The sequence below is a fragment of the Gobio gobio genome, assembly GCF_949357685.1.
Source record: "Gobio gobio genome assembly, chromosome: 21".
Taxonomy (NCBI): Eukaryota; Metazoa; Chordata; class Actinopteri; order Cypriniformes; family Gobionidae; genus Gobio; species Gobio gobio.
Genome location: NC_137117.1, coordinates 30389316 through 30461404, shown reverse-complemented (window position 1 = coordinate 30461404; position 72089 = coordinate 30389316). Strand labels below are relative to the sequence as shown.

General features: G+C 38.3%; 1 protein-coding gene and 1 long non-coding RNA gene across 2 annotated transcripts in view; one reads left to right on the top strand and one right to left on the bottom strand.

Moving 5' to 3' along the window:
• Positions 1-18577: 18577 nt before the first annotated feature.
• On the top strand, positions 18578-56561 carry myt1b (myelin transcription factor 1b; the record flags this gene model as incomplete). Its single annotated transcript, XM_079803223.1, has 23 exons — positions 18578-18602; positions 29697-29797; positions 33037-33091; positions 34315-34345; positions 36519-36581; positions 37259-37545; positions 38342-39292; positions 41343-41477; positions 41729-41819; positions 42118-42237; positions 44219-44433; positions 45910-46100; positions 50461-50724; positions 50815-50969; positions 51070-51132; positions 51341-51409; positions 52371-52433; positions 53135-53218; positions 54109-54330; positions 55055-55146; positions 55250-55353; positions 56168-56311; positions 56418-56561. 23 exons carry the CDS (start codon positions 18578-18580, stop codon positions 56559-56561), a joined length of 3669 nt encoding a protein of 1222 aa, XP_079659349.1.
• Positions 56562-71383: 14822 nt separating this feature from the next.
• LOC307117213 overlaps positions 71384-72089 on the bottom strand; it is a 1875-nt gene continuing 1169 nt past the window's right edge. The window contains exon 3 of the long non-coding RNA XR_013815420.1: positions 71384-71875. This is a non-coding gene — a long non-coding RNA (uncharacterized lncRNA). The remainder of the gene's footprint in view (positions 71876-72089) is intronic.

Here is a 72089-nt window from a genome sequence, read left to right as displayed (position 1 = left end):
TCACATACTTACAGGAGGTCCATGGGAAAAATATCATATGAATGATTCATCCATGCACACATATAGGGCAGGCTCACATACACATTCACACTCATGTAAATTATACCTTCATGTATCTGTTTCATGAATTATATAGACGTCTCAGAGGTTAGGAGTAAGAATTTAAATTGAAACTCCATTATTCATGGCCACACCTCTTTCTCCTTACACCGTAATGTGTAAAACACATGTCACAGCTGGACACTCATAAATACACCTAGAGATGCTGTAACATCTGACTTGGAAACTTGCACAGACTCTCGCTCTTTCTCTCTCTAACCAATGTTGGGAGACTGGTGGAGTTCCCTTCATATTTTCAATTTACAGCTCTCATACAGCCAATGAGAATAGAGGCTGAAAACCTGACTAAAGTCCCCCAGAACAGTCATGCTATTGAAATCGGGGAGTCTGTAATATTTTGTTTTTAAGATGTTTTTGAAAAAAGTATCTTATGATTGCCACGGCTGCATTAAAACACAGTAAAACAGTAATATTGTGAAATATAAATATATATATATATTACAATTTAAAATAAGTGTATTTGAATATTTGGTAACACTTTATTATAACTACATGCTTCATTAGTTAAGCATTAGTAAATAGTTAATTCATCCTTTATAAAGCATTAGTAGACATTAATATGTTTATAAATACAGCTATAAATGCTTTATTCTAGATTTATAAGCATCTATAATGTGTTTAATAATTGTATTTCCATAATTATTGATCAATTTATCATTTCTTAATTAAGTATTATATTATTTACAAACCAGTTAAGAGTTATCAGTGGTTCATAAGATCATTTAGAAAGTGAAAGTAAAGGATTAATAAACTATTTAAATGTAGAAGATTTAGATTCTGTTTAGAATATGATGATTTGATGCTCAAGAAACATTTTTTCTTCTTATCAATGTTGAACATAGATATGCTGCTTAATATTTGTGGAAACTGACATTTTTCTCATAAATTGATGAATATAAAGTTCAAAAGAATAGCATTCATTTGAAATAGAAATGTTTTGTGACAATATAAAATGTATTATCCTTGCTGAATGTAAATATACATTACTGGTAAAAAAAGTTTGGGGTCTGTTATTTATTTATTTTTTAAGTAATGTATATGATAATAATAATAAAACAAATAAAGTCAATTGAATCATTGTGCTTTGGGCAGAAACATTGCCAACAACAACAGTGACAAAACCAAAATAATGTGTTGTAATATAGAGAAGCAATCACACTAACAGTTATTATGCCTATAATATTTATATGAGTAGCCTACGGTGCAGTGATATTCAGAATCATTTGACAGCACTTCTTTTGACTTGGTAATTTCATCCTTGAAATCACACATGGCAAGGAACTGTACTGTTATGGGTTATTTAAAGATATCCATAAATAAATGTTTGGTCACAAAGCAACACCATGCTGTCCAAAACACATTTATAGTTTTTTTTACAGAGGCTTCTAGGGGTAAATTAGAAGTGTAGTGGTTAGTGCATGTGTTCTGACACATTGAGCTGTGCTGTTTATGTGGGCGATATGAGTTTGAGTCTAACTGTAGGTACAGTTCTGTCCCTATCAATAAAAATTGGCAAAATGTCCTTTAATCATAAAAATATTATGTATGTATATTTACCCTTAAAAGGGATCATTCACCCCAAAACGGAAAATTCTGTCATCATCTACTCACTCTAATGCTGTTCTAAACCTATATGACTTTCGTTCTTCTTCGACACACACATATTTAAGACTCAACGTCAAGTTGTTTTAAACCTGTATGAGTTTCTTTCTTCTGGTCAACACAAAAGAAGATATTTTAAAGAATGCTGGTAACCTGATACTTGACGGTAGTGACTTCCATAGTAATTTTTCTATGTAATTTTTCTATGGACTGTCCTCAAAACAGACTCTATAGGTCGTTTTTCAAGCACCTTATTATGACCTTTTTTTACGTTTTAAAGTCAGGCGCCCTCTAGCTGGCGTAAAAATAACGACAGTGGCGTGTTACGTCTGTCGTCATGAAATGACGTATGACTGTCGTTACCAATCAAAATGCGTGTTCATTTAAATGCAATGTGTGGACTTTTTATCATTTGTCATTTTTCCATTTAGCAAAAATCATTTTTTATTAACAACTACAACCACCCCACCCCTAAACCTACCCAGTGATTTATAGTGCATATACACTTTATGAGCACGTGTGTTCCCTGGGATTGAACCCACGATTGCATGATTACATGATGTTGTATTTTGCAATGCTCTATCAATTTAGCTACACAAAACCCGAAATATGACGTAAATAAAAAGAAACAAAGCATTCAAATGAAAGTGTCCTGTTGTCGATAGGGGCACAACTTTAGTAGACGCTCCTATGGGTCGTATTTCATCAATTAAAATTAAAGTGTCCTGTTGTCGATAGGGGAGCAACTTTAATAAACACTCCTATGGGTCGTATTTCAGGGAAGTGACAGACGACCTATAGGCGTATTGGTTGGAGGACATGTTGTAATTTTTTTCAATTATGGAAGTCAATGGCTACTGTCAACTGTGTGATTACAAACATTCTATAAAAAAATCTTCTTTTGTGTTCAACAGAAGAAAGAAACTCATACATGTTTAAAACAACTTGAGGGTGAGTCAGTGATGACAAAATGTTCATTTTTGGGTGAACTATCCCTTTAATTCACATGTAAACATTGATCAAGGGAAGGGAACCTCGAATGTCCTTCCTTGAATGAGTTTTGTTCTCGCACCTCAAGCAAGTAACTGAGCTGCCGTGTTTCCATGCAACAATGATCTTTGACTTTGACGCAGAACCTGATTTCGCTAAGCGCTTTCACTAGTCATTGTTGATCTTGGAATAAAATTCCAATCAAGCATTCAGATTTGAGGGACAAGTTTACAGTTTATGTCAAGTTTAGGCTTACAACCAGGTTTAGGTGCTTCTACATCAGTGTTATTCACCAATAATTTTCCTCTGATTTTAAGGATAACTTATGGATAAGTTTAGGTATAGGGATAGGGTTAGAACTTACTTTTTGGACAGGAATGTTTTTCCAGGTTCAACAAAATATGTTGATCCTGAAACATGACGTACTTGGCAAAATCACAGTGACCTAAGGGGTAACCCTTTTAGGTTTTGAAGCAAAAATTGAAAATTCTCAGAGTTAATGGAAAGGGAATGGAAAGCTCACATTTAATTGTACTACTGTTCAGCTTGGAGTCCTGCAGTGTGTGGAAAGTGAAAAAGAGAAAAGAGGTACAAAGAGGTGAGCAAGGGTTAATGGTTTTTAAAAGAGGACTGAATTCTCTTCTGTAAACTCAATGCGGCAGGTGCAGGTTGAAGTCTTTGTCTCCTCCACGCGAGCGCTATTTACTTACTCTCAACTCATCGGCACAAAAGACCAGAGAGAGAACACAAACTTTCCGCTCACAAAAGGAAGTTATAGCCTCAAATTACAGGTGCTCCACGCTTACACACATGCACACACACAGCACTCAAATCTTGCACGCTCACCTGGCAAATTGAATCGGGGGTAAAGTTCACTTTTTTTCTACAGCCAACTAAAAACAAGTTACAAGTGTGTGTGCAGGTTTACCTGCTTGTAAGGGACATTTTTTTGCTCACAAATGTAGTTTAGACATGTTGAAAACTTGAGTGAATTTGAAGTGTTCCCCACTATAAAAGGCCTTTAAATCATATTCAGCTTTAAATCTACTGATATCAATGGTTTCTGTGAGGTATATCGGTATAATAGGGTATGGTAAATATCATTATCTTAGTGTGAAAACCATTGTGAGTGGTCTTCGGTAATATAGCTTCAAAACCGTGTGTATGTGTGTGAAAAGACAGGAAGAGAGATCCATGATGGTTTGATAGTCTCTGTTCAATCAGAGGCAGTCATGTGGAACTATACAGGAGGGACAAATAGGCAGCAAAAGATGAAAAACAACCTGACTTGTCAATAAAATAGAGAGAAAAGTGAGAGAGAGGAAGGAAAAATACTTTGATCGTTCTTCTGTACTATAATGAAAGTCTTGAATTTCTAAAAGAAATGAAAAAATACAGCTAAATTCCCTTATTTCTGATTTAAAATTTATAACTGGCCTTTTAGAGGGATGAGAGCGGTGGAGCATTTTAATGATCCTTTGTTTTTGTACTTTGCTGTGGTCATGCCAGCAGCATCAATAAAGCAAATATTAGCCTTCGGAGGTGTGTATGTGGTTTGGTGTTGACCACAGCACCAGAACAGCTGCTCGGTGTTCTAGGAAGGGATTAGTTTAGTTTAGAAGTCTCCACACAATCTGCTGCCCCTTCACTGACCAAACAAAGCTGTTATTTCAACCGGGAGGGTCATGCTGGGGGATTTACAACCTGTATTTCCCTGATGCTGATTTTTAGATACCACAGACCTGTAGTTTAAAGTCAACATGAAATCAAAATTGACCCTATTTACTTTCTTAATGCACATTCCTTGTCTTCTTTTGCATTATTCAATGGCGCATGCTTTTTTAAAGGTTTCCATCTGGATCATTGACATATAAGAGTGTCCATGATAAAGAAAAGGTTTTCCTTTTAAAAATTATTTGAATGTGTCCTCGTTACATAGTAATAAAGGTAAAATTTGCATAGTTAAACTAAACTAAACTGGTAACACTTTGTCCTTGTTGCATACACTATATTGCCGAAAGTTTTGGGACGCCTGCCTTTACATGCACAGAAATTTTAATGACATCCCATTCTTAATCCGTAGGGTTTCATATGGAGTTGGCCCACCCTTAGCTATAACAGCTTCAACTCTTCTGGGAAGGCTTTCCATACGGTTTAGGAGTGTGTTTATGGGAATTTTTGACCAGTCTTCTAGAAGCGCATTTGTGAGGTCAGGCTATGATGTTGGACGAGAAGGCCTGGCTCACAGTCTCTGCTCTAATTCATCCCAAAGGTGTTCTGTCGGGTTGATGTCAGGACAGTCAAGTTCCTTCACCCCAAACTCACTCATCCATGTCTTTATGGACCTTGATCTGTGCACTGGTGCACAGTCATGTTGGAACAGGAAGGGGCCATCCCCAAACTCTTCCCACAATGTTATAGCATGAAATTGTCCAAAATGTATTGGTATGCTGAAGCATTAAGAGTTCCTTTCACTAGAATGAAGGGGCCAAGCCCAATCCCTGAAAAACAACCCCACACCCTAATCCCCCTCCACCAAACTTTACACTTGGCACAATGCAGACAGGCAAGTACCGTTCTCCTGGCAACTGCCAAACCCAGACTCGTCCATCGGATTGCCAGACAGAGAAGCGTGATTTGTCACTCCAGAAAACACGTCTTCACTGCTCTAGAGTCCAGTGGCCTTTGCATAGCACTTTGTGATGCAAGGCTTGGATGCAGCTTCTCGGTCATGGAAACCCATTCCATGAAGCTTACTACTAATCTGAGCTAATGAGCTAATCTGAAGGCCACACAAAGTTTGGAGGTCTGTAGCTATTGACTCTGCAGAAAGTTGGCGACTTCTGCGCACTGTGCACCTCAGCATGCGCTGACCCCGCTCTGTGATTTTACGTGGCCTACCACTTCGTGGCTGAGTTGCTGTTGTTCCCAATTGCTTCCACTTTGTTATAATACCACTAACAGTTGACCATAGAATATTTAGTAGTGAGGACATTTCATGAATAGACTTATTGCACAGGTGGCAACCTATCACGGTACCACGCTTGAATTCCCTGAGCTCCTGAGAGCGACCCATTCTTTCACAAATGTTTGTAAGGCAGTCTGCATGCCTAGGTGCTTGATTTTATGTACCTGTGGCCATGGAAGTGATTGAAACACCTGAATTCAAAGATTTGGAGGGGTGTCCCAATACTTTTGGCAATATAGTGTATGTTACAGGTACTTACCATAGTAATAAAAGTAAATTATGCATAATTACATATAACTAACCCTCAACCAAACCCTAATCATACCATAACCCTATAGTAAATATGTTGTTAATGTTGTTACACTGTAACAAGGCCACATTAAAATAAAGTGTGACCAAAAATCTAAGATCTTAGAAAAGTATTCTTTGTGTTACTGTTTTCTTTTTTTATTCATATTTTTGTATACAATATCATGAATGAATAAACCATAAATATCCTTAAGTAAGTTTTTGGGGAGTTACACCACATGACTTTTTATAACCTGAACTAACTTTGCCAGTTTTTTTATTGTCATGAGGGCCTGCGGGGGTCTTCTCTATTGGCTCGTTTCCACCGAGTAGTACGGTACAGTACGGTACGCAAATATTTCCGTTTCAATTATCAGAAATGGGATATGAATGGTACCAAAATACCGAACCGTATACCACTTTTTTTGGCACCCTTTCAGAAAGTGTTTTTCAAATGTTTTTGAATATCCTCTTGCATTCAGAAATGTCACATCACAGAAGTAAAATGGGTTGCTAACACCATTTCATGTTGACTATAAAGCAGTGGGATGTGTAATTATTCCATGTTGCTGTCACACGTGGTACGAACACATACATGGCGAATGATTCACAGAGATACGAACGCCGAGCAGCTTGTGCACAGGATGCAGTCAACTTAAGGCCAGATGTGAACGTGTACACACTCAACCTGGAGTTCTCCTAATGAACCCCCCGCTATGCACGCTTACTCACTCGTCCTGAATTACAATGGCCAACATTACCTTCTCTCTCTCTCAAACTCCTTGTTTCCCTTACCCCCCCCCCCCCCCCCCCCCCCACCATCCGCTCTTCTCTTTAAACACGCTGCTGTGTTTGTTGTTTAAATGGCATTGAGAAAATTGCCCACTTTGGCCACTTCGAAACTCCAGCAGCTGTCGGTAATCGCCTTTGCTGGTGTGTGCATGCGCGCGTGTGTGTGTGCGGAGAGGGTCACAGCAAGCAGCCCAGAAAGCGCCATTAAGAGAAAATGATAGCTGTGTGTCTGAAACTCCATTACACACCAAACACTTTAAAGAGTGGACCGCGCTTCATTATAGGCCACCATGAATTATTCAAAAGTCTCTCTCTCTCTCTCTCTCTCTCTCTTTTTGACTCTTTTTACGCCTGTCTTAAGACCTTAACCTGGACAAAAGCTTTGATGAGGAGGATACAAAAAGAGAGAGAGGGCAAATCCGTCTGTGAAATACCTGCATCCGGTGTCCGATAGAGATTTTGTCAAAAGAAGCAAGAGGGTTTTTTTTGAGCGAGAACCGAACAAAGGGTAAATGTGAGGAGAAATACAAATATAAAGAGTCAGACTATGTTAATGGAGGGCAGGAACAGGACGAGATGTGTTTTCCAAGTGTAGATTTTAATGATGTTGCCCGTTTGTTACGGGGGAAATAGGCATTCAGGAGTGTGTCATCGCTTATTCATCTGGCCGGCGTGCTTAAGGCCATGGCGACACTGCCCCCCATCTTTGTTGTGACTATTGTAATTACCCATCAGGCACTGCTACTGAGTACATTAAGTGAGAGCAGCACATAAAAACCCCCACTGCTGTCTTCCTCTCTCCCTCATTCTCTGTGGAGATACGTCTCACTAAAGGATTTCATTAAAAGTGTGTGTAAAACTATTTACGTCAGCGCTTTTATTGCATACTTTTCCTCGTAAGGAACGAAAAAGCCTCTTTCGGCTACCTGTCATCATAGCTCTCGCGGATGAAAAAAGCTGTTAGTTAAGTAATGACTCGCTCCATACAAATCTTCCTTGTATTAAGAGTTAAAAGCTGCAACACATTATTAGCATTTGTAGCTGCACTGGAAAAAAAAATAATATCATTGCTTGAATTAGTGGCAAAGGTATTGGTTGCATCACATGTTTTTTATTGTGCGTAGGAAGATTAAATTACGTTGGCAGAGATTAGCAGAGTCATAAAATAATTGATTTGATTTCGGAGTTTACTTCCGTATGGGATAAATTAAACAATTAAAATGACACAATACCAACAAAAACAGGCCTCATTCATGAAACACAGGCAGAATTAATTTCTGTGTGAATCGTTCATTAATCTGTGCTTACATTAATTGTTGCATTGAATTAAAAGCCACTGATAAGGTAAAAATGCTTTTGCACATGATTTAGACAGATCTTGTGATTCGTGAATAATGATGGGAATTGTAATAAATCGAATGATTCCGGTTCTAGTTCGAAATGTAACGAGAAGCAAATAGCATAACTGGCCTTAACAATAATACAACAAAAATTATCAAATAGATAAATAAATAAGTGTACATAAATAACTGCAGCTACACTGATTTAAGTCTCATAGTTTAGAACCAATTCTTTAGAGTCATTTGTGGACTACACTGATCTGATTCATTCAAATAATTATTTGACTTCACTGATCACACTGTATGTTTTTGATTCACTAAAAAGAACTGATTCATGCATTTGTTCAGGATTCTACTGCAATGATTACATTGTATGATTCTGATTCGCTATAAAGGTCTGATTCATTAGATTAATTTGTTCAGGATTCAACTAATCATGCTCAGTACCAGCCCTACCTAGTAAGCGATATAAGCGGTTGCATAGGGCCCCGTGGCCACCAGAAGGCCCCACACCAGGTGTTAAGACAGTAAAGCGAGGTAATAAGTTTGATGTATGTTAATGTTTGAAAATGAAGAGGCGCCGACACTATCAATCAGGTGCAGAGAAGAGGAAGATAGGGGGAAAAAAGTGAACAAGATAAGAGTGTTACATTTAAAAAAGATATTGTTAAAATGGCGGTTGCTGCATCTTGTCTTATTGGTTTAAATCGGCATTCATGAGCGCTTTGAAGACGATGTGCCATGGTATCATTGTCGTGCATGGCATTGTTACCGTGGGCACTGCAAAATAAGATAATAATTCTAGATACCTTAATATCCGAATTGTTTCCATTTTTAGAATGCATATTAGCTTAATTTCCATCTACCAGTGCAATTCTACAATACTGCGTGTTTGCTGCATGTAAATTCGATCTGGTTTTCGCATTGATCATCTGTAGGCTACAAGCAGCAGACGGGCTGAATAAAAAATATAAATATATTAAGACAATTTGGTCAAACTTTACAATAAGGTGTCAGTGTAGGATGTGTATGTTGGAATGGGTTGGGGGTGGTTAGGTAAAACAGTAGGTAGTGAGGGCCCCATTTGGAAATCTGCTTTGGGCCCCCAAAATGCTAGGGCCGGCCCTGATCATGCTTAATGTTTTTGATTCAGTAAAAATAACTGATTCATTAGATTAATTTGTTCAGGATTCGACTACACTAATCATGCTTAATGTTGTTGATTCACAAAAAAAGTGATTAATTGTTCAGGATTTGACTACATTAATCATGCTTAATGTTGTTGATTCACTAGAAAAAAACTGATTCATTAGATTAATTTGTTCAGGATTCGACTACACTAATCATGTTTTTATACTGTTGATTCACTAAAAAAAGTATTAATTGTTCAGGATTTGACTACATTAATCATGCTAAATGTTGTTGATTCACTAAAAAGAACTGATTCATTAGATTCATTTGTTCAGGATTCAACTACACTAACCATGCTTAATGTTGTTGATTCACTAGAAAAAACTGATTCATTAGATTCATTTGTTCAGGAGGATTCGACTGCACTGTTCATATTTTGTTTTTGAATCACTAAAAAGAACTGATTCATTAGATTCATTTGTTCGACTACACTGTTCATAATTTATGTTTTTGAATCCCTAAAAATAACTGATTAATTTGATTCATTTGTTCTGGATTCGACTACACTGTTCATATTTAGTTTTTGAATCACTAAAAAGAACAGTCTTTGTTGTGTCCTCACTGAATAAGTGGTGCAGGTTTAAAAACTAGTTTTTGGCTCCTGCCCATTCAGTTTAAGTATTCATAGGAAATCAAATCAAGCAAATGTGTCACAAAACAACATGCAAAATGCGTTGTATTCAGGTGCTTATGGTCTTATTGGGGTACTTGGACTCGGACTGCAATCATGAATGAATGCGGATGCACTCGGGTGGACTTGCTCAAATCTGACAGTCAAATGTGTAACATGAAAGATAAAAAATAAGTAACAACATAAAATTAAGATAACAAGACATTAATAAATGACTTGGACTCGATAAGGTAGACTCGGACCCAACATCAGGTCTTGTGCCTAATCTAACATAACGTTCAATAACACTTTATGAGGCAATGCCTTAAAGATGAATGTCGTTAGTTGATTATGGACAGATATTGTTACAGTGTCTTTTCAGAAGTCTGCTAATATGATGCTGTATGAGGCCTTTTAAGTGAAGTGTCTTATTTTCTTGATGGATTTAGATTGCAACCAGCAGCATCCGTCAGTGGAGAGTTTCTGTAGATACTATACATCCGTCCTTCCATCCATTCATCTCTCTATCCCCCTTTCTTCTCTCTGTGGCCTCTCCAAACATCTCTATACCATAATGACATTTGCATACAGATGCTTTCCAAACAAGCACCCCCTCCACAACCCATAACCCTACAATCAGCTGAGTCCCGTTACCTAGGCAACCACACACTTACACACGCGCACCGCAGCCCTGTTATTAGTCTACAATACCCCTCAGTGTAGAGCACTACAGGGTCCTGCTCCAGGTGTCCCCCTTTCATTCACACTTTCACTCACTCTTGTCTTAATTCTTCCTCTGTTCTGTCTGGAGTAGTGTGGCGGAAGGAGGCGGGGGAGCGATGGGGGGTTTAGGGGGTTTTACAAGATTTACAACTTTAGAGTTTTAGAATGGTTTGTATAACCCCTCATGTCTCTTTCTAAATCTCTCTTTCAATTTCAATTTACTGTGCTTTATTGACTTTTTTTTATATATATTTGTATTTCCAAGGCATTAAAATACAAAATAAAAAATACAAACTGCAAAATAAATTTGAAAAATAAAATTAATAATATTATCATATCATATTAAATCATATTAAGTAATAAAAATGTACATTTGATTGACAAAACAACAAAAGAAAAATATGTATGTATAAATAAAAATAAATAAATAAATAAAGTAAACTGTTTTTGTTGAATAACAAAAAAAATTATAAATAATTATAAATATATAAATATAAATTTATATATATATATATATATATATATATATAATCAAAAAAGAAAAATACAATTAAACAAACTGTAAAATAAAATAGAAAATGCATATAAACAATTAAATTAACTGTTTTTTATCTTTTTTATCTTTGTAGAGTAAACTGTTTTTGCTAAATAACAAAAACAACAACAAATATTAAATCATTAAATATAAGTATTAAATATATTACATTAAATAATATTTTTTTAATTGAATTTCTTTAATTTAAAAAAAAAATTTAGTTCAATGAATTTAGTGGCATTCATGCTTTTTATAAATCTCAAAGATCAACTCCACTTGTAAAATAATAATAAATTAATTATTAATACATTTTCATGTAAATTATAGATGTAACTTTACTTCAAGTAAGAAAGAAAAAGATGTGACTAAATCAGTATCTATATATGCCTACAAATGTATCCGTCTTTTTCTTTGTAATTACATGTCGGTACACAAAAACACACACATACACCTAATTTGTGTGTGACTCTGTCTGGCCGTATGGGCAGCTTGGGAGTCCTCTGAGATGTGAGGATTGCCATCCACAGAGAATAATCTTTGATTCAGTGTCTGGACTCCTCTCTCGTGCTCCTAAAGGACGGGTGGTTTGGGAGGGGGGTCTTTAAAACAAGCCTCCTCCACGGCAGGACATGTGCTAAGCTGATTTAGCAGGGCTTAGCAGCAGCCCACCACAATCACACAGATTATACAAACAACAGCACGCATTTCTGGGTTTCACCACCTGCTTTGAGCAGCAGCTCGCAAGCACAGACTATTGTGTCCCAGCATATGTACACCTAAATATGGGTTTACTCTGTCTGAGTGTCTGCCGTTCTGGGAATTTAAAATGAACTTTATATCCCGTGATCTTTGTTGTGAAGTTTGTGTAATTTTTTAGGCTATGTGAACTCTTTTTTTTTAATTAAATACTTGAATAGGTGATGACTTTTAAATGTTGAAATATTTTGAAATAAAAAAATTATGAAACCTTTGTAGAATAAACCATTTTGTTAAATAGTAAATCAGCAAAAGGAAAGTATTAAATAATTAGATATATATGTTTTAAGTATATAACATTGAACAATTTAAAATTACAATTTAAAAAACTTTTCTTTATCAACATCAAGTTTTTAATTTATAATATATATGAATATATATTATGAATCATATGTCTTCCTGTAACCTTTTTGACCAAATTTTTGACCATTTTTATCACTTTTCGGCTTTCATTATTAATTTTAGTTGGTCCTGTGTTTGAAAATATTAATTATATTCAATATTAAGCTGAAGGCAAAATAATTAGCAATAACAAATAAGAAAAAATGCAGTTTAAAAAGCTTGTCACATCACAAAACGTCAACTTCCCAAAAGGATTTCATGTCAGCTACTCACTTTCAGAAACTTTGATATTCAGTTTTATATCCAAAGATTGATGTATCTGAACACAAAACTTTATGTTTGAGCTTTTTAACACTGTTTTATTCCTTTATAGTCATGACTGAATGAGAAAGCTGTTCTTCAGGGAGATGTTTTGTTCAGCATTTTCTGCCAGAGAGTTCAGTCTCTAATGTGTAACGCAACAGAATGTAGAACATTCAGCCAGAAAGGCATTATTTGATCCATATACTGCCCACACAGCTCTTTTGCGTGTGTGTGTGTGTGTGAGTGGGAGCACATATGTGTTCATGTCTTTTATTTTTTCCCTTCAGACGCTCGGTTTCCTGTGCTTCTAAAACCTTACCTCAGCAAAAGAAAAAAAAAAGGGAGGGGTAAAAAGTGGAAGAGTGGTTCTGTGGCAGACTGATATCTAGTGTGCCGTGACAGCTGGGCCTGCTCTCTTTCTCTCCCCTTTCACTCTCTTTTCTTCTCCTACACAAAGCCTATTAAGTATGCCACTCACTTAAAGGCCCCAGAGCCTCCCGCGGCCACAGGCTCCACCCAAAAGTGTGGCAGCTCTTTGTGATTGTAATGAGGCAGCAAGCCGGGCCGTGCTTGCGGAGCTCTGTCTGTGTTTACTCATCACCCAGCCATTCGGCTTGCTGCGGACAGGGGAGGGAGAGGAGGGGCGAGAGAGGAGGAAAAGTGGTTTTGGGGGTTGTGGAGAAGGACATGTCCTAGCGAGAGAGTGAGAGAGAGGGGGGAAAGGGAGGAGGGAGGCAGACAGACTGTGGCTCTGTGCCCTCTGGCACCTCTGACCCTTCTCTGACTGGCGCTGGGGTTCCAAACCCAGTGCTGTGAGATCGGGAATGACGATCATGTAGGCTGGCACCCAGACCGCACTGGTTTGTGTTAGTGTGAATGAATGCGCCTATGAAGGAGGAGGGATTTTGCAAAGGTTGGGGCAAAAAAAGGCATTTTACCCTGTAAGCATTTTGGGGAAAATGAATTGACAGTGATGGACATGGAACTGAAACAAAGGCCAAACTTGTTTTTGTGAGCGTGTATGGATTTGTGTACGTAAGGGGAGGGACTCTACACAACTTTTTTGTTTAGTTTTTTGCCCTGTAAGCATCTTGAAAAAAATAAATATTAATTATAATATATAATGTAAATAATAAATAAAAAAATTAACAGCAATAAAGATTACTGTGACACAAGGACTATCTGTCTGTCTGTCTGGCTGTCTGTCTGTCATCCATCTGTCTGTCGTCTGTCATTCTGTCTGTCTGTCAATTATATGTCTGTCTGTCATCTCTGTCTGTCTGTCTGTCAATTATGTGTATGTCTCTCTGTCTGTCTGCCAATTATATTTATGTCTGTCTGTCTGTCTGTCTGTCTGTCATCTATCTGTCTATCTGTCTGTCTGTCTGTCTGTCATCTATCTGTCTGTCTGTCTGTCATCTATCTGTCTGTCGTCTGTGTCATTCTGTCTGTCTGTCATCTATCTGTCTGTCATCTATCTCTGTCTGTCTGTTTGTCAATTATGTGTATGTCTGGCTGTCTGTCAATTATATTTCTGTCTGTCTGTCATCGATCTGTCTGTCTGGCAATTATATGTCTATCTGTCATCTGTCTGTCTGTCTCATCTCTCTGTCTGTCTGTCTGTCTGTATGTCATCTGTCTGTCTGTCTCATCTATCTGTCTGTCTATTTGTGTGTGTATCTGTCTGTCTGTCTGTCTGTCTGTCTGTCTGTCTGTCTGTCTGTCTGTCTGTCATCTATCTGTCTGTCATGTATCTGTCTGTCTGTCTATCTCTATATCTTTATTTGTCTGTCTGTCTGTCATCTATCTGTCTGTCTGTCTGTCTGTCTGTCTGTCATATATCAGTCTGCCTGTCATCTATCTGTCTGCCTGTCTGTCGGTCTGTCAGTCATCTGTCTGTGTCTGTCTGTTATCGATCTGTCTGTTTGTCTGTCTGTCTGTCTGTCTGTCTGTCTGTCTATCATCTGTCTGTCTGTCTGTCTGTCTGTCATCTGTCTGTCATCTATCTGTCTGTCATGTATCTGTCTGTCTGTTATCTATCGGTCATCTATCATTCTATCTATCTGTCTGTCTGTCTATCTCTATATCTTTCTCTGTCTGTCTGTCATCTATTTATCTATCTATCTATCTATCTATCTATCTATCTATCTATCTATCTATCTATCTATCTATCTATCTGTCTGTCTGTCTGTCTGTCTGTCTGTCTGACTGTCTGTCTGTCTGTCATCTATCAGTCTGCCTGTCATCCATCCATCCATCTATCTATCTATCTATCTATCTATCTATCTATCTATCTATCTATCTATCTATCTATCTATCTATCTATCTATCTATCTATCTATCTATCTATCTATCTATCTATCTATCTATCTATCTATCTGTCATCTATCTGTCATCTATCTGTCTGTCTGTCATCGATCTGTCTTTTTGTCTGTCTGTCTGTCTGTCTGTCTGTCTGTCTGTATGTCTGTCATTTATCTGTCTGTCTGTCTGTCTGTCTGTCTGTCTGTCTGTCTGTCTGTCTGTCTATCTGTCATCTATCTGTCTGTCTGTCATATATCTGTATGTCTTTCTTTCATCTCTCTGTCTGTCTGTTTGTCTGTCTGTCATCTATCTGTCTGTATGTCTGTCATCTGTTTGTCTGTCTGTCATCTATCTGTCTGTCTGTCTGTCTGTCTGTCATCTGTCTGTCTGTCTGTCATCTGTCTGTCTGTCTGTCTGTCTGTCATCTATCTGGTTGTCTGTCTGTCATCTATCTGTCTGTCTGTCTGTCTGTCTGTCTATCTGTCATCTATATGTCTGTCTGTCATATATCTGTATGTCTTTCTTTCATCTATCTGTCTTTCTGTCAGTCTGTCATCTGTCTGTCTGTCTGTCTGTCATCTTTATGTCTGTCTGTCTGTCATCTGCCTGTCTGTTTGTCATCTGTCTATCTTTCTGTCTGTCTGTCTGTCTGTCTGTCATCTGTCTATCTTTCTGTCTGTCTGTCTGTCTGTCTGTCTGTCATCTGTCTATCTTTCTGTCTGTCTGTGTCAAGCTTTATTTTAAAGTTGACCAAATTTGGTGTGGTTTTATATGGGCTAGTTTAAAATGTCCTAACCATCAGAAATGTTAGCCTAGTTTAATTGATCAGCACTCTCACTTCCCCTCCGTGTATCCACACGTTCAGCGTCACGCTTCTTAGACTGCAGTTAATCAGCATTATTCCCGTTCTCAGCCTCAGCGACTCTGAGTCATCTGTACAGCCCTGCTTTTCTCGTTTGACTCCCCATCACTCGCTCATACTCATGCACTTTCCAGCTGTTTTGTGCATGCGTTCACTTCTTTCTTGTCTTTCTCTTTTCTTTTTGTGCTGCCGTAGACAGCTGTAGGGCACATCACGGTTCAGCGGCGGCCTCTCCAACTCTCTCTCATGCGCAGCAATGATGTCGACAGGTCGGGTGGGGTGGGGTGGGGGTGGGGGGGTCACAGGCAAAAGGGGTGCACAGACTCTCACTCCACAGAAGCCCGAAAGGGGGGCCGTGTAGACCTTCATAAGCGAGGGGGGAGGAGGCAGCCGTGAAGTTAATAGGTCAATGAGTGTATGCCGTAGTGGAAGAATACAGCAGGGCGTCTGGTAGTCTGTGATAAAAAGAATCGGGCCTGCTCTTCTCTGCCCGGGCCTGCACTCATTTTTAAGTGAGAGCCTCTCTTTGTCAGAAGGCAAATTTAATAAGCAGCAAATGCATTACATGTTCTCTGCCGGCCCCCTCGCCATGGCAACGCAGAGTCGGGGCATGGAGATGGGCCTAGAGAGGACACGATTATCAGAGGAGCCATCTGCTAAAGAAGAGCCCAGACCCTGCCAAACCCACTGGGGGACTTCCACACCCTTCACTTATGCTGCTCATTTCCCTCTCACTCGACTCAGACGTTTATTTGCTGGACTTTGTTTGTTTTGGGTGCGCGGGTGCTTCACATTTGAAAGAGGTTGAAGGAGAGGTATGTGTTAATGATGTAACAGAGTGCAAGAAACGAATGAGCGAATTAGGAAGAGAGAATTTTTGGCCCAAAGGAGGAGTCGTAATTCCATTGAAAAACAGATGATCCTCGCTCTTGGGCTGCTTTATGTTTCCCACAGTTTTGTTGCGGTTTATATCATGACTGTGAACTAATACACAGGTTTTCTCTTAATGCCCCATAAAGATGAAATTCAGTCTCAGAGAGAAATTCAAAGGGCCACAGAATAGGCTTTTTCTAAATGCCTCACTTAAAAACATTTAGGCTCATACACGTGGGTGTTTCTGTAGACTGAAATGGCTCTTCTAACAATCCATTAATACATGCATCACAGGAGAATAGTCTTTTTTTGTTATTTTTCACTCATTTCGACCACAGTGCCATTTCCAGCACATCTGAAATGGCCTGTTGTGTTTAATATCATTATGTAACGGAAATTGATTTTAAACATCAACTGGCCTCCTTTTTTTCCACTATATATTATTATATACTATCATTTCATAGCTAATATTGTATCCTGAATAAACCAAATTATACACTCTAAAAAATGCTGGGTTAAAAATAACCCAAGTTGGGTTGAAAATGGACTAACCCAGCGATTGGGTTGTTTTAACCCAGCGGTTGGGTTAAATGTTTGCTTAAAACAACCCAATTGCTGGGTTAAAACAACCCAATCGCTTTTTTAGAGTGTATAGAATGTTTTATATAATTATATATTTGTCAAAATTATGGTTTGATTAGAAATTATGCACAGTAAAAATATTCACACTCTAAAAAATGCTGGGTTAAAAACAACCCAAGTTGGGTTGAAAATGGACAAACCCAGCAATTAGGTTGTTTTAACCCAGTGAATGGGTTGTTTTAACCCAGCAATTGGGTTGTTTTAACCAGGTGAATGGGTTGTTTTAACCCATTATTTCATGTTATTTAATTATTTAATAGTTCACGTTGTCTACTTAGTTAACAAGTACACTAGCTTTTGTTTTAACATGACTTTCCTATATATATATATATTTTTTTTTTTTTTTTTTTACTAAATATAACCCGATGAGGTTGTTGAATAATTGTTCAAATTAGTTCAATACATTAGTTAACATGGACTAAGAATACTAAAAATTCTTCTACAGCATTTATTAACCTTAGTTGATGTTAATTTCAACATTTATTAATACATTATTAAAATCAAACGTTGTATTTGTTAACATTAGTTAATGCACTGTGAACTAACATGAACAAACAATAAACTGTTTTATTTTTATTAATTCATGTTAACAAAGATGAATAATTACTGTAGCAAATGTATTGCTCTTTATTAGTTAATGTTAGTTAATTAATGTTAACAAATGAGACCTTATTGTAAAGTGTTACCATTGTTAAAGTGTTTTTATTGGTAAATGCCATATTAAATGTCATCCATATGCAGAGGATGAAGGGAAAAAGCTTAAATCTATGAATATTATGAGGAAGACGTGTGTGTTTGAGTCTGAGCGGGTCTGTGTGTGTGATTATGACACTGAAAATGAACCTAAATAGACCTAATTTGAATATAGAACGTTTTAATTATAAGCATAATAAAGGGTATTTCGATATAGGCTATAACAAATTACAATACGCCGGCTTTTAATATGAACAGATATTCACTGTCATATTCACCAAAACTATTCTGAAGTGTGGTTTAGTTTGCGACTGCTTGATTTTATTTCCCCCCTTAGCATTGTTGAGAAACTTCCTCAGCTGAAAGCGCACAGCTGCCGGTAGTCCCTTCTGTTGGCATTCTACAGGCTTTGTTGTTGAGAACTGAAGACAATTGTTTTCATTGGCTGAGAGTTTTGCGGAGGTAGGAGACAATTACCCGCACGCCGGTCTCTGGTTGGCTGGGCGGGATTCTGACGTCAAGCCTTCACCCCTCCTTCGCGCTTTTCAAAGAGAAGTTGTAGTAATTTGGTCCTCAACTTTTCCACTCAAGTTTACTTTCTCAGGACTTGCCAGACGCTTATGGGAAACTCGGAGCCGCAACCATGAAGCTGTGTGGGACTTTTTTAGGTCAGTTTAACTTCGCTGTCTCCTATTTGGCTGTTTTAACTGTACACGACGAACATGATTGATTAACAGGTGTCTAAAAAGTTGCCTAGACTGCTAGTATACGAGATTTGGCAGTGTATAAGCATTTATTTGATCTTATTAGCCTTATATGAACCGTGTTTTATCATTTGTTATTGTCTATGTATTTCCAATAACCATAAGCGCACATAATAGTGTAGTGTTTATCGAAATACATATCAGATTCGTCTAGCTTTACTCGCCATTGTGAGGCTTTATAGTTTAGCATTCTCTTTTCTGTCGCTTTAGGCATATGTGCTGAAAGCTTGTCGTGTTGAGGTCTATATATAGAACATCTATACAAATCCTAACTTTCAGGAACCTCGTCTAGACCTTTTTTTAAACTTCGGAGCTGTTGAAGTGTTTAGACAAAGGGCGGTTTGTTTCCCGGGGGACTGTGGCGGACACAATACCAGCCCAGAGGCGCATTCAAACTTTCTTTCTGTTGTTGTCTGTCAGCTTGTTCCATCTGTCAAGGCCATTCGCGGAGTTTGGGGCCCCTCCGGCTCCCTCTCTCAGCTGACTCCCTTATGCAATATGTATACAGACATCCTAAATGTGCTCCAGAGAGACAGCGCGATAAAGAATGGGTATTGTTTCCAGCGGAGGCGCAACGCGATTGGACAGTTTTGGATGTTTTGGGGGTATTAAAACAATGCTGTTTATGACACCGAGCAGCTTTAATTTAGTTATGACCTTTTGAATTTACAAAATGTGATTTGTAGATGTGTTATAGGCCTAAACACTCTGGTATTACACTGTAAACAACACTGCAAATTTGCAACAATAGAGTTATACTTTTTTGACCACTTAAAAAACACGAAGCTCTTAAAACGACAGAAATGATTGTCAAGTTAAATGAATGTAAACAGATTTAGTAATGCACAATACTGAAAACATTTTACAGCGTACCCTTACATATTTGATTTCAGTGGCCACAAAAGTTAGATTATAATATATAGCCATAGCACACAGGCAAAAAAAAAAAGTAGGCCTAAAGTTAGGAAAGTAAGGACTGTCGTTATCTATCACGTCAGCACTTTTTTCTGTTGCTTGTTATTATTAGCAAAAAATATTTGTTTAAAAAGTATTTTAGATAGTGAAACTAGAGCCGTCAAGAAACCGAATGGGAACCACATATTCCACCCAAAAACTGTTGACAGAATTCCCTAAAAATGTCGCCCTTATTGGAAGTTATTGAATGACTTGAATTATCTTATTTTCCGCTTGATTCTACATGTCGTTTAGCTTTTCAACATTTCTGTTAAAACACATCACAGCCGTGATGTTTCTGACAAAAGTCAGGGAAGGCAGCCGGGTGTCTTTTTCCTCCGGGTCGCTGTCCATGGTACTGAGCCAAAGCGCTGTCTGGGGTCCTGAAGCCTAGCCGAGCGCGGATGTCGTACAGTGTTTACTCCTACCATTCATTCTCAAAGTTTTCAATACGACTGCTGAAGAAACAACCACATTCTCGCTACTGTGAATCTCATCCTGAGTACTTATGGCAGGGGAGTGTAACTTCTTTTTTAAGGTGTGTATGGCTTCTCTTCTGTCTTTTGTTTATTGGATTGTGTCTCGGTTAGTGAGGCAACTCAAATCATATTGATGCAGCGTGGACACTTCGTGATTGATTTCAGCTCCAATGCATAACAATGGAACAGCAAAAAAAGAGCCTGCCGCAAAGAGATAAGAACTTAATAGAATTTCTGAAAGGCGAAGGTTGGCTTTTTGAAAATTCCCCCCCGTGTGCAGCATGGAGACAGAAGATAAAGAGTGGCATTTGTGGAGAATATTCTCAAATGGCTTGTAATGAATGGTTGTCATTTTCACTAATGGTTACAAAACAACAAAGCACAACAGCGGTGTGTGCAACATTTAGGAGTCATTCCAAGTTACATTCGTCTGTTTTGAGTGAAGAAGACGGTGTTTTGTTGCCTCCGACTCTTTTGGAAGCACAGTTTTATATATATATATATATATATATATATATATATATAGAACCGATGCATAACACAGTCTGATATTCCGCTAACTTTACCAATGGAGCATTGCCCATGAAATGTGTTGTGTGAATCACTGCACTGGACAGTACCATTCGGAAAGAGTCAAGAGGGAGGGTTCAGATAACACCAGCGACATATGCATGCTTTTGTGCAATATTAAAGATTAATCACTGGGCGTAAAATAAGCAGCTTACGCTATTAGAATTTAAAGTAACAGCGACCCGACGCGCACTCTGAACTATATGAGGCATTTGATGTTTTAAACACGCGTTTGCTCTAGTACTTATCCGCCAGCGCTTTTCTGTCACTCTTAAAAATAGAGCTTGCACATGCGATAGAAGAACCTTTTTAAGAACTTTTTACTCTCGAGTTCTTTTGAAAACCATATGGTGCTTCAAGGGATTGGGAAGCAAATATACTATATATACTGTAACATCAGAAATGTTTTTAATCTCCAAACGACCATATAACCGACTCAATAACCATAGAGAGCTGTCATCTTTGATAATAAGATGGTTCTTTGCTGAACCATTAAAGAAGCTTTATGATTATCTTGTTTCTGACACAAAGGAGAACTTGTATAAATCCCTTGTAGGTGCGGGGGTGTGGGTGTTAGAGAAAGCGGTGTGTGCGTGCGTGCGTGTGTGTGTGTGTGTGTGTGTGTGTGTGTGTGTGTGTGTGTGTGTGTGTGTGTGTGCACTGAGAGTATGAAATAGAGTGTGCATGGCTGTACACATGCCCGTTGAGTTATTGCGGGGGGATATTCAAAGCCCAGCCCATCGATGTTGTAGGTTTTACTACAGCTTTCGTGATGTCATGGCAAAGGGCGGAGGGAGGAGGTGGGGGACAATGGCTCATGAGGGAAAGGTAAGTCAATATTACGTTTTCTCGCTGACAAAGGCAAATGAAGCCATGTTTTTGCTTACAAACAAGTAGCGTTCATACCGCCCCGTTCTGGATCCTCGCTCGTCCGTAGCAGCACCAGCGAAGAGCCGAACCTCTTCCCGCTGTCACTGAATCTATCGGGATACTACTGAAGTAGAGTTTAGTTTTCTTTTAGAAAAATCTATAAATGGGATATTTTACCCCAAACTGTCTCGCATCGTACTGAATACACGACGAAGACGAGAGAAGCGTCTGTCAGAGCAGCTTTCGGGATTATTATTTTCTCCCACTCAGGTAATCACGATCATGTCATGGCTTTATATATGAAATATAAATAGTTGTGGTTCTTTTTGTTAATAATTTTTTTTTTTTAAATCTTTCAGGGGGATCTTTGAGATATGTAGCTGACCTCATGGTTTAGAGTCATGGGTTGAGTTGTTACATATTATAAATGTTTCGCGCTTTATTATTATACCATTTGCTAGCCAAGGTTGTTAGACTACATATCTAGATCATCCCATTCCGAGATGCCCTACAGATCAAGGTTAATGGCTTTTGCGTTAAAGGGTGCCGCTTTATTTTCATATTTTGTCCTCATCGCACTTGTATGATCGATGATTGATTTGTATAACATTTGAAGTGAGATGTTTGCTGGCTTATAGTTGCTAAAGCGTTTCGGAGAGATAGTGTGATGTGAGTGTGTCCATGCTTCGCTGTTAGAAGAAGCTCCAGCGGAGAGTGTGTGTGGAGTTGACATGGGGGGAAAAAGTGATGGAGAAACAGTCAGATATGGCGCTCTTGTACAAACGCAGCGATGCCTGTTTGTTTTCTCACTTTGGCACGGGAATCGTGCGCGCGTTTGATCCTCGAGATCAATCGGAGATCTGCTTTCTTATTCTCGCGCATAAATACTGATTAATGCGCGCGGCGTGCGTTAGTTGTTCATTTCTTAATCCACTTCATCGCGTTTATGTGCTTGTGTGTTTATAATGTATCCGGTTGATAGCCTCGCCGTGTTCGCACTGTAAGTGCTCACTGTCATGTAGTTGTCTGAAATCTCCATCTTTTGGCACACATACGGAGTTGCTTCCATATGGCTCTGTGTAATTAAGGTCGAACAATGGGCGTAGCGCAGGACTCCCGGCCGAGTGCACGAATGGCGTGGAAGAAGAAGAAGAAGGAGGGGTGGCCATTTGATTTTCTGCTGCAGAAAACAGAGTGGAGAGATGCTCTCTTTAAATGTCAACCGCCCCTGGTGAGATGCGCAGAAGAAAAGTCATGAGAGTTGAAGCAATAACGCCCATTCTCTGCATCCATCCCCGCCCCTGTTCATTTCTAATGGGTGATTAATGCGTCTGTGTCTCGTATTGCTCAGTATTCCGGGGCTAATGTGTTAGTCATTCACTATTGTATTAAGTATAATATCAAAGCACCTGCAACCAAGATGGTGGACGAAGTGAACGTGAATGTGTTTTATCTGAGAGTCAGTTGTGATCATGTAATAACTGTGGACCTATGCGCGCGCGCGCGTGTGTGTACAATACAATTTATAGGATTGCATTATTATTGTTTTTGTTATACATGTTATATATAGTTGTCCTGGAGCCAGAAAAGTAACTGAAGTTAGTGAGCTTTAAGTGTGTCGAACTTCTCATAGTCTGAGGCTTCTGGCTCAGTGACAGCCAGCAATTTTTCTATCAGTGGTGTAGAGGAGAACAGGGAGTGTTGTACAACAGTGTGAGGTGTAACACCATTAGTTTAACCAATTAAACATGAGCTACAGGGGTGAAATAAGCATGTACACGAGCACTGCCCTCATGAGGTGATGATAGAAGTTGTAAGTCACTCTATAAAGAAGTTACATGATCAAAAATCTCTGGTTTATAATGTGTGTGTGGTAAATATAACACTTTCAGATATCACCTTAATCAACAGGTTCTCTTTGTTAATTGTATATCCGTCTGCTCATAAAAATAACATGGCAGAGCGAACTTTGAGGCTTGTAACACTTTCCATCATTCTTCAGATTAAAGATTGTTATGTGCACAGGTATATTTATGGCAAAAGCCAAATGGGTCAAAATGATCGATTTTTCTTTTATGCCAAAAATCATTAGGATATTAAGTAAAGAACATGTTCCATGAAGATATTTTGTAAAATTCCTACCATAAATGTATCAAAAATGTATTAGTAGTAGTAATATGAATTGCTAAAGACTTCATTTGGACAACTTTAAAGGTGATTTTCTCAATATTTCGATTTTTTTGCACCCTCAGATTCCAGATTTTCAAATAGTTGTATCTTGGCCAAATATTGGCCTATCCTAACAAACCATTGACCCAAACCATTGACCCAAAAACTTGACCCTTATGACTGGTTTTGTGGTCAAGGGTCACATTTGCTGATTTTAATTCAAATGTTTTTCACTGTGAATTAACATGTTCATTAACATGTTTATTTTTTTATCATTTGATTACTTGCACAATAAATGCATGCACAAAATTTAAAATATTGTTTTCTGTTACCAGTATACACCCTGCCCTGAGATAAGTTGTAGATTCCTCAACTAATCTCAAAATATCTCAAAGTTTGAGATACATAGCGAAAAAGGGTTACAACACCTGTATCTCCTAACGTTGCTGCTAATGTTGTGTTGGTAGCCTGCCGCATTTTAGCGACATCCACTTGTCATGATATTCAGCACTGTGTACAACAAAGGTCACCTGATTCATGGAGTCCTTTATTTTATCTCGCTCGCCTAGAAACTGCTTTTGTAATAACTTTCACAAGATCCTATCCGTTTGCGGAAATTGCGCAGAATTGCGCAGTCGTCAGGAACCTCCAGAGTTTAATAAAATTGGATGCTGCTATCTGTGCGGTGGGGGGAATCCTCGCAAGTTTTTCTCTGTTATTTCAGTCAGCCATGTTAATACATAACCAAACAATGTGCTCAGTCTTATATGCAAATGATACTATAGCGGATCATCTGGTGCATGCAGACGCTCTTTTCACCCGCATCATGAAATCTGGGTCTTCACAGATTGCCGTTTAATCTTATCCGCGGATTAATTCCTATAATATTCAAGCAGGGGTGTTTGCTATATAGCAACCCTAATGCTCATTTTGGTTGCCCAAAGGCGCTAAACGCTCAAAACAGACACTTGTTTTATCGCTCAGTACATAGGACCTGGAAGCCAGTGATATAAAAGTGAAAAAAATAAAGATGCATGCAGTGCTGCAGCAGGTGCCGTGGATTTGCCGGAGAGGAGAGAGTAATAAACATGTGGAATGGAGCAGCTGGTCCAAATTGCGCTCTTCTCATTCAGAGCACAGCAGAAAGCCACGCCACCAGGGCCGAGGGTCAGGGTCGCCCCTATCATTAGTGAAGAAAGGTGCCATTTAGAGCAGCCTTTAAGCCTTGAAACTCTGAATTGCATGCAGCTGAATTGATCGGTGATTTAGAATGCATGTTTGTGCTGTTTGAGTCTTGCGCGACAAGCGCGCCATTGTTTTGTTCGGTGTTTTCTTCTTTTAAGAATCATTCTCGTTCACTCACGTGTGCTGATTTACATTTATTTCACTTAAGGAGGCCTAACTGAATTCCTGCTTTTAAAGTTCGGTGTTGGATCTTTTAAGGTTCTCGTTCACTCACATGTCCATACATTTACTTTCTCTCGTTTGAAGATGTTCCTTGCCTTTAAAATTTGACTGGCACGAGTCATTCGAGTTTTAAGTGAGCTCACGACATCTCCAATGAACTGGGATATGTTGTTCATTCACGTTATTCATCACGCTTATGATGTTTAAGCAATTTCTTCTTAGCAGACTTGAAGGCAGATTGTATTATAAGAAGATATTTTATTATAAGAAGAATAATAAGACTCGTTTTGTTCGTGAATGACCCGGCATTTTAAAAGAATCCGTTGAGTGATGATTCAGTCACGCACTAAAAGACACGTCTCTTGAGTAGGTAGGCTACTTATTTTGAGTAATTACTTTGTGACCGCTAAAAAAAAGTACGTTTTGTATAGTATGAGGGTGTGTAGTATGCGATTTCAGATGCAGCTCTACAAACAGGCACTGGACATATCTGAAAGATTCATTTTAGAATCAAGATACTAGGATGAATCAAGTTTGGCATGGCTGGAAGCACACCCAAGCTTTAAAGAACATTGATATTTAACCTTTGGACTTGTCCGTATTCTTGAGAGCCTGTCTATTTAAGAAGCCCAAACAAGGCGAATTCTGCCATTGCTCCTTTAACGCAGAGTCACTCTCTGAGTTGGCCTCTTTCTGCTGCTCGTGGTTGTCATGGTGTTTTCCGTGGTGTGTCATAAAGAAAAAAACGAGAGCCGGTAGCTCTCAAAGGCACTTTGACTCGTTTTGACATGAAGGAGAATCTAATTTTATTACTTGCTGCTGACTTTCAGGCGCAAGTCGATTTTTTTAATCTTCTGAAAAGAATAATACAATGAGTGCGCCACAAATGTTAAACAGGCCTATATTTTGGTGGGATTGTTGTTGTTTTATAATTAGGTTTGAGTGTGTCTCGCAGGCTAACGTTATTCTTCCACCTAAGAGCTTTCTGTTTGTTCTCTAATCACAAAGTTGAAGTTAAATCCTGCTTAACTGGAGCAGAGAGTGCAGATGTGTCACCCGTGGATTACCGTGAAGGCATCCATTCCTGTTTAATCTAAACTATGGATTTATGTCTGTCTCAGACAACCCTGCATCACTATGATGGATTTCAGCTGCATGACATGATTTTCTTGATTTGTTTACACTCGTCTCTGTCTCCTTCGACTGTATCACGGATCATTTATTAATCTCTTGTTCCTCAACATTCAGAGGAGCCAATCAGATAATAGTCTCTCTAACCCATGTGTAAATGATGAACTCTTTCGCTTTATTAATGTTGCCTTTCCCTTTAGAATGAGTGGCACCTGAGCCATCAAGGTTATAGAGGGGGTGGATTATTGGGGCCGTGCCATTTCAGAAGGCCGGAAAGTGTGGAGTCGGCTATACGGCCTGGGTTTATGGTGAGATTTTAAAGAGCCCTTTGCGCCTCGCGGTTCTGTTTATTTGGCTTGAAATTTGTAGAACGAGAAAAAGCGAGGAAGCGTTGGGGGGGGGGTGCACAGTAGTGCTGTTGTAGACACTTTTTAGAAGAGGGCTGAAAGTTGATAAATAAGCGTTTTGTTCCGTGCCGGCGTGGGAGTGTGTGTGTGTGTAAGGGGCATTGGAAATGCTTTTACTGACAATGCCCTACAGCTTTCTAACTCTGATGACTGGCATCCTGCCTGTCTTTTTTCTGGGTTGTTGCTGCTGCACCGAGTTTTAGGAGGCAAATCAGATCTGCCTGCTTTGTTTATTTTGTGCTTGCTAAGAGAGAAGGGCAGATGTTAGCGGGGGAAGTGAGAGCGACAGAGTCAGAAGCTCTGTATGTTTAAAGGCTCCTCTTTTACTGACAGCAAACTCGTCCTCTTTGGCTCTCTCGTGAGGTGAGTTTTAGTGCCCTATAAGAAACAGATGGAAGCCCCCTTTAAAGGAAGAAAACACCAGATTGAGATAAAGGTAAAGAGAGGAAATTAAAAGAAAGGACACAGGCGAGAGCAGAAGAGGCAAAAGGAGAATGGCAGATGTTTCTTACCTCTTACTACAATATGCCAAAACTGAAACTAATCCTTCTTATAGGGATGATGATTCATTCTTATGATAAAAGAACCCAAATTCCATAAGACTGCAATTTGCAAAGGAACAATAGCTTCAAAAAGTGTTTTGATAAAAAAAATGATATGAATAATAAGTGTGCACATATACTTTATATGTAAGAATTCATGGTAACACTTTATTTCACAGTGTCCTTGTTACATGTTACTTGTACTTACCATAGTAATAGCAGTAAATTATGCATAATTACATGCAACTAACCCTCAAGCAAACCAAACCCTACCCTAACCCTGTAGTCAGTACATGTAATTAAATTACTCCGTTAAATTAGTTAATATTACTCAGTACTTAAATATATAATTACACTGTAACAATGATACATTCAAATAAAGTGTAACCAAATGCTTTAAATATAAAGAAAAGCAATGTGCCTGCTTTTTGCAATGTAAAGTAAAAATGTGCATATATATCATTTATTTTATTTTTATTAGTGCTGGGCAATCGATTAATCGCATCCCAAATAAAAGTTTGTGTTTAAATAATATGTGTACTGGGTATAAAGAAATATTTGCAATTATATACTGTATATATATTTATATAATTTATCTTATGTATATATATATATATATACATATATATATATATGTATATATATGCATGTTTGTGTATTTATATATACATAATAATTATACACAGTACACACAATTGCGATTAATCGTTTGCCCAGCACATATTTTTTATATATCATTTTTTAAACATGCTGTATATATATATAGACCTTTCACTTAAATCATTTTTACTCAACACAAAAAAAAATGTTACATAAACTTTTTATGCTTGCTTGACAGAGAGATTCAAGATCTTCATGATACAACACAAAGTTCTCTGATGTCCTCTGATCATGTTGAAGTCAAAGCTTGACGGGTTAGAATAGGTTTTTTTATGCGTTTCGAACGTTGAAATCCACAAAAGATTTTCTCACCTAACTTTTAAGAGTTTGATGCCTGCGGTATTGTTGACGGCTAAACAAAGTGAGTTATGAACCGGGGTCTCAGCTGTGAGATTTCATGAACAATGGCTAATCCGTACTCATTGATGAAAATAATGATTATTTTAATACGCCCCGCTTTTGATAGCACATGCATTGCGCTTGAGCTGAGGGGATTTTTTTGCATCAGATTTTATTGGGACATTCTTTTATCTTTTTATCACGCGTGTCTATCATGTGTGTGCCAGAGGGGGGGTGGGGTGCTGGTTTATGGAGAGATGGACTATTACCCTGATGAAAAAAAGAAAGGAGGAGGGGGAAAAAAATCCTGATTTATGGTTGATTCATTATTTACTGACCAAATTCCCTCCCCCAGTCTTTGGGACCCCTCCCTTCTCTAACACTCCTGCCTGCTAAAAGCTCAATAAAAATGCACAAAAGTGATTGATTCTAATAGCAGACTGACAGAGCTTCCAGCTGGGGTGTTTTAGCATGCATATGTATGCGCGTATGTGCAAGTGTGAGTTTTTTTGAGTTCTCGCCTCTCTTTAATTAGAAGTGCATAGGTCACATGTGTAAAAGGCCCAGCCCCCCATCATGACCTGTCAAACTGTCACTTCACACATATGACATTGAGCACCTTTCAGTTAACACATAAATGCACTGTATATGTGCTGTCAATATATTATATTAGTTAATTCATTTACACCCAAAGACAAATATCGCTTTTTTTATAGTCTAGGATCAGTGACAGAGCTACTCGTGTTGTTTTATATTTACAAAAATATCTATATATATGTGACCCTGGACCACAAAACCAGTCATAAGTCGCACAGGTATATTTGTGGCAATAGCCAACAATACATTGTATGGGTCAAAATTATCGATTTTTCTTTTGTGCCAAAAATCATTAGGATATTAAGTAAAGATCATGTTCCATGAGGATATTTAGTAAATGTCCTACCGTAAATATATTTAAAAAAAAAGGATTAGTAGTAGTAATATGCTTTGCTAAGGACTTCATTTGGATAACTTTAAAGGCGATTTTCTCAATATTTCGATTGTTTTGTACCCTCAGATTCCAGATGAGTTGTATAGTTGTATCTCGGCCAAATATTGTCCTGTCCAAACAAACCATACATCAATGGAAAGCTTATTTATTCAGAGTTTGGGTGACCCTTATGACTGGTTTTGTGGTCCAGGGTCACATACTTGAGTGTGTGTCTTGCTGTTGGGATGCAGGGGGTTGTGTTTCCTGTGCTGAGGCTGCTGGTTTCAGATGCAGGTGGACAGGTGATGAGATGATCTGGCCGTTTCACTGCTGAATCAGTCTGTTACAGCGTTCGAACCGAACACTCCTTTGGCCTCGCTCTGCAAAACTCTTCCAACTGCCAGCGCAGATGCTGACATGACTGTCTTTTCCCTTCATTTTCATTTTTTTTTTTTCATTTTCATTTATTGCTTTCTCTCTCTCCCTCTCTTCTCAAACAGAAAATGAGTACCGGGGGAAACTCCTGAACCAGCGCTGGACGCGAGGAGACAAGATCAGCCGCTGCCGGCCCTCTCTCAGACTGCAGAGCCGACCAATCAAAGTGAGTTGCACGAGCCCGCCAGCCAATTGCCACGCGGAAACGTGGGCTTCCTGCCAAGTTGGCACAATTAGGGGCGAAAGAGGGCTATACATTTATGACATTCATCAGTTCTGTCTGTCAGCACACTATGAAAGGAAGTCAGCGTTGTATTACCACGATGTGCGCAGTTCATGCCAGCTTGACCTAGAATGGGTTTTGGCAGAGCAACCTAACCCACCCCCCCCCCCCCCCCCTCTGAATGAGCTGAGATTTTAAAGTGTCCCGCGCCCCGTAATTATGAAGAATTGGGCTGTTCGACTCAACCTAATTTCATTTTTAGAGCTTTCTTGCATTATTTAGGAAAACTGGAGAGGTTTGAAAGCGGGGATGTCCTTGAGCTGCTTTTGTTTGCTATCTTTCATCAACATAAAAGAAAGTCTCTCTCTCTCTCATTCCCCCCACCCCGTTTCCACTTTCTGCTTAGGTGTGTGTTTTTGGCTTTAAGTGGATGCATCCCTTTTCCTCCTCTTTCACTCTTTCTTCATGCTTTTTATTTGGAACAGACCACATTTTCAACCGTCTATCTCTTTCACTTCTGCATTGGCAAATTCACTGGAAGAGATTTCTAATGGGGGAGAGGGGGAAAAAAACGAGAGTAAGAGAGTCTTCACTCTCTCCCATGGGCCCATAAATGTTTTCTTTTTTCACTCTGATGGAAAGAGTTCATCTGAAGCGATTGATTTATCGATCTAATTTGAAATGTTTAAAGGGTTGCTGTTGCAGGCAGCGCTTTTAAGAGCATCCAATTAGATAATACCAAACTCCGACTGATCAGCGTCATCCAACTGTGTGCAAAGGAATCAGAGCCGAGCTTATTCTCATGCTACCGCGAGCTCTTTAAAGAAAACACACAAGCAACGCGAGTGTGCGTTTATACACACGGACGCAAACATAAACCTCTCTCGGTTGTCAATCAGGCCGTGAGAGTGCATGTTAACTCCGCTCCCCTGATGGATGGCTCAGATCTCCTTGGCGACCGCATCGGCCTTCTTTAATTGGCCGATGCTTTCCGCAGGTAATTTTGGAGATGTCAGTAGTCCTGTCACTCTAGCATCGGTTGCCACGCCGGGCCTGGTTTGCATCCTCTGCTTGTAAATGCGAAAATGAATAAAAGGCTCATTTATGCGCACCGGAGGAGGAGGGGTGACCTTCTTTGTGAAGTCATTGCCCCCAGCCAGCAATTTACATAGAGCTGTCAGAAGAGCACGAAGGAGCGACTCCGTCCGCTTGTATGGAGAAGACGGGGGACACAGTTAATAATGTAGCACACGGCCCGAAGGGATGCAGGGACGTTATCCCACTCTAACTGGTAAAAAAAAAAAAAAAATGTTGGCTTTATCTTAGCGTTCGCATTTTTCTGCCAAATTTTTGCGCTCATTTCAACGTCCCCATGCTCCTTTTCCAGTTCTCCCTCCTTTTCACAATCCCTCGCTCATTTCTCTGCCAACAGCCGTAATTAAAAACGCAGGGGAAGGACAGGTTTTGAAAACATTAAAAGGCCTTTGAATGATATTACGAAAGAAAGATGACACTGTCTTGCTCATCACAAACACCTTCGCACGAACGAAAGATTTAATGAGCTGGAATTTGAAATAAAAAAGGAATGCGAGCTCTGATGCGCTCACCTATTCGAAAGAGATGCGTAGCTATGGTTACACAAACATGAAAGCCGTGCGGGCTCCCTCACGGCCTGTTTGATTCATGTGTTGACACTGAAGAGATAGAAGGAGACGGCAGTGAAAGACTAGAGGAAGCTACAGTGGGTAAAGAATAAAACGACACGCATCTGCCCCTGGCTTTTGTGCTTGGGGGTCAGAAAGTCACAAAGCTTGTTTCGAGAGATACAGAGAGGGCATAGAAGACTCGCAGATGGGCGAACGTGCAAACACAACGCTCAGTGTTTGTGTCCGCCGTCTCTATTTGATCATCTATGTGGGAAAACTTTCCTCCCAGGCTGGCAAGTCGAGCTCAGAGTGTGTGAAGCGCACAAAAAGCCGGCTTGTTGCTCGAGCACGTGTGTGCTTGTGATCAAAACACCCCTGAGAGAGGAAGAGAGACTCTGTGCACCTGTCTGCCCGGATACACACACACACACACACACACAGCCAACTTTCATCGGCCCATACGCAAACTCCCTCGAATGCAACACAACTCACTCATTATCCGCCCGTGCTGAAAAGTCGGCAATCAACAGGAAGTGGCACTGCCAGAGAGAGTGCGCAGGGATAAAAAAGAAAGAGAAAGGGAGCGTGTGAAAGAGAAACTCCTCTGTGAAAGTGCAGTGTGCCCTTGCCAGCTCCAGCACTGTATTAAAGGCGGCAGCTGGGAGCGGGGTGAGCAGCGCTCGCGGAGGGTCAAAAGGAGAGAGTTTCGTGGATTTTCAAGGATTCCGTTCCATTTAAATCGCAGTAAAGTAATCAAAGCTAATGGCGCCATTGTGCCGCCAGAAAAGATCCAATGGCTTTACAGTGAGCAGACTTCCCCGCGTCTGTGTGTGTGTGTGTGTGTGTGTGTGTGAGCGAGATTGAGAGGGATTGACACCTGCTCCTTTTGTGCCAGAAAGCGCAGAGAGTGTAGCGATCGGGGACTCTGTGCGGGAGGAATTACAGTGATTTGGAGTGCCTGTGTTTGTATTATTTCTATCGCTGCGGTTAATATTGCTATTGTAATTACCACTCGAGCTTGCCATGGGGCCGTGAACGCAAATGGGCTCCTCTGGCAGATGCCACGCACTGCTGTGTCTCTCTGTGTCCGTCCAATCAGATTTATTGTTCAGGGCCAGTCATTTATAAGCTGATGAGGGATGCATAAAGGTTCGGAGGGAGAACACTGCAAAAATGTACTGCAATTTAAAGGTTTAATCTTTCTCTGTCTATCCATCTGTCTGTTGTTCAGTCTGTTTATCTATGTATGTATCTATCTTTCTGTCTCATTCTTTCTATCTGTCTGTCCATCTGTCATTCTTTGTCTGTTTATTCATCTCTCTGTTGATCTATCTTTCTGTCTCAGTGTTTGCAATATAAAAGAGAAATAGCGCTCCCAGTGAGTATTTACACTATGAAAGTGTGTTTTGCATACATTATTCATGACTTCATTAACCTGAATGTATGGTGTGTGTGTGTGTGTGTGTTAGCTTGTCCCTGTCTGTTTCTCCTCTATCTATCGTTGTAGTCCTGACTCTCTCCATTTCTCTCTGACAGATGAGTTTGGAGACTGATGACAAGCGCACTCGCACGCGGTCCAAAGCAGGAAGAGGTCAGTGAACCCTCTCTCTCTTGCTCTCGCTCTGTCTTTCTCTTTTTCTCTCACCTCTAAAACTCATTTCTTTCACTGGTCAGCTGAGCATGTCTTATATGTTGGCTCTAGGCATATCTAATATTTTAGCTTCTCTCAAATAATCCCGCTCTTGGAGTCTCCAGAGGTTGCTTTTGCAAGAAAATCCTATTCACTATGCACCATTCAGTACGTTTAAATGGAGCTTTGTGAGAGAGAGAAGAGCGTTCAACCAAATGCAATGTCCAAAGTTTTTTGCTTTGAAATATTACAATTTTATATGCATGACCAGATTATCCAACTGTTTGTTTTTAGAAGAATGATCTGGGTTCAGTAAAAGTTCAGCTCAATGGACAGGGTCTGTGAATACTGTCAAATACCACCATCAGAGTAATTCTGACTCATCTCTGAGTTTGTAAAAAAGTTTAATAATACACATGCAATGAAAGCATATGGGTTAAAGAATCCAGGAAGGTTCAAGAAAATGAATTCAGTCATAAAAAAAATGTGTGTTATTTGAGCTGTAAATCATCCTTTTAGCAGAAGGAATGTCAGATGAACTCCTGGTTATGAATTATTCATTTCTGTAGGTGAAGTTTCAATACAAAATACAAAAGTTTCATCTTATAGTACCTTGTGAAATAGTGAAATAATGTGAATGTAACCACGTTACATGGTCATGACTAGAGTTTATTATTTGGAATGTATTTAACTAATTATTTTAGGGGTTTTTTAGACTTGTTGAACTGCTAAACATGTTGAACCCTGAAAATTCCTTTAAAGCCAACATATTACAATCATTTCTTCTTTGCGTTACGTTTCTTTGACAGTTTTTATTGTTTTAAAATAAATTGATTAGAGAGAAGCTGTTTAGTTTTTTTAACCGTCGGCAGTTTTGCTCTGATTTCACCACTAAACTGAACTGGGACAATTAATCATATTTTCGTGCTGATTCGTGCATATTGTACATTTTTTCCATCATCAAGGCTCGATGTTCTGGCTGACTCAGGTGTTTGTGTATATGTATGTATATGTACTGCATGTGTGTGTGTTTCTTCTTGGTAATGCAGTCATGAATGGTACTGCATATGGCCTCCTGGGGTCTGTATATATTTGTGATTTATTGATTGTGGTTCTATGCAATTATTTGCAACTTTAGATTTTTCTGCTTATTTTTCTTTTCCTGTTTGTCTCTCCCTCTGCAGTTCCCTCTGAGATTGTTGGACAGGAGCTGAGGTAAGACAGATTAGTTCTGTAAAATTAAATATGCCATTGTTTTTCTTTTTTTTAAATCCATGTTTGATCATGTTTTGCCATTATTTGGCTCACAATGCACGCTGCTTTACAAACAAAAACCATTTGAATGTAACAAACTCATTTTCAACAATAATTACCATCAACAAAATGACTGACAGCTATAGAAATTGAATAAATGCACGGACGGAGTCCACAGGTTATTTATGGTCCTTTTGTTTGCCTGATCATGCATTTGTTTCAAATGGCCAGTGTCTGCTAGTTTGTACCTATAGACCCAACAATACCAAGTCTGGGAGTGAGGGATATTAAAGTCTCATATTCTCAGCTTATCTCACTGTCAAGTGCACTATGAAGTTTACAAGAGTGGAATTTATAACGGCATCAAACACACTCGCTAGCCGTCAGGGTCACTGAAGCTGCTCACGGCCGTTTTCTGTCACAGATCTTAAATAGAGCTCTGCTCAAAAGATGACCGAAAGATGCTTTCATACTGCAGTAGAACAGAATAATACAGTAAATCAGTAAATGCTTCAAGACATGATATGTCATGTATCTAGCTAAGTTTGTAGTTACATTTGTGTGTTTCTTTTATATATATATATATTATTTATCTTTGTTGAATGTCCGCTGAGGAAAGTCTTAGTATCCTTTTAAAAGAAAATAGGATTTCACATGACAGGACTAGTGAATGCATTTGTCGGTTGCGTCTTATAAGGTGTTGTTTTAAAGTAACGTCCTTGTTTACAACCTTGTTTCAGTTCCTTTTAAAATAAAAGCTACTGACTCACTCATAAAGACAGTGTTTGCCGCCATCTAATGGCGTAATAATGTAACTTTCATTGAAGTCGAAATCACAATCACTAACGGATCCTTTCTCAATACCAAATATTACGGCAAATTATTTTATATAAAAATATATATATATATTTATTGGACAATAATATTTAAATTAACAATAATAGCCATTATAAAATTATAAGTAGTTTGTACCAGAAGAAATAAACACAAGCAAACAGTTCAGTGAAAAATACAAAGGCAGCGCTCTTAGTACAAGATTTAAGTTGAATAAGAATGTAATTTAAAAAATATAATATAATAAACTTTGCAACTTAGCCCTTAGCAAAATCGATTTGCTCTGGAAGAAGTAATAGATTAATAAAGCCAAAGATTGCCCGTTTGATATACCCAAAATGAATTATATCTCATATCTCATCCCACTATCTACATAAGAGCCAGCTGCAAATTCCCGAAGGACTGGCCGACAACTCCAAAAACGTCCAAACAAATGATCAAAAAGGCGCTATGTAGGTCTAAACAACTATATTCTAACCTAAAAACTCACAATAACAGTAGTAATTTGTAAAATCATAGTGGATTTGCTCTTCCGCCATTAACACATGCTTTGAGAAATGCTGCCAGTATAGATCCGGAAGAAACGAGTGGAGGGATACAAATTGTGAACCGGTTACCATGCGATATTAGTAGAATATGCTCTCCGCCAATCAGATTCGAGAACCAGAACTAACTGTTGTATAAATACACTGTTTATAACGATATTTAAAAAGTCACATTTATTGGTCGATACAAATTTGACCACAGCTCTATTGTGCGTTCCTCCTTTACTAATACCAAGTTGGAAATTAAAACTTTTTTAAAAAGCCTTTTCTGCCATAAAAACGGTCAAAAATCTAAATTTGTTGACGTTTATGAATGATGGGCGTTCCGATGCCTATGCACTGCCACAGCAACCATCTGTCATCAAGCAAATATCGCCAAACTACACACACACAGACAGAGATCCTGTTTGAACACCTGTGAGCGTATAAAGATATGATTCGAGTTCAAATTTTGGGAACTGTTTGCTGGTAATAAATGAAAATGCCAATGAAACAAATTGACAAAATACAAAATACTAGGGATTTCTGTGAAAGACTGAAGGGATTTCATGAAACGAAAGCAGGGTAGCCACAGGAAACGGAAATCGATCACAGCTCCATCGTATTGACGAAGCAATTATTTTGCTAAATTTGAAAATCTATGTTTGTTTGTTTTATGCTGGCCGTGGAAATACGGCTCCTGATGAACTATTTAGCACAACGAAAAAACAAAAGCTTTAAAGCATCTCTAATTTGACCCCCCTCTGTCTGCTCAGCTGCCCTACTCCAGGATGCAATGGTTCAGGCCATATCAGTGGCAAATATGCCCGACACAGAAGGTACGACAGATGACATGCCCGTGTGGTGCTCCCTAGCCCCTGATTCACCTCCCTCTGCGGCCACATAGCCTTTTCTGATCACAAATGCTGTTCAGCCCGTAGACTAGATCATCTTAATCTTCATCTCTTCCTCTAATAATGACAATCTCCCTCTCTCTCTTACTCTCACTTTTCCTAATAGAGGTCTTTAGGCAGGGTATTGATTATTGGAAAGATATTACAGTTATGTTTATTTACACATGTATACATTCAGGAAGCCATTTGAGACGCTTCATGTTTATAGATCTATCTCCACTGCCCGTCCGATAGCAGGGTTTTCTAGGTGAGGGCTTTATTGAATTCCAGCTTCCACCGCTCCCTCCCTTCTCTCTCTCTCTCTCTCTCTCTCTCTCTCTCTCTCTCTCTCTCTCTCTCTCTGTTTCAATTTTATTGTGGTATAATTAAGTGTTCCAGTCAACTGGCTTTGATTTATAAAGGCTTATAGCCAGCACACTGCCCCCTACAGGTCAATTTCCAACATCTTTCCATTCCTCATCTGAGTTTTCTGACCATTTAGCATGGCATGCTTGGCTTGCATGTGTGTAGTTTGCATGCTTTCATTGTTTTTCCACTTGCACTGTAAAAGTACATCTTGTATTTCTCGTCAAATTTTCTCACCAATTCTTCTTCTCCCACAGTGCTTTGAGTTGCCCGTTGGCCAGAAAAAGGCGCCTACAGGAAGCAGAGTCAGAGCAACCGGCCTCCAAGAGGAAGTCCCACCCGCTGAAGCTGGCAATGGACGAAGGCTTCAATGCAGAGAGTGAGGGGAGCGGAGAAGAGACGGAGTTGAGGGAGGAAGAGGACGAGGAGGAGGAGGAGGATGAAGAACGAGCACAGCAGGCTGGCGATCAAGAGCGAGAAGAAGAGGAGCAAGTGAAACAGAACACAGAGAGCATTAATACAGAAGAAGAGGGTGGTGATGAAGGTGAGGGATGAAAACTGAATACGAAATATGGTTGTCAGTCTTGTTTGGGACGATAAATACAATTATGTTCATACACAGAGAATGAAAAATGCACTCTGTAACCAAAGTGACTGAAACATTTTTATGAGTCACAACCATTGTTTTGAGAGTGAATTCTGTTGATTTGTGCTATATTAAACAGAATGGCACTTAACAACTAGTTGACTGTCACATCATTGACATGCGTATGACAAACGCAGCACTTTCTGGGTTATTCTTTGCTGTCAATGTTAGAGCTCCAATCTCTCCCAGGTAACAATAAACGCCAGAGAATAAGCTGTTGTGCAGTAAGAATGTGAGACAGCGGTCTTGTTAAATTTTGAAGTAAGGGAAAAAACAGAACCCTGAGAGATTTTACTTATTACTGGAGAGTATAAAAAGCTGCAGGAGTTGTCATAAACAGTTTAGAATAAAAACCAAATCCTTTAAGATTCAATACAAAGTCTTGCAAAGATTCTTTGAGACACAAAAGAAGATTTTTTTAATGTCTCTGTGTTTTTTTTGTCTACACAATGAAAGACAACATTGTGGACCCCAGTGACAAAACAAAATCACTGAGACATTTTTCAAAATATAGATTATGTCTTACAGGATTGAACTGTGAGTAAATGATGACAGAATTTTCCTTTTTTGGGGGGAACTATCAATCTACTTCTGCTGCTATAGTATGCACTAGACAATTTGAGAGTCAAACCTCAACGTGTTCTTTGAAAATGACACATTTTAACATTTACATCCTTCTTTCTGTCTCACACAGAGGAGTGTATCATCATTGAGGCATCCAGCACAGACAAGCCCAAGCTCTCATCCTCTGAGGATCTCTCCAACTATCAGCACATAGTGGCCAACTCAATGACCCACCTCAACAACCACAACAATGGTCCCATGTCGCTACAACAACAACAGCCCGACACAGTGGAAACACAAAATAAAAGCCCTTTTAGGGAACCAGAAGAAGAAGAGAAAGAAGAATATGAAACCGAGGAAACGGGGAACGAAGTAGGAGTTCTGGTGACTGGGGAGAATGGAGTGATGGGACATACAGGTGAGATGGAAGATAAAGAAGAGGACATGCGCACTGAGACCCAGAATGAGTCAGACCACCAGTATTTTACTGAGGAGATGCAAACACAACAGGCTGAAGAAGATGAAGAAGAAGATGAAGAAGAAGAAGATGATGAGGATGATGATGAGGAGCTGAGGTCTGAGATGGAAAAATGTGCGGCATACAGGGAGGAGTACAATGAAGTTAAATCTGCAGAGGAAGGGGAGAGAGAAGCCCCTTCGGTTATCACTGCCACTCAGGGATCCCACATAAGGGAAGACTATGTCTCCCACAAACTCAATTTGCCAGAAAGTTACAGCTCCAGTAAGGCCGCCACAGCATCTCTTGCGGTTATCGAAGTGCAGTCTGAGGAGTCGGAGAGGGATGCCGACGTGGACGGACATGATGATGATGATGATGAAGATGATGATGATGGGGACGACGACAGCTTGTCTCAACGCTCAACGGTGGCGGACGAGTCCGAGATGTTCGATATAATGCGGGGGAACCTGGGGTTGCTGGAGCAGGCCATTGCTTTGAAAGCCCAACAGGTCAAAGCTCATCGTGAGCTCAGCCGCATTCCCGAACACCACCGTTTTTTTCCTCTCGACGAACGGCCTGGCAAACATATGGAACATATCCGCAAGAGCTGCTTTGGAAAAGGTCAGATCTTTATCATTTTACCTACCCAACCCCTGTGAAATTGATATTTAAATTGTTCGGAAATGAATCATGTGCGACTATTTTTGTAATAATGTATGTACAAAGTCTTCACAAAAGTTTTGTGTAAAACCATTCTTACATGAATGTCGAATCAATGTGACTATTTACGCTCGCATAGTTGTATGAAGTTTTTACAATCTTTACATAAAACCATTTTTACATAAATTGTTGCATAAAATGATATGAAAATGGTTTTACGTAAAGACATTGCACAACCACTGACTCATACAGTTTGCATCGAAATGTGTTCTTAAATAAATGGATTCATAGTAAATTGTACATAATCTTATGCAATTTATATAAGAATACTTATACAAAGTTTTTACATTGTATCTATGTAAACTGTTGCATCAATGCGACCATTTACACAAGATTAAGACTTTACAGTGTTTATGTATAACATAAATTGTTGCATAAAGTTATATTAATATGCTTTTACATAAAAACAATGTAAAGACATTGCACAACCACTGGCTCATCAATTGAATTGAAGTTTACAAACAATGTGCATCGAAATTCGTTCTTACAAACTTGTGTAAATTGTACATAATCTTTTGCAATTTATATAAGAACACTTATGCAAAGTCTTTACACTGCATCTTCATAGTTTTTTATGGAAAAACCTTGTAAATTGTTGCATCAATGCGACTATTTCACAAGCATGGTTATATTAAGTCTTTATGTAAAACATAAAGTGATGCAAGTTATGGAAATATGCTTTTACCTAAAAACAGAGTAAAGACTTTGCAGAACCATTCTTAGTTACATTTTAGCAGTGATGCGACCATTTACATAAAAATGATTTCATATAAAAACCATGTCGAGATGTTGCACAACCACTGGCGATTTGAAGTTGAATTGACGTCCACGAACAATTTGCACTGAAATTCATTCTTGCATAAATGGATTCAAATACTTTCTGCTTGTGTTTGAGGAATGGATATATAGTATACACACTCTAATGCGAGAAACCATTTTAGAAGTGCACTCAGAGTGCTATTTAAACATCGCACATATGCGTTTTTCAACACACCCTACACAAGCGCTCAAATATCAACAAATTCTCATAAATAAACACCCACACATGATTAATCAGAAAGAAGATTAAAATGGCAAGCTCTCGCTCAGGCAAAGAACTGCAAGATTAATAATGGGGGAAGCAATCTGGAGAGTATAAATGGGTCAAATGAATTGGTTTCCATAGATAAACTCCAGCCTTAGTCTATAATTACTGAAGCACTTAGAAAGAGAGAGAGAGTTGAAGGGGAGAGAGGGTGTGTGTAATTAGATTGGTTTGGCACGTGTTTATTTGTTTATTGGTTTTGTTTGTGGTGTTGTTCTGCTCTCGGTTGGCACCGTGCCCGGTCCGTGTGGCGCTGGATCCAGCCGAGCGCTCGGTAGGGCTCCACACCCCCTCTATAACTGGCCTCCTCACGCTCCGACCAGTTTTAATTAGGAGGTGCATGTCTCGTTAACATTTCAACATTTAATTAAGGAGCCACTGGAGCGCACATGCAAGCTCTTTCTCTCTCAGTGTCTCTCACTATCTCTCCCTTTCCTTTTCTCGCTCTCTCTCGGTTTTGTCGTTGTCCTTGCACCTTCGTTCATTTACCCTGGACCCCACACACTCTTTCTCACTCTCTCCTCCTGTGTAATATGGAGATGTGCTTTGCCAATGGTAAAGTCTATTTAATGAGCTCCATTTTTTCAGTAGATAGTCCAATAAACCCCAGCGCACCCTCACCGAAGATAATAATCTTGAATGGAAACATCCACCTGCCTGCACGCATAATGACCGTAATTATCACCGTAAATGTGCCCTCTCATGGGTCCAAAGGCAACTTTACAACTTCCAGAGAGCATGAAACTGGAGAGCGTGTTTGTGCGTAATGTGTGCGGTAATATGCACGTCCTTTGTGCGTTTGTGTCCTGACAGAAGTGATAATGTCTTCAGATAAGGTTTGACTGACAGGTGTTTCGCTGCCCACAGAGAGTTCTAGATCAGAGAAGCGAGAGATCAAATGCCCAACCCCCGGGTGTGATGGAACGGGTCACGTGACCGGACTCTATCCCCACCACCGCAGTCTGTCAGGCTGCCCACACAAAGATCGGATCCCTCCAGAGAGTGAGTCAACATCAAACTACTTTTGAAACCTTTTGATTGAATCTGCAGGAAAAAAAAGACAAAGCATCACTTTAATCTGTATTTTAGACATCTAGTATTGTGTATGTCCTTTCCTAAACCTGTCACTTATTTCTTCAATGCTGGTAGAACAGGCATTGAAGGTTGTTTTTTTTGGGGGGTGGGGGGGGGGGGGGTCAAGAAGTCCTTTCATTGGCTGACTCGCTATGTTTCTGCACTCTGCTTGTTCTCAGTTTTGGCCATGCATGAGAATGTCTTGAAGTGCCCAACACCAGGATGCACTGGTCAGGGTCATGTCAACAGCAACCGCAACACACACCGCAGGTACAGAGTCTCCTATTTCAGAATCGTAGATCTCCAAATGTACTCATTTGATCCACATAATGACAGGTTCCAAAGGGATAGAAAAACCATTTTGGGTTCCCCAATGAATCTTTCAACCAACAGTTCTAAAAAAAAATTGTCTTAGCGTAAAGAATATTTTGATAATCTGGAGAACCTTTTCCCACTATAAAGAATCTTTTGTGGAAATGTTAAACCATCAATGCCAATAAGGAACCTTTATTTTTAAGATTGTAGTGTGTTCTCCTCGCTCATTCTTTCACACCTCCTCTTCCATCAGTTTGTCCGGATGTCCCATCGCTGCTGCCGAAAAGCTCTCGAAGGGTCATGACAAGCCACACCTTCCCCAGCCCATGGGCGAGCACATCAAGGGCAGCCCAAACTCTGACCGTGTACTCAGGTGAGCCCCAATGAAACAAACCCGGGAACTGAAACCTCAGCGTTTACTCCTGTTTTTCCCAGCAACAGCAGACTTACTCCTATGTTCGGTCTCCTCCTGTCCTTCAGCTTCTATGTCAGCAGAATGTGTTTGTCAAACATTCCTGCTGTGGTTGGTTAGCACAGCTATCAGTCACTGCAGGACTGAACTCACTTACCGCAGCATGATTGGTCAGGCGTTTCGGAAAATCGGTTCTCCCTTTCCTTTGCCCTTCTAATAGAGCACAGCCTTCCATTTCATGCTGGGATCGGGCCTCAAACCTGCTAGTCTAATTACGCCACTGATAAGCTAATTATGGGACTTACAGGGCATGGAGTATTGGAAAAATAATTACTTTCCTTCAGGAAGCATGTCTGTGGTCAGACAAAGCAATGCGGATTATGAAAATAATAAGCAGTCCTCTCTTATTAGTGTTATTCTGATTTAAATGAGCGTCAGTTCACTGAGAAAGCCCATTAAGGGAAGATGTCGACAATGAGAAGTCACCAGAGAGACCTCTGACGGCTCCGCATGCCACCCCTGCTAATGGGATGCACTGACTAATGAAGAGACAGGAAGCAGAGGCTAATATACTTTACATGCCATTGTCACGCAGATCATAACACACGTTGGTGTTTGCGTGCGTGTTTTCCTTCAAAACGCGTCTGGTTTACGCCTGAAATCCACTAATGATGTTAAATACAGAACACAGTGTCATTGACCACAATGACACGCACAACCGCATGCTGGCATTCTTTTGTCCGTTCCCAAAACCTAGCAAGCCGTCTACTGCCTACTTTTAAAACAACATCCTAACCAGCATGGAAGCAGCACTCAGCACTGCATATTCGACTTCAATGGAGTTTGACCAAAGTCCCTTTCAAGTCAGTTTGCTCAGCGGCCATATTCGAACCAGCTATTTTGGGTATGCGAAACCAATTCCCACCTACTTGAACAAGGGAAACACAGAAATCACATTTCAAAACCATATTTCAACACGGCAACAAAATCTGACATGGACTATACCATAAATGTTGTTTTTTACATTTAAAAAAAAAAACATCCATTTCAGGTTGATCCAACCAATAAGCGAACACGAGTCTCAGGACACTGATTGTTTATATGGGAACCAGTGCAGCTGCAGTGATGCAATAACTTTACCAATTGGCATTTGGCGATTCGCTTTTTTTTCACCATTTTGCACGATTCTCCCATACATAGTAAAATAAGTGAACCATCTTAGTTTATATATACAGTCTTTGCTTTGACATTAGCATGTTGCTTAGCTAATTGCTAGAATATAAACAAACTACATTGCTCGCACAAATATTAAATATAATGTGAAGGACACATGCAATGCTGCTAAAATTTGATGTATTTGGAAGCTGCATGATTAAGTTGCCTACCTTTTTTGAATAGTCCTTGTATCGGGCGCATCTATGATGCCTTAAAATCCCGCCTCAGTAGGCAACTCACTAGGTTCTGGAACATGTCTTTACAGAGTTTTTCTTAAGAACAGAGAAAGGGCCGCAAGGGCTCATGGTTCTTCAGGAAAAGAAGTCGGTTTTAGTGCTTCAATTCCATGCTATACGATATGCTAATGTGCTCAGTGCTGATAAGACACTATTTAATCCTCTTCTCCTTCAGTCACCCTGCTTTCAAACCTCTCTCTCTCTCTCTCATTTACTCTTTTACCGGCTATTTATCTGTGGAACTTTTCCTTCCTTTTTCTTTTTTCGCTGTATCTCTGGCTCATTGTCAGTCTTTCAATTCCGCTTCTCTTCTGCTGTCTAATTCCAGCCCACTCTTTCACTCTTGATCTTTTATGCTCACTTACACTTATCCTTTTATGCTTCTTTTTTTCTTCACTGCAGGGATATTGATTCTTTTGTAGAGGAAGAAAATGACAGAGCCTTCTCTCTTTCTCTCTCTCTCTCGCTTGCTCGCTACCCATTTCTTTCAGGCCCATGTGTTTTGTGAAGCAGTTGGAGATTCCTCCGCACGGCAGCTACAGGCCCAGCCTCGTCCCCGCCACGCCACGCGCTAATCTGGCCAAGGAGCTGGAGAAGTACTCCAAGGTGTCCTTCGATTATGCAAGCTTCGACGTGCAGGTGTTTGGCAAGCGCATGCTCGCCCCAAAGATGCACACCAGCGAAACTTCACCCAAAGCCTTCAAATGTGAGCAGGATTAGTCACGCTTTATGAACGCTATATATAATACACTTCTAGCCATGCAGATATGTGTTTAAATTGTGTGTTTTGTGAATAGTATGACTAAGCTTCAAGATTCTTTATTGTAATACAGGAAGGTTAACGGTAAGGGTAACACTTTAGAATAATTTGTCATTAATAGGTAACTATGCAGGAAGTAACGCAGGACAAATTAATAAAACTACATGAACATTTCAGCTACTATTATTAAATAATACGGAAACAAGATTAACTAATCAGAATATAAAATTTAGGACTGAGATAGTTCCTTATTAGGTAATCAATAATTAGTGAATGAGATTAACCTCGTTATCGTATTTCCCCACCACTGATCAAATTTTCCGTCAATTATAAGACAACCCTTTCCCGCCATTGACAAAAATGTCTGGCTTTCCGTGTTTTTACTGTTACACAGTAGGGGACGATATTACGCATCTTCTATAAGAGTACTGAATCTCCAGATCAAAACACAGGCAAAAAAGGAACAGAAACGAGTGATAAAACCATTGCTTATGCACATTGTAGATTTCAACTTACGCAAATTCAAGTGTTGATAAAAAACGAAGCTAGAATACAATCTTTTTTTAAAGCAGAGGCTCTGTTCTTTCTTTTAATATATGAATGTTCAGATATTTATACAACAAAATATTCTGGGGGCATTTTTGTGAAAATGATCAAAAACATGGCTGGCAACTTAAAAAAAAACGCTGGCAGGGAAAGAGTTAAGAACGATCAACTAACTATGCCAAATTATAAATTACCAATTAATTACTAATCACAACATTAACGTGTGTCTGAGAAGTAATTTTATGAGTATGGTCATGAAATGCATCACTAATTGCTCAAGTGTTACCTAGTCACTGGTGCAGGAATTAGTAGTGATTTGGACCATCATTTTAAAGTGAAAAACTCCTTTTCTTTTCCTTTTTTCACTTTAAAATAATGGTTGAAATTACTAGTAGTTCTTGAAGATTTTCTTTTTTTTACTCAAGTGTTATACCTAGTCACTCTGCAAGAACTACTAGTGATCTAACTCAGTACTAGTGATCTTGAGTAATAAGTGAGGCATTTTATGACTATGTTCAGAGTAAAAAAGACACACGTTAATGTTGTGATTAGCAATGAATTGGTCATTTATAAGTTGTCACAGTTAGTTAATACTTCTGATTGAGGCTAATCTCATTTAGCCATCATTGAATACCTAATAAAGAACCATCTCAGTCCTAAATTTGCTGTTACTTACTGATTTTGAGTTAATAGTAGTAGATGAAGTGTTAATGTAGTATTTGTCATGCATTACTTCCTGCATAGGTACCTATTTAATGATGGAACATTATTCTAAATTGTTACCGCGGTAAGTGAGTTTGATAGAGTGCTCTTCAATGGAAGGATCAAGTCTTTGCTATTATTATTAACTAGTGTAATATTCTCTTTTGCCCACAGCCAAACCTCCATTCCCCAGAGCCTCCCCCCCAAGTCCCAGCTTGCATGGTGGTTATGTAAAAAGCTCCTCCAGTGGCTATGATTATTCCCATGATGCCGAAGCTGCACACATGGCTGCCACTGCAATCCTCAACCTGTCCACACGCTGCTGGGAGAGACCAGAGAACCTCAGCATCAGACACCCAGATAAGGTACAGAACAATCTCATATAATGCAGACTTTTAACTCAGACGTTTAACTATCACTCAGTTCATTTCTTTTTATATTTATGTCAGCTTTACAGAGAAGACATTAAATGGTTTCTGGGGGGAAAAAATAACGCAACAAAATGTACACACACATGTTTAGTTCAACTGGTTTGCGGGGAAGAAATCATGCACATTTTGTGTAAAAGTAAAAATTAGGGGAGAGCGGGGCACAACCTAATGCTTTTAGACGTTCTCAGTTTGTGTAAATCCACTTTGGGTTCAGAGAATGTATTTTTTCCCACATTAATTGCACACATGTCTACTACAATTATGTGGTTTTGTTTCATTAATAAAGTGTATACTTTTTTCTTGATTTACCCCCCAAAAATGGAAGTGTAATGTGACAACTTGCCCCATAGGTGGGGTATTTTGTAACATGTGAGGGGCACATTCTAACATGACCATATGACAGCTGATACAATCAAAAAATATCCAAGACACTAAAATATTTTGTCAATAAAATACAATTATTAACTTTTTCAAATAAAATAATGTGCATTTTTTTAATCATTAGAAATGTACTAATTTTTGAGTTTGACACAAACACACAGCAGAACACATCTATACAGCATAGTTCAAAACATAATAATAATGAATAACTTCTGAACATTGACTCTCAGTCTTTATTCACCTCTTTCTCATGGTTTCTCAATAGAATTCATAAAAGTATAGAATATAACAGCGTAGTTCTAGGATCTCAGTGTGACAACATGCCCCACCTGCACAACTGGGATTTAAACCCGACTCGTGTCTTCTGCTGGTTAGATCCGCATTAAAGATCTAACTCAACTCTTAAATAACAGATATAACATTAAAATAAAAACAGATTTGTCTTATTTTAACCACTTCAGCTCTGCAGCATATTTAGATTTTTTTAGAGAATAAGACATATCTGAATTTAAAAGAGTGACCTACCCACATACATTGGAGTAAATAGATTAAAATGGTCTCATTTTAAATTCAGACCTTATTATCTTTTTCTATGTAACATAAATGCAAAAGTGATTGGGTTATCAAGAAAGTTGATACCATATATGTCTAGTTTTGTGCTGTACAACTTATAGATTTTTTTCAAATGATAATGATGATGTAATATTGGACCCACAAGTGGGTTGGTGAGGGGGTGCAGAGCTGAAGTGGTTAAATAAACACAAAAAACAGAGATGAAAAATAAACTTAAGAAATTTACTTTTGCTATAGTTAAATAAATGTTTTCTCTAAATAATGTTGATATGGCAACTAGTAAATACACTAGGTTTCGTCATCCTGGCATGTGTGGAAAGTGTTAAACCATGTGTGTTACAACTAACACCGTGTTAGGTTGTGCCCCGCGCACCCCTACATTTATTTTAAAGATACTCAAAGAACAGTTCTTCTTCTATATAATAGGATACTGTTTACTTCTATTGTTTAGTAGGATAACTATTTACTAGACAACACTCAGCTAAAAAAGTTGGCAAACATTACATTTACATTTATGCATTTAGCAGACGCTTTTATCCAAAGCGACTTACAACTTGGGGGTACAATAAGCGATTGGTCATGAAGAGTCGAGTGAGCGCAACAAGTGCCTGAAATACTTAGTCCGTGTACATTTCTCAGTGTAGCACAGGCTAGAGTAGGGAGGGAAAGAGGAAAGGAAAGTTGTTTTTTTTAATGTATTTTTTTTGCCATTAGCCAGCAGCCAGACATTGCCAATACATATAGATTAGTAACCGACTAAAAGTAGTGACTCTAATAACTAAACAACATTTTTAGTGGCTTAGCTGTTTTGATTATAAAGACGCTATTAGCTAACAAGCTAATTTTTCTGACTAGTAATGAGTAGCTTGACAAAATGTGTGCCTTGCAACCAAGCTAGCTGAGGCAATAATCAAACATTTTCTCTGAAGTAGTGTTAGGACGTAATTTTAGCAATTTGGTTCATATGGTTGTTTTGTTGCAGTGAACTGACTCAAAAAACAATTCACAAATTCATCTTTGATTTGAGTCTTTGATCAGCAGTTTTCTCAGAAGTCTGTTTTTGTAGTGAAATAAAATGTAGTTTACAATCACTGTTTTGGAATAATTTATTTAAATGAGGGTGTTTTCTAGTCTTATTAGCTGCATTTAGTGTTGTATGTGTTCAAATGTGATTCTGTCAACCCAATTAAGATCCTCATTGTTTCTGTTATGGCAAATCTACTTTAGATAGCTTAACTACATTCAATTATGAGAAGTCTGTAGCTTATCAAGCTACGGTTTCAAAATAGCTTCCACGACATTGCTAACCACACATACCATGTGCAGATGTTTAGTAGCTAGTTAATGAGAGTGGTTTGTAATGGTAAGCATCCATTCATTGAATAAAGTCTGTCTCCGCGTGAGATTGATCTTCAGCAGAGTTTGTATCAGATGAATGTAGCGTTAGCATGAATGCGTTTGCTTGCTGTTGAGATCTTATTGCGTCATCTTCCCTCCCTTTCATCTGTCCCTCCGTTCGTTTCATCCTTGTCTCCTCTTCATGTTGTTATTGCATTAAGTTGATAGTGAGCTCCCTAGTTAGGGCAGGACCAGGTGCTCCATGTTCTTTTATTCAATATTTCCATGGTTAATGCTAATGAGGGCATCTCTCTCTCATTCCCTCAATTTCCTCTGCCTTTTTTTTCCTTTTCTTTCCTTTTCCCTTTTCACACCCAAAGATATAATCTATCAGCCTTATCTCCCCCTCCTCCGTTGGAGAACTCTGGGATCTATACTGTAATTGGAGAAGCTCTGTCCTCAATATTGTGATTTTAAAAAAAAAGAAAAGAAAGAAAGAAAGCTTTCTCCTCAGCCCAGGGAGTGACTACTTCATCATTTTTCGATTTCCTGACATGTTTTTAGCAGGAGGGGATAAAAGGGGAAGATTAATGGGCAGAAAGGCCCAGTGGCTCAACGCTAATCAGACTGGGACTGCTCTGGGATCAGTGCCTACTGTGTGTGCACATCTCCAACTTCATATGCACTCACATAAATATGTAAACATGCCCATTTTAATACTAATCCATCCATCATCCGTCTACATCTGCACACATTGTGTGTAATAATAGGAACGCATGTAATAACTGTTTGTTGTTAAGCTTAATCCTTTCATTCATTTTACTCAGATTGCATTGCATAATTTTACTTCTCTAAGCAATTGCATTGCAATGCCTTGGCAATACCCACAACACTCTAGTACCCAAATAGCAATGTGTTAAACCACATAAAACGCATTAGCAAATGCATAGCAACACCCTAGCAACCACACAGAACATATTTTCAGCTGCATAGCAACACCCTAGCAACCAAATAGCATTGTGCTAAAAAAAAATACAGAACACCCTAGTATCTGCAACGCAATGACAATCACCCACAATACCCGAACAACAAACTTTTGCTCCACTCTTTAAAATGTAAAAAGTTATTTTCTGTAATCATATGCATTTTTATCACATCTTCACCCATTACATCTTAGCGACCACATAGCAACGCCTTGGCAATACCCACAACACTCTATTACCCACATAGCAATATGTTAAACCACATAAACGCATTAGCAACTGCATAGCAACACCCTAGCAACCACACAGAACACCAAGTTTTCAGCTGCATAGCAACACCCTAGCAACCAAATAGCAATGTGCTAAAAAAAATCCTGAACACCCTAGTATCTGCAACACAATGACAATCCCCCACAATACCCGAATACCACACTTTTGCGTCACTCTTTAAAATGTAAAAAGATATTTTCTGTAATCACATGCATTTTTATCACATCTTCACCCATAACATCTTAGCAACCACATAGCAACGCCTTGGCAAACACCCACAAAACCCTAACAGCCACATAGAAATGTGCTAAAAAAAATAACACAAAAAAAACATTACAGAACACCATAGCAACACCTTGGCAACCACTCACAACATTCTAGCATTGTGAAAGCGAGTTTTGCACCACTCACTTTTTTTGTAACATGTTTTCTGTAATCATATGCATTTCTATCACATCTTCACCCACAACACCCTAGCAACTGTGCTACAACGCATTGGAAACCACCCCCCCAAAAAACTAGCAAGCACATAGCAATGTGGCAAAAAAAAATAAACATACAGAACACCATAGCAATGCCTTGGCAACCATAGCAACATCCCAGCATGGTGAATGCGAGTTTTGTACCACTTATATTTTTGTTTTGTAAAATGTTTTTAATTCTGTAATAATATGCATTTTTATCACACCATCATCACAAGCCCAGTTATTAATTATAAATGCAACACATATAATTTTTTCCTGTTGTAGAGTATGGAAATTGAGGTGGATGAGAATGGCACCTTGGACTTAAGCATGAAGAAGCCCATAAAGAGAGAAGTGGGCATGCCTTGCGCCAGCCCTGAAGTGCGTTCCCCTGATTTGTCTTCATCATCTTCATCATCATCCACATCTCTTCACCATGGCAACAGCAGCATCTCGCCCCACTCTTTACATACCTACAAACAAGAGGAGTGGGAGGGGCCTCTGGACTACACCAAACCTAATCGGCAGAGAGAGGAGGAGCTAGAAGAGGTACACTTCCTGTCATTTAAATAAAGCTGGAAAAGCAGATCTGTCATTTGCTGTGCAAACTGGTGTAATATGCATCGTATCTTTGCACAGATGGACCACAGCGCTCAGTCATTTGCTTCTTCTGACCCTGAGGATTGCGACATGATGCAGGACGGCCTGGAGGACAGGAAGTACCCCGGAGAGGTCACAACTCCCAGTTTTAAGGTCAGGTTCCAGCCCAAGGACAGCAAGAAAGAGCTCCTGCTGTAAGTCACTTCTAGTTTGCATGCGTTTCTGTGCACATATTGATATTCAGCACAATGGAACCGTTTCACTCAGTCAGGCTTTTGTGTTTGTCCCTCGCAGGTGCCCCACTCCGGGCTGTGACGGCAGCGGACACATCACCGGAAACTATGCATCCCATCGCAGGTACATAGTGTCCGCGGTTCACCTCTCTGTCCTTCTTTTGCCATCAGAAGGGAAATATTAAAAAAAAGACATCACATAGATGTTATCTTTCTCTTGCTTAACTCTCGCCTGCTCTTTGCTTTTTACACTGACTTGGGACGTTCTGGGCTCTTTCACTTTATCTTCTCCACTCTCTTTTTTCATCCTTGTTTCTTTTCAACGTTTTTAGCCTGTCTGGGTGTCCTCTCGCTGATAAGAGTCTTCGGTCCCTCATGGCAGCACACACAGCTGAACTCAAGTATGTCTGCGCTACTTCTGCTCTTTTTCTTTGTTCTTGTTCACTTGGGTCTGCTCAGCTAAGTGCTGCTTTTACTCTTTTCTTTGTCGTTGTCTTTTTCTAAAAAGGCAGTACAGTATTCAACTTAAGGTTGCTGTATGAGTACAGTATTAAAGGTGCAGTGTTTCCTAAATACCCCCTTCCTTGTATGTCATTGTTCAGTCAAGCAAATATATACTAATGTTCAAAAGTATGAGGGCATATTTATTATAGAAATGTATTAGTCTCTTCAGTTCACCAAGGCTGCATTTTTTTTTTGTTCAAAAATGCAGTAATACTGTATCATGAAATATTATTACAATTTAAAATGACTGTGTTGTATTTATTTAACAATATTTTAAAATGTAATTTACTCCTGTGATGGTAAAGCTGAACTTTCAGCACCATTACTCCAGTCTTCAGTGTCACATGATCCTTCAGAAATCATTCTGATGCGATGATTTTGTGCCCAAGAAACATTTAGTATTATTAGTTAAAAAAAGTTATGCTGCTAAATATTTGTAGAAACACTACTTGAGGATTCTTTGATGATTAGATTAGTTGAAAGAACAGGGTTTATTTGAAATTTTAACATTATAAATGTCTTTAATTTCAGTTTAATCGTTAGGAAATCTTACTGACCCCAAAATTTGGTTCAAGGTGGGCAATGTTGTAAATCCAATATATATCATAACACAATTTAATTTAACAATAGCAAATAAGTAACGCACAACATTGGTGCAGTATTAATATTTATTTTTAATCAAATTAATTTGATAAATGTAATAATTAATTGGAAAAAAAACCTGCTTCTGTCCTGTAATACTATTATATAAAAATCCAATTGAATTGACACCGAAATTACACACTGCACTTGTTTTTGGATAAGTTTATTACAGGTATTATAACCCATCACATTTTAAGTTTAATTTCACTTTCCCAGATGTCCAACTCTAGGATGTGATGGTTCAGGTCATATCACTGGAAACTACGCATCTCACAGAAGGTATGGCCCAATGAACAAGCCCTCCATATCATACATATCAATACATACACAGGACAGAGAAGTTTAGTGACAGTTGTATATTAGACACACACATGTATGTCACACTTTATTTATTACCCGTCCCCATTATTGAATATTTTTTTAGATAGCAAACTGACCCCAGATCTTGTGCAGTTTTCTTAATGCACTCAATGGCAGCATCTCTGTTTATCTAAAAGCTTGCTGAGGTCACTGTTTCCTAACCAGGTGCGAGACATAAATAAATCACGTCTTCCATTTTAATATTTATATTTTACTTTATATTTGTCGCGTCGCGCTCAGTAGCCCCGCCCACATTGAATTCTCATTGGTCCGAAAATTCCTGCTCCTCACAGCTGTTGAGAGATTCAGGTAAATTGGGCTACTTTTTGCCATCTCAATGATGAAAAATGTTCCAGTTTACCTAAAATCACCTTATATTAGATATCAGATATTTTCAGATTGGCTGTGATTTTGACGCATCACGTAGCATTTCACTTTCAGTGAGAGAAAATTGCTGGAAATTGCATTGCGCCTGGTTAGGATATGGTGTATGCTTGCATCTTTATTGATAGTATTTGAGTTTGGTTACTCCTACATTGCTTTGGGTCAGTAGTGCTGGATCCTTATTGTTCTGAGTTTCTAGCTCCTCTGATCATGAGCTGCATACTCTCTATTTTCAGTTTGTCTGGGTGTCCACGGGCCAAGAAAGGTGGAATAAAAACAACTCCCATCAAGGACGACAAGGAGGACTCCGAGCTCTTAAAGTTCGTACTGCATAGAAAGCCAATGGCTTTTCCCCATTTCTTTTACGCTACTGTACGGTAAAAAAAGGACACATTTTCGGCGAGAATATTGTAAGGGAATGATCAAATGTTGGATAATAAGTTTGTCCAACCACACAGTCGTTTAACAACAGTGTAAAGCAGTTTAGAAAATCCCTCTTCATTCAGACGGAAGTGATTTAATCAAGCATTTACAGCTAGAACCACTTGTGATCCCAAAATACCGTGTTCTACTTTGTTAAATATCACCTTGGCAACCTTCCAAAAAATCTCACTCTACATGAGCTTTTAAGCCAGTGCATGGCCAACTAGTGCTAATAATGTTCAAATTTATTTGGGAAAAGGCCTATTCCATTGTAAAACTTCTAAAAGCAAGAAGACAAAGACACCCAGTTATACTGATGAGGAAATAAAAACTGTGAACAATATATGACAGCACAGATGGCTCATGGGGTATTAAAATATTGTGCATGTTTTTCTTAGTAAGTCATCTGCAGTGCAGTGTGTGGGTTTTTGTCTTCTTGTTTTTTGAGACTGCCAAAGTGTTGGAGCTTTTTATCCACATAATTCCACTCCAGTCAATGAGCAGCCGGCATATGGCAGCACTCAAGCTCCCCAATGTGTAAAATTCTCTCTTTTTTTTCAGTTTATTTCAACGTTGTAATATTCACAGTCACTGTTGGGCAAAGTATGTAGCTAAATATTGCCCTCTTTACAAAACTGAATAGAGACTCGAGCGAGGTAGAGAGTAACAGATGGGAACTGAAGTCAATAGCAAGGTGATATTTCTGATGGGATAAATGCTCTTACGATCTTTAACCAAACTCATCTATTTTATCGCCTCTGTCATCATGTTTTTCCTTCTCTCACAGATGCCCAGTGCCAGGTTGTGACAGCCTGGGTCACATCAGCGGGAAGTATGCCACTCACCGCAGTGCGTATGGATGCCCGCTGGCGGCCAGGCGGCAGAAGGAGGGTTTGTTGAACGGGTCTCCGTTCTCTTGGAAGGCGTTTAAGACAGAAGGCCCCACCTGTCCCACACCGGGATGTGATGGATCGGGACACGCCAACGGCAGCTTCCTCACCCACCGCAGGTAATTAAAAGGAGAAAATATGGGTTTGGCTGCTACGTGAAATTTGTCATTATTTTTGCAATTCAAACTAAAGGTGCAGTCACATTAACAACATTTTGTTGTGGACAAAGTTGGCAATAGTGCTGCAATGCAAGCAGAACTGTTTACTCAGAGATCACTTCCAAACCAAACACCTTTACATTGGTATACACATTGAATTTTTGTGTTCAAAGTCACCTCTCTTGTCCCTTGTGGAAAATTTCTGATTGCTTGGATTTACCCTCATGTCGTTCCAAACCCACAAGGCTTTGCTTAATCTTTGAAACACAAATTAAGATATTTTTTATGAAACCTGAGAGGTTTACTGTCCATCCATTGAAAATCCAGGTAATGTTGAAGATCGGAAAAGAGATCGTAAAAAGAATCCATATGAATCAAGTAGTTTAATCCAAGTCTTGTGAAGAGACAAATACGTCAAACATCACATATGGTAAACATATACGCAAGAACCAATGAGGTTTGTTCTAGCACGTGACGCACACACAAATTAAATATGTTCATCATAGAAATCAATTGTATCTCTTCACAAGATTTGGATTAAAATGGACATTTTTAGGGTGAACTATCCCTTTAATAGCACAGAAATTGGGTATTGGCCAAGTCTGAGTCATTATGGGCCTGCTCATAAAGCAAATGTGTTGTGTTTTGTGATGATTGATGATGAATCAATTGTGTTTGGCCCCAGTCTCTCAGGCTGCCCCAGAGCCTCCCTCAACAAGAAGAAAGCCAAGTTCCCTGGAGAAGAGTATCTCAGCACTAAGTTCAGAGCAAGTGATGGTGAGACATCCCACATTTTCTCCTACATTTTACCTCCATTATCTCTTCTGATGTCATATTTCGTTGACACTCAAGATGACAATATTTCTCTTTCTCTTTACAGTCTTAGACAATGACGAAGACATCAAGCAACTCAATAAAGAAATCAACGAGCTCAATGAATCCAACAATGAGATGGAGGCAGACATGGTCAACCTTCAAACACAGGTTAGCCATACAGCTCTTGACAATTTAAAAGAAGATAGATTGCACACTAAAAAATCACATATTATGTTTTTATATAATTTATAACATGGTATTACCATGTTGTTTTGGACATGTACCACAGTAAAACCATGGTATTCTTTAGAAATATACCTCGGATTACCATGTAAATAACATGGCTTATGAATATGCTAATCATTCGACATCAGGATGTATATACACCATTTAAAAGTTTGGGGTCAGTAAAAAAGAAAGAAAGAAAAAAAAGAATCAATACTCAGCTATTTTTGATCATTTGAACAAAAGAGACAGTAAATATTTATAATGTTACAAAAGATTTTTTTATTTTAAATAAATGCTGTTCTTTTGAACTTTCAAAGAATTTTGAAAACATGACTCACGCTTTCCACTAAAATATTAATCAGCACAACTGCTTTCAACACAATAATAAGAAATGTTTTCTTAAGCATCTACTCATATTATCCTGAAGGATCATGTGACACTGAAGACTGGAGTAATGATGCTTAAAATATATTCAAATAGAAAACAGTTCTTTTAAATTGTAATAATATTTTACAATATTACAGTTTTTACTGTATTTTTGATCAAATAAATGCAGCCTTGGTGAGCATTAGAGAAAATCTTACCGACCCAAAACTTTTGAAAAGTAGTGTATAAAAGTAATCCAACTAGCTGACTAGCAATCAATTTACAACGACATTTAAGAAGTAGAAACATGCAACAGACATGCATTGCTAAAAGGAAATATCACGTTTGGGATGGAAAGTCTGTATCATCAGTTTTTGTGGTGCTTTAGATCACATCTATGGAGAACAACCTGAAGAACATTGAGCAGGAGAATAAAGTGATTGAAGAACAGAACGAGGCTCTGTTTATGGAGCTGTCTGGACTCAGTCAAGCTCTTATACGGAGTCTGGCCAACATCCGCCTGCCTCACATGGTAAGTTACACACACTCCTACAGCCGCTCCCATAACTTTGCTCTCCTACATTAATTAGATGCGCCATTTTAGAATTGCCACTCACATTTTCCGATTTGCATTGCAGCAGGAGCCAATCACAGAGCAGAATTTCGAGAGCTACGTGAGCACCCTAACTGACATGTACACCAATAAGGACTGCTACCAGAACCCAGAGAACAAGGCCCTTCTGGAGACCATCAACAAGGCGGTGAAAGGCATCAAGGTCTGACTAGGCCAAAAGACGAGGATGACAAACAGAAGCGTGGAAGAGAAATAGAAACGTAGAGCCATGGGAAGAGCATACAAATGACACACAAAAAGGGCATTCAGGTTTTTTTGAACAACAATCTAACCCTCCATCCCAGGGAGCATTCTGTGAGTTCAAAAAGAGGTATATAATATATATTAATATGAGGACCAAAATCCACAAAAGCTGCTGGATTGGAAGGCGAAGATGGAACCAAATTCTTTATTTACAAAGAAAAGGAGAGTCACAAACCTAGTTTTCTTTAGTTTTTGCTTTTGCATTCAAACGGTGAGAGGTTTTGGAAGAAGAAGCGGGGATTAGGACCTCCAGAAGACGTGCTGCCCAGGCTTCAGGTGAAAGAGAGTCTTTTACTCATCCGTGAGGACGCTGCTTCGAAGAAACAACAAAAATGACGCTCCAAATACAAGTGATCCCTACATGAGCCCCGGCAGAACAGACATATGCAGTATTTGCTCATCTTTCCTTTGTTTCCCGAAGAAAACGGAAGCGGATTTGGGTCATGGGAAATGAGAAGATGTTGTGCTAACATACAAAGTGAGCGAAATGCGTGTGCAACCATATCAGTGCCATGCGGTTGACTCTGTAAATCCCACCTGTTGAAACACTACTTTCTTTATCTCAGCAGTCATTTTTTGGTTTATTGGTTTGTTTTGTTTTGTTTTAGAGCTACACACAGGCACGTTAGCTTGCTCTCCTTTATTTGTAGTACTTACACTGTAGGAATATTTACCCAGCGTAGTCATATCTATTACATATGAACAATGAGTTGCACTTCATTTCAGTCCATTCGACATCAGAAAAGATGTTGGATTGTCACTGATCTATAAATTATACTAAATTTGACTCTACTGTAATTTATTTATATTTTGTTATAATTTAATTTTAACTGTATTATTTATTTGAATTCACCTATTTAAATATTCACAGCCCTTCTGTTTATAAAAGGTCATGAAAATGTGACAAGGAACTTGCCACATCAATATTTGGAAAGAGGAAGAAAAAAAATATGTACCACTAATTTTTATAACTTCTTTTCATTTGATGATAGAGTTTTATCCATAGAGTAGATTTTTTAAGTGCAAATATTTTTAACCAACAATGTTTTGATAATTTTGTAATTTTTTTTTCTTTCTCTCTACCTGTATATCTATCTCTATCTCTAGCTGTCTCTATTTGCTTTTTATTTTATTATAATTTTTTCGAATTTCTAACACAGCTGAAGGAGAAGTATAATCTCTATTTATTATTTATTTAATATTTATGATGAAATTATGAACTGTGATACGGTTGTAATGTATATTTATTTTGTAACGTCTTCGTGTGTTTGTGAAGTCTTAGTAGTCTTGAAGAACCTTTGGCGATATAAAAATAAAGACAAAAAACATGTTTTGGACTTCAGAATAAAACATGATGATTATCGAGGGTTTTCCTGATACCAGCATTACTTCCTATAGGAATGTAAAGAGAGAAAAAAAAGCAATTCCAGTACTGTGGAACCTACAGCTTTGACTCTTGCCCCATCCATTTAACAGGAAGAAGACGTTCTTCTGGATCTTCTTGTGCTTGTTTTTGTGTTTTGTTTTGTTTTGTTTTGTTTTGTTTTTTATACCTCCTCAAGCTCTCAGTAGTGGCCAAAAACTGTTTCCCCTGAACGATCCTAATGAATTGCAAATGGATTATTTTTGCTTTCTTGCTAAACTTATCTTTGTCGGACCATGGGAAGCGGGCGGGCGGGCGTTTTTGTGGCGAGGGCACAGGAGACGAATACCAACCATCCTGACAAAACTCTTGAACCACAATGTCCTTACTCGACTAGTATCAAACAAGCATACACCCGTGTAGCCTTATACTAGATTTTTATTTCTTCGATGCACAAAGTGCCACTGACCTGTGCTTTCGTTACCAACTCCGCCCATTCAGCACCCACACTACCCTCGGGTCATGTGACTGTGGCCTAAGTGGGGATTGTTACAGATGCCTTTATTCCTTTGCCGTGATGGCCATACCTACACAATATATTCATTCTGTATTTAAAAGCAAAAAGACAAAAAAAACTATATATAGTATATAAACATACATATATTTTTACAGTGTAATTGTTAACTCTTTTTTTCTCTTATAATAGCTAAACAGAAACAATATCTTTCCAAAAGCTGTGAGTACTACTATCCATAGAAGACTAAATAATATAAAAAAAAAGACAGACCCAGTTTACTGTGGTTGCAGGATACGGTGTGTTTTTTGTAATATGTAAACGTACATTTGTAAAGCGAAGAATACGAGGATGTTTGTAGAGTTTCCTATTTTCTGGTCCAAACTCACTGGGCCTCTGTATGTATGTCAGCCGCATTAATGGGACAATGGTTAACAGATTAGTCTTAGGCTGTAATCGTTTAGACGCATTGTAGTGTGCTGAAAGTTCTCCTCGGTGGATCTGTCTTTAGTATTGTATGGTGTTGTGCAGTTCGGGTGGAACACGCCACACTAGATACGTGTGTAAAATGCCAATCATCGCAATGACAACTGTATGACTCATAATAGCGAGTTGTGAAATGAACATTGTGCCTCTATTCAGCCGGTCGTTTCGTTAAATAGTACACAGCGGTCATGTTGTTCATTTGCTATTATGGCAGCAATATTGTGATGGACAGAACATGTGTGCACTTTTCAAAAATCTTGAATGCCAACTAATGACCTAACAACTAAAAGGTTTTTCTTTATGTGCGCACGAGTGCGGATTCCTTTGTTATTTTTTATTTTGAAAAAAAAGAAGGTACAAATGGCTAACATAAAACTATTTGTTGCACCTAACAGAATTGGGATAAAATATCGCAAATGTCTTTTGGCTTGTTTGTTGTCGTTTAATGTGAATCTGTGTCCTGTCTGAAATGTCAAATGCCCTTTGACCGAAGTGTTTCCGTTTTTTGCCTAGTCACCAATATGAAAGAAAGCCCTTATCCATCCGAATCGGCTGTACAATATCACATCTGTTAGCCTTCAGTAACAAGTCATTGGTTAAAAAGAAGGGGGGGAGATGTGAAATGTGCCGGTATGAGCGTTTGCTTGGAGATTGTCATTGGCATGCCCTCGCGCACTGAGAAAACGAAGGAGACGCTAGTTGCATAAATCTTTGTCCATTTCCACAGAATGTCAGATCCTCTGCCGGCCTCATTCTCTGTAACCTTTCCGCAGGAAAGATGTGTGCGTTGCATTTCAATACTGCAACATTTCCTTCGCTTTAAGAGGAAACTGAAGACCTTGTCTATCAGTAACGGCAGAATTTTCATTAGTCTTCTTCCTTCTATTAAACCGCGCAGAAGGGAATACTCACTACAGATGTCATATCGTCTTATTACAATGGGAGAAACATTTCTATCTGCTTATTACTACTGACATGAGATAGCCTAAAGCATGTGTGAATTCTTCTTCCTCTGTGCATGCTTCTTAAACGCCTGCTGTCGGTGATGATGAGCAGCTATGAATGTTGCGCGGTGAGGTTGAGTGTGTTGAATCTGCCTAATAATGTAGCATGTTCTCTGGAGCAGTGTAGCATCTGCAAATGCAAGTTAGCATATGTAACCCCTCCCCGTGGAACCAAAATAAGGATTTGTACTTGTAGGGTAACGGATTGATTCTGCACCTTGTACTTGAGAGTCTGACCTTTCCGAGACGTGTGCCAATTGTAGGTCAATTAAAAAGGGTTCCTATGTAATTTCATGAGAAACGATAACAGCTAAAAAGTCAGAAGGTTTAAACCGGCACTGTTTGTCCCATTAAGCTGATATAACCAAAACGGCCCTCATTCTGTAGGTACTGTAGCTTACAGCTCTGTGGTTTTCTCATGTGTGCCTTTTCTCGCTTCTGTTCGCTGCAGGAAAGGGTGTGTTTACATTTAAGGACTGGGTTCAAATCCCACTCAGGACGCCAACTTTTTCTCCTTTTTTTATTTTTATTTATTTCCGGGGTTTTTTTTCGAAGGGGGGGGGGGGGGGGGGGGGGGTAATAGGAATTCAGTAAAGTGATGAACACCAAGAACAGATCATATTGAAATGGATATTCAGCTTATTGTTTGACATAAAATAAATCACAATATGTAACACTATTCTTCCCAAAACTGTGATTCTAATTCAGGTATGAAATTATGTGGTGGTTCATTTCATCGAGTCTGAAATAATCATGGAACGTATCACAGATGAAGCATTTATGCACGGGCATTATTCTGACAACAATGGGATTCTGTACATTTGTAATAAAGAACAGTGTTGTTGTATTAAAAATATTTCCAAGTAAATTGCGAAAAAAAACTACTTGTATTTTAACCCACGGCCAAGGCTTGTCCTCTTGCATTCTTTTTATAGAGATCAGCTATTTTTACTGGTGATTTTGTAGCCACAAAATGATTCTCCTTTAGAAAATGACAAAAAAAAGGTACTTCCAAAAATAATAATAATAATAATAAGCACTTCCACAGTGATAGACTACATGTTTCAATCACTTCTGTAGCAGTGGTAGTTTCCTTTTGTGAGGTTTTATTTCTGTAGAGCAGGACAAGCTATGGCTGTGCGTGATTTGAGGTAACTTTGGAAATGAAGTGTGTAGTTGGTTTTGGATTGTGACCGTGTTTGTGTATCCTTGTACCTGTGCTCATTGATATCAGTGTTAAAAGAGAACAGTAATGTCTGTTTTGTGGAGGTATCGTTCATTTAAGTGTTATATATGGAAAACATAAATAAAGAGTCAATAATGTGATCTCTCTGAGTATACACTTCCTACATGATGTGTGTTTGTTTTTTGCTCGTTAAAGCTGCAGTCCGTAACTTTTTTCGGTTAAAAATTATCCAAAATAAATTTGAGCAAGTACATAACCAGCCAGAGTTCAAAACAATCTCCTTACCTTAGCCTGATTTAGACCGGTAAACGGAAGAAAAAAAAATCAGCCGTTTGTATTTGCGTCATTATGTCACATCTGTATACATAGGAGTCCCAGTTAGTAGGCTATATCATGTGTGGATGCTGCAGGGGGCGAATCGTTTGTAGCCTCTTCTTACAGCAGCTGGAATGTAATTAAACTTGTCATTTTGATGGCGGCTTGTAATCCAGAAAGTTCACAACGACAATCATTGTTGACAACTGGTGCGTTGATAGTCAACCCACACATACGCCTAAAAACATTGGATTCTTCCATGCTAAGGAGCCGTACTCCGCAAATAACTGCAATTTCAGGGTTCAAACATGACGACAAAGTGGTAAAACGTAAAGTCAAAAGTTTGGATACAGAGTTTTTTTTTTTTTTTTTGTCACTGAATGATTACATCTGCTAATTAATTGATTAAAAAATGTGGAACAAATAACAATTGTAAAAAAAAATTGTATTTTCTTCCAAATATTTTTCATCTTTGTCAGCATCACGAGAGTGCTACAGCTGTGATGAGAGATTTTTTACAGTCTGTTAGGCTTGTAAATAAGTATTTTATAGTATTACTGACAACAGACAGATGGAAGTGTGCTACAGTTTGCAAATCTAAGCTTTCTACATTCTGACCTCTGCTGGTGACATTGGGACACTACCATGCTGAAAACAACAATATCTCGGCATATGTCGAAACTCTCTGTGGGTATCTAATAATAACAACTCGAGTGTGATGAAATGATGTCTGACAGATATAGGAAAGTGCTTTTAGGTGAAAATAGTCTGCCACATGTTACAGGTGCTTATAAGCGTTTTATTTGCGCTAAAATTAAAGAAACTCAAATTAGGCCTATATGAGGGATTTTGAACTCTACTCAAATTAATCTTTTTGGTCAATGAATTGTTCTCGTACCATACAGTGACGATTTTCTGTTGTGTCCTACACTCTATGGTGGTCCTACCTTCAATACTGTGATGGAGCATTTCACTGGTCGGTGAGCAGGGTTGCCAGGTCCCAGAAATATTCCCAGCCCATTTTACAGCTCAAAACCCGCCCAAATGGAATGAAAACTAGCCCAATTTTCCAGTGTCCAACCAGATTAGATAACGACTGGATTCCCACAAAGGGCCTAAAAAGAAACGTTATATATACACACTTAGGTATGTGCCGGTATCAAGCTTTCATGTTGCGATTAATTGCTGAAGCTTTTATCACGGTATACGGTTATTATCACGGTATTGAAATAAGTTTCAAAAAAAGTGTTGTCATACTATAACAGGTTTAATAACTTTCTTATAACAAAATAACCAAACATTTAAATACAATAAAGCAATACAAACAAATGTATAAAGTAGACAATATTTAAAACAGATTAAAGTGCAAAAGAATTATAAAGAACAATAGGTAACACAATAAGGTCTCACTAGTTAATGCATTAACATTAACAAAGAATGAATAGCTACATTTTTATAGAAGTTATTCTATAACGTTGATAACTTTGATAACGTTAGTTAAAAAAGCAACTGTTAGTTAGTGTTAGCTCATGTCCATTAAATAATACAGTTTTGATTTTAATAATGTGTTATCAAATGCTGAAATTTAAATTTAACTAAGATTAATAAATGTTTTAGAAGTAGGGTTAGAGTGGGGGAAAACGCCCCCCTTAAGGAAAATGTGAAATTACAGTGAAACAAAACATAAATGTGACTTGAATTGCCATCCCGGTTTTGAGTGACTATGGCAGGAGTTATTCACCAAATATTAAAATTGCGCAGTCTTCATAATTAATTAGTATTTTGACTGAAAATATTTTTGTACAAAGGGGGCGTTTTGCCCCAGCTGCATTAAAGACCCACGAAAGGCAGATCAACGAGCGACTACATTTCTCTCCGATACGGTAGGAAATTAAATTGAAAGTGGAGGATTTGAACTGTGAGGATGATTGACAGGGCAGTTTAAACGGTGACGGGACGCACGTAACAGAGTCCGTTAAAGATGACGAAGTAGTAGGCTATGTCCCAAAGCTTGCATACTCTTCTGCTACACACTCAAAAGTATGTACTTTTTCTTCACAAAAAGAGTACATACTTTTAGGACGTAGTATAAGTAGGCGAATTGGGACGCAGCCCATAACTCATGTGACGTGATGATGCTTGATTTGTGATGTTACGTCAAATGCACAAGTGATGCGTCTACTCACGTGCAGCAGCGGTTGTTGCCAAGTATTCATTCCCGGTGGCTCAATACCCACTAATAAACGGTTCCATTTTCACTTTTCTTTGCCTACATCTTTTTTTTTTTTTTTTTTTTGGCGGCCGCGGTACATTATAAAAATAGCCCCAAAAAACGCAACCCGCGGCTCCGTAATTTTTCCCGCGACTCCTTTTTTTAAATAGCCCAATTGTGCAGGAAAACCGCCCCTGGCAAGTGGCAACTGTCGGTGAGTCTGTTTGCAGTCTGAACAAGATTCGGAGCGGCTGAACGAGTCATCTTTGTGAACTTGACCTGAACGAGTCATGTGAGTTAATGTGACAAAATGACCATACACAAATTAAACTCATTCCCGATCAGGAAGGAGGGAATTATTCGATGTAGACACTCTTGGGTTTTATAAGTATCTGGCTAACAGTCTCTGGTTCCAGAACGCTCTGGGAAGGTTAGGTTTTGGTAAAAAAAAATAAAAAAAAATAATTACTGATCGAATGTAACGGAGACATTTCTAATGTTACGAAATATTTCTATTTTAAATAAAAGAATGTTTGTTTACTTTATATTTCATCTAATAAATAAAGCTTGTTTTTGGTGAGTATAAGAGATTTATATCATAGGCTACTATAAACCACTACTCTTTTTAGTTTGTCTTTTTGTTTACCAAGCCAATTAAGCCTGAATCTTCAGAGCTCTCAAGTTTTGAACTGAGTTCAGAGATTTTGGCGACGACAGCAGGGGTTTGGGTGGGGACGAGGTTCTGATCTAAAAAATGACACTAATTTGTATAAATAAATAAATAATACTATTGTTTTTTTATTTAATTCAACATTTCTGTGTGTGTGTGTGTGTGTGTGTGTGTGTGTGTGTGTGTGTGTGTGTGTGTGTGTGTGTGTGTGTGTGTGTGTGTGTGTGTGTGTGTGTGTGTGTGTGTGCATAGTAGCCTATTCATTCTAGTATTTCTCTATTTCAAAGATGTCAGGGAAGAGGCAAATTAATAATCCATAATAATTTGGAATGTATATATTTTTTTCTCCAGAATTTACTGTGTTGTAAATATAATTTATTCTGAAGCAATAGTCTCACCAGTGTTCAATCAGCTTTGAGATATTAAAATCTGCATATCTTTGATATTTTTACCTTTTATGAAGGGCATTTTCCCATAATCTTATTAAATATAGGCTATGCTTCAGCTTTCATTTTATATTCTTAAATGTAATCTATAAATTAAATCAGAACACTGTAGGGCTATTGCCAATTAAATTAAATCATTTACACTGAAAAATTTTATAAGATTATGTTTTAAATATTTTTGAATATACAAATAAGAAATGTTGGAAAGAAAACATTAAACTAAACCTCCAGTAGGTGGCAGAATGTAAACGTTGCGTGAGACCTGAGAGCCCTGCACCAGAAGATAGTGCATAGAGACAGAGCGACACGCGTCATAATCTGAAGACCACGCCCACCGGGGGGCGGGGGGGGGACAATCGAACGCTCTCCATTAGGCTTGTTCGACTTCACCCAGCGATGCGCAGACCGATCGGCGGCTGACTTGAAGCAGTGCATGCCGGTTAGAAATTTTGTCCGACTTGAGGCAGCGCCGACGCCACGTGACAGTGACGTATGTCAACAAAGTGCCGCGAGAGCGATTCGAGAGCAGCCGGCGATTACAGCCGGTGCAGTTTCTCGAGAGCGACTTTTTTTTTTTTTTTATTTTTTTATTTTTTTTTTTTTATTCAATGCCAAAAGAACATGAGGTATTACATACTCATAATATCACATTAACTTTAGCTGTCAGGAAATGAAAAACAAAAAACATAAACAAAACATACAAACAAAAAATTACATAAAGTCCAGTGCTTTCAAAGCATTACATGTTTTCATTGCTTTTTTGTTCTTTGCTTGTTCCAAGAGATTTACATACAATGTAAAGTCATTTACAAAGTGTGAAAAATTTGGTTTACATTGAGCCCACTTTTTTTTATGTATATGATATTTTCCTAATAAAATCAATAACTCTATAATATGTTGTTCTTTGCATTCTAAGTTATCATTCTGAGTATAAAAAAGGACATCAAATACACATATTTCTATCATACAATTCATTTTTCTATTAATAAAGTTTTCTAAATCTTTCCAAAATAATCTTGAGTAAATGCAGTGAAAAAACAGGTGCAAAATAGTTTCTTTTTCCAGTGCACAAAATTCACAGGTATATGAAATTTTTAACTTAAATCTTTCCAAAACGTGCTTAGCGGGATAAATTCTGTGAAGTATTTTGTAAGACACTTCCTTAATTTTATTATTAACACAAAACTTATTTGGCAATTTCCATGCTTTGACCCATGAGATATCACCAAATAAAGATGACCAAAAGAATCTTGCTGCAGGAAAAGACACAGAACAAAGAGCATTTCTTATATCCTTATTGCAACATTTTTGTTTTAAAACATTAATATTACCAATGAAAATGTTACTACAAAGATTGTCTATACTGATTTCTTCTGAATTAGAGTTCTTTTAGAGTAATGTCACACTCTTTGGAATCGCGTCAAGAACAACAGCAAATTCTCTCGGTTTAACTGGTAATTGAAACTTTTGTAGAAATTCAGTGTATGATAACAAATATCCATTGGCATTAAGCAATTGTCTTACTAATATAATCCCTTCATTATACCAAGTATGATAGAATAAAGATTTGTTTTTAAATAGTATGTCTTTGTTATTCCAAATGAAATAATTGTGTGGTGAAAAATTGTGCTTATATACCAATCTCCATGCTAGCAGGGCTTGTCTATGAAAATTGGCCAATTTAACAGGAATTTTGTCAACAGAAAAATTACATTTTAACAAAAAGTCTATGCCACCAAGAGTATTAAAAATATAGTTAGGAAATACATTCCAAAGACTATTTCTATTCTTCAAAAAATCTATTAACCATTTAATTTTGAAAGTGTCATTAAGTGTACTATAATCTAAGACCTCAAGTCCCCCTTGCTCTTTGATGTTACATATGACCTCTTTTTTTAAATAATGTGGCTTTTTTCTCCATATAAAATCATAAAGTAACTTATCTAACTCCTTAATCACTTTAGGAGGCACATCTAATGATAAGGAAGTATATACGGATCTAGATATGCCTTCTGCCTTTGACAATAATACCCTCCCAATTATTGATATATCCCTCATTAACCACAAATTAAATTTCTTTTTTGTTTTCTCAATAATTGGTTCAAAGTTCAACTGACTCCTCTGTTTTTCATTGTTACAAATTATTACACCTAGATATGTTAATTCGTGTTTAACAGGGATGTTTTCTATTTCTTTAGAGGAGCAGTCTTTAAGGGGAAACAATACAGATTTATCACAATTCATTCTAAGGCCTGATACAGCAGTGAATGCCTCAATATAACTAATAATTTTTCGTACCTCAAATTTATTTTTCAAAAAAATCACAGTGTCATCCGCAAACTGGCTAAGTTTAAATTCTACACCTAAAGCTGTGATACCATTATATTGATTTCTCTTTACATGCATTGCCAAAACCTGGGTAACTAATAAAAATAAAAAAGGAGAGAGAGGGCATCCTTGCCTAATGCCACGATGAATATCAAACCTTTGTGATGTACCATAAGCAAGTTTGACAGAACTATTACATCCATTGTACAATGTTTTAACTGCATTTAAAAACACATCTCCAAAACCAAACAATTTAATAACTTTGAAAATAAAAGCATGACTCACTGTGTCAAATGCTTTATAAAAGTCAATAAATAAAATTAAACTATCATCATCTATAAAGTGATTATAATCTATCATATCTAATACTAATCTAATATTATTTCTAATATGACGGCCTTGCATAAAACCAGACTGTTCTAAATCAATAATTTTATCTAAACCATGTTTTATTCTTCTAGCAAAAATCATAGCAAACAACTTGCTATCATTATTGAGCAAACTAATAGGCCTCCAATTTTCAATAATTAACTTGTCCTTGTTAGGTTTAGGAATCAATGTTATAACTCCTTGTTTTAATGTGGCAGGCAATTCACCTTTTTCTATAGCCTCTACAAATACTAATAATAGAAAAGGAGAAAGTTCTTTAGAAAATGTCTTATAAAATTCTCCTGTTAGCCCGTCATTGCCTGGAGATTTATTATTTTTTAGCAAGTTAATGCACTCTCTCAACTCATCAATGTCTATTTCTTTATCGCATACATTCTTAAAGGTCTCATCAATTTTGTTGGTATCACGAAAGCTATTTAAAAATGCATCAACATTGGAAGTAGCCAAAGTGGAAGAATACAAATTACTGAAAAATTGAGCAACAAATTTCGAAATCTCTAAATAATTATCTACTATTTTGTTTTTAATCATTAGTTTTGACACTGAGGCAAAATCACTGTTTCTTTTTTCAAGGCCAAAAAAATATTTTGTATTTTTCTCCCCTTTTTCTAACCATTTAAGTCTTGATCGAATAAATGCTCCTTTTGCTTTCTCCTCATAAATATTATCTAATTCAATATGTAGTAAGTTTAATTTTTTTAATTCAAAATCAGTCATGGCTTCTTTTTCCCTTTTATTAATATTTAATATTTCCTCAATAATTGAATTTTCTTTCATTTTTTTATTTTTTGCTTCCACTTTTCCTTGGTTAATAGATGCCGTTCTAATATTCAACTTCATTAATTCCCAGTACTTTCCATATGATTTTTCTATACTTGCAATTGTCCTATATTTTTCAATAATATTCTTAATTTTTTTCTTTAAGCATTCTTTCTCAAGCAATTTATTGTTTAATTTCCAATAACTGTAAGTTTTCTTGACTGGTTTATCCTGCACCATATTTATTCTTATAAATATTCCTTTATGATCAGTCATTATGCAAGGTTCTATCATTACAGAAGCCACATTATTAGTTAAATCATTAGACACTAACCAATAGTCAATACGAGAATGAAGAGATGAGTCTTTGTTACTCCATGTATATTCTTTTCTATCTGGATTCTTATATCTCCACACATCAGTAAGGCCCAATCTTAGACACACATTATCCAGCTCACTCGTAGGGTCAGGCCTGCTTTTTGGGGGCCATCTATCAATAGCTGCATCAAACACAGTATTAAAATCTCCTCCCCAAATAACTTTGGCAAAAGGATACAAGAAAATAAAATGTTGGATTCTAGATTCAATTTTTGAAAAGAGTATTTTGTTGTTCAAATGGTTATTGGTGGCATAACAATTAACTAATAAAAATTGTGTAGTATCTTTATCTATCACAAGTAATATCCATCTACCACAATCATCTTTTTCATAATGTAATATCTGCCCTGTAAATTTATCTTGTAAAATAGCTACCCCTGCTGATCGATTACTGCCAAATGACAACCAAATCTCTTTCCCCCATTGATTTTTCCAAAACATGGCATCTGAAGAACATGCATGCGTTTCCTGAATTAGACAAAAATCTACACATTTCCCTTTGCAGTACAAAAATAAAGCTTTTCTCTTTAAAATATCATGAATACCTCTGGCATTGATAGAAAACAAAGAAAGAGACATCAAATGTAAAAAGTATCAGAAAAATAAACCACAAGAGTAAGTAAATAGCCTAAACTTTAAACTTTAACGTAATGGGGTTCCCACAAACGATCTTCAAAAAGAAACATCAGTTGCAAACATTTAAACCTTAAAGTGCATACATGAACCACCTGATTAAGAACTTTCGTTCCGTTGTCTTCTTCAGGATGAAGCTACCATCAACGAAAGACAGAAGTATGCATACTCCGCTGAAGTATGCTTATGTCCTCCTTTCTCGTCCTCTCCACAACAGGCCAAAGACGATCCCGTGCTTCTAAGTCGAAGCAGTCAAGTCCTCCGAAAATAACATCAGTTGAAAACATTTAAACCTTAAAGTGCATCCATTTATGAACCACCTGATTTGGAACTTAGACGCAACTGCGTATTGTCTCTAAAGATAAATGTTCTTCATTATCCGGATATCATCAATTGCAAACTCCATAAACGACCACAGTCTATGACGTTCCGTTGTTTTCTTCAAGATGAATCTCTTTACCATCAATGAAAGCCCTCGCTCCGCTGAAGTATGCGCTTTTTCCCTCCTTCCTCGCTCTCTCCACAGCCGGCCAAAGACGATTCCGTGCTTCTATGTCGAAAGCAGTCAAGTCCTCCTTAAACCGTAGCCCCTTGGCGGTCATATACTCGTTGTTTTTTGAGTTTTTCCAGATTAAATCCCTGGCAGTACGGGATATGAATCGTATGATAACGGGTCTTGGTTTCACTCTTCTGGCATCATCCGCGGTTTTAAGTCTGCCAAGACGATGTGCAACATCCAGAGCATCTGCTACCATGCGCCTGTCTGTGTCCGAACTTGAAGCCACCTCTTTGCATATTTCCATGACTCTTGTTTTCACGTTTTCGTTAGAATGCTCGGACAGTCCGTATAAACGCAAGCACCATCTGCGGCTGTAACGTTCCTGATCGTGAATCTTCGAGTTCATTTCCTTGACCTTTCTTTCCAGGACAGCATTTGCATTTTTTAAGACTTTGTTTTCTTTCTGCAACTCCATTACATCATCATGAACTGAGGTAAGAGATTTGCCCAAAGCTTCAATATTGGAAGAATTCTCCTTCACCATTCTTTCAATCTGGTCGGATCTCTCATTAATCTTCTCAGAGAGAATTCGGATGATATTCTCCTGCACTTCGCTTAAAGAGAGTTCACTTTCTTTGGCAGCGGAGGCCACATGTTTTTGCTTTTTGGAGGGTTGATTTTTACTTGAGCCGCGTTTCCACCGAAATTACCCGGAACTATTTGTACCAGGAACTTTTTTCCCAGGAACTTTTTCTCCCCCAGACCTGCTACAATCTGCGTTTCCACCGCGGTCTAAAGTACCGGGGAGATTAGGCAAATTAGTCCGGTGACGTGGGAATGCGCGCGACTGCTTCTCCCAGTTACCGACGGACAGTAATCACTTTTGCGCGATACTGTCTGCAACAATAACAAGTGTAGGTGATGCAAGCAGCGCTGCTTTTGCTGATTATGTACACACATTACCAACACTGTTTATTTAAACGTGCACTTTCACCTGGTTTGACCATTTTAATGCAAAATGGGATGATGGGCAATCCAAAATCTGAATGTGTTGTAATAGCTCAATTCCAAAACAAAACATTTTCTATAAAAGGATAATGAGGTCAGTCATTCATGACAGATGTGTGAAAAGTTAATTGAATGAAAACAATAGACTGAATTAAGCAGTTGAAAGATTAGGTACTAGACTGCAAGTATTTTATTTTTTATCACAATAACATCTCTTAACATTCACAAAAAAAAAAAAATTCACATGACTAGTATTACAATATGCTTCATTAAATGCATAATTTTAGAGACTTCTTCCTCAAATTTGAAATGAAGCAGGACCACACTTATGGCTTCACTTAAGTTGTGGTTATAAGTTATTATACTACATTCACATAGTTATACATTTAAAAATATAATATTTGGGTTTTCTAGATATGTTTATGTGCATATTCAGAAAGACTTGCGAGCAGCAGCCCTTTTATTTGCTTCCTACACTATATGAATACAATTAGAATGTGGTTATATAGTTAGAATGTGGAAATTAAAGACACAGTGACATTTTACACATTTTACTTTATTTTAGACAGATAAGTTCTTACAAAATTAAAATAAAAGTGTGCAAAGACAAATAAATTACTAGAACAATAAAATGAAAATATAAAATGTGAAAACAACAATATATAAAAAAAAGTGTATTTTTCAGTAACCTTTCCAAGAGCTGTGCCAACATGTACAATATATAAAGTACAAGTGTGGTAGTGCAAATGCTTCATTCAAGCGGCTGGTCATTGTGGCTACTTCTTGAACGACTGGACAAACTGTCCAAGAACAGACAGAAACCCGGTCTGAAAGTCCCTCTGCTTTCTTCCGCTTCTGACTGGTGGAATGCCAGCTCTTGCCTCCTCATCTCTCCTCGGCCTGGCTATCCAGTAACAGCTGCATATATTGGTCAGGCTGTTCTTGTCCATGCTGCAGGACGGCCCGGCCCATGTCCCTCAGTGCATCAAAAAAGTCACAGTCCTTTTTCCTTTTCCCTAAGTAGAAAACTTGCACAGAAACACATGGAAATTAATACACAAGGCAACCATGAAACAATAGAAACCATCAATTAATTATTTAAAGTGTTTTCACTACAAATAATGAACAATTGTTTGGCCAGCTTGAACAATGCCCAGTGTGCAAATTTTATCATGGGCAATTCAAGTTTACAATTAAAAACAACAAAACCATTAAGGATTACACATCAGTTTTTAAATATAT